Source organism: Salmo salar, chromosome 19, assembly GCF_965601325.2.
Source record: "Salmo salar chromosome 19, fSalSal1, whole genome shotgun sequence".
In the NCBI taxonomy this organism is placed as follows: Eukaryota; Metazoa; Chordata; class Actinopteri; order Salmoniformes; family Salmonidae; genus Salmo; species Salmo salar.
Window position 1 is genome coordinate 5557476 of NC_138309.1, and position 72089 is coordinate 5629564.

At 43.2% G+C, this 72089-nt stretch overlaps 1 protein-coding gene and 1 long non-coding RNA gene across 2 annotated transcripts in view; both read right to left on the reverse strand.

Annotated features, from left to right (window-relative positions):
- Positions 1-16718: 16718 nt before the first annotated feature.
- On the reverse strand, positions 16719-45098 carry LOC106578346 (uncharacterized). The gene is made up of 4 exons (XR_001322426.3): positions 45083-45098; positions 21154-21211; positions 20562-20699; positions 16719-17001 (listed from the first exon to the last, which is right to left on the reverse strand). It is a non-coding gene; the product is annotated as an uncharacterized LOC106578346 (long non-coding RNA).
- A 23687-nt stretch (positions 45099-68785) lies between these two features.
- Positions 68786-72089, reverse strand: part of cd37 (CD37 molecule) — a 19620-nt gene continuing 16316 nt past the window's right edge. Inside the window, 1 exon segment of the mRNA NM_001140775.2 lies at positions 68786-69483. Within this exon segment, the coding sequence (NP_001134247.1) occupies positions 69406-69483 (78 nt within the window). The 3' untranslated portion in view covers positions 68786-69405.

Sequence of the window (72089 nt, forward strand, 5' to 3'; positions counted from 1 at the left end):
TGTTTGAAAAATTTGAATTTTGACATTTATTTGGATTCAAATTTGCCGCTCTTGAAATGCACCTGCTGTTGATGGAGTGCACCACGGGTGGCACGCTAGCGTCCCACCTAGCCCATAGAGGTTAAAGAGGTGGGGTTTCAGGTGTCTCCGGAAGGTGGTGATTGACTCCGCTGTCCTGGCGTCGTGAGGGAGCTTGTTCCACCATTGGGGTGCCAGAGCAGCGAACAGTTTTGACTGGGCTGAGCGGGAACTGTGCTTCCTCAGAGGTAGGGGGGCCAGCAGGCCAGAGGTGGATGAACGCAGTGCCCTTGTTTGGGTGTAGGGCCTGATCAGAGCCTGAAGGTATGGAGGTGCCGTTCCCTTCACAGCTCCGTAGGCAATCACCATGGTCTTGTAGCGGATGCGAGCTTCAACTGGAAGCCAGTGGAGAGAGCGGAGGAGCGGGGTGACGTGAGAGAACTTGGGAAGGTTGAACACCAGACGGGCTGCGGCGTTCTGGATGAGTTGTAGGGGTTTAATGGCACAGGCAGGGAGCCCAGCCAACAGCGAGTTGTAGTAATCCAGACGGGAGATGACAAGTGCCTGGATTAGGACCTGCGCCGCTTCCTGTGTGAGGCAGGGTCGTACTCTGCGAATGTTGTAGAGCATGAACCTACAGGATCGGGTCACCGCCTTGATGTTAGTGGAGAACGACAGGGTGTTGTCCAGGATCACGCCAAGGTTCTTAGCACTCTGGGAGGAGGACACAAGGGAGTTGTCAACCGTGATGGCGAGATCATGGAACGGGCAGTCCTTCCCCGGGAGGAAGAGCAGCTCCGTCTTGCCGAGGTTCAGCTTGAGGTGATGATCCGTCATCCACACTGATATGTCTGACAGACATGCAGAGATGCGATTCGCCGCCTGGTTATCAGAAGGGGGAAAGGAGAAGATTAATTGTGTGTCGTCTGCATAGCAATGATAGGAGAGACCATGTGAGGATATGACAGAGCCAAGTGACTTGGTGTATAGCGAGAATAGGAGAGGGCCTAGAACAGAGCCCTGGGGGACACCAGTGGTGAGAGCGCATGGTGCGGAGACAGATTCTCGCCACGCCACCTGGAAGGAGCGACCTGTCATGTAGGACGCAATCCAAGCGTGGGCGGCGCCGGAGATGCCCAACTCGGAGAGGGTGGAGAGGAGGATCTGATGGTTCACAGTATCAAAGGCAGCAGATAGGTCTAGAAGGATGAGAGCAGAGGAGAGAGAGTTAGCTTTAGCCTCTCTAGGCTAGGCGGGACGAATTCGTCCCACCTACGTAACAGCCGCTGCTATCCTGTGGCGCGATTTTCAAAACCTTAAAAATCCTATTACTTCAATTTCTCAAACATATGACTATTTTACAGCCATTTAAAGACAAGACTCTCGTTAATCTAACCACACTGTCCGATTTCAAAAAGGCTTTACAACGAAAGCAAAACATTAGATTATGTCAGCAGAGTACCAAGCCAGAAATAATCAGACACCCATTTTTCAAGCCAGCATATAATGTCACCAAAACCCAGAAGACAGCTAAATGCAGCACTCACCTTTGATGATCTTCATCAGATGACAACCCTAGGACATTATGTTATACAATACATGCATGTTTTGTTCAATCAAGTTCATATTTATATCAAAAACCAGCTTTTTACATTAGCATGTGACGTTCAGAACTAGCATACCCCCCGCAAACTTCCGGGGAATTCGCTAACATTTTACTAAATTACTCACGATAAACGTTCACAAAAAGCATAACAATTATTTTAAGAATTATAGATACAGACCTCCTCTATGCACTCGATATGTCCGATTTTAAAATAGCTTTTTGGTGAAAGCACATTTTGCAATATTCTAAGTACATAGCCCAGGCATCACGGGCTCGCTATTTAGACACCCGGCAAGTTTAGCACTCACCATAATCATATTTACTATTATTAAAGTTTCATTACCTTTTGTTGTCTTCGTCAGAATACACAGCCAGGACTGCTACTTCAATAACAAATGTTGGTTTGGTCCAAAATAATCCATCGTTATATCCGAATAGCGGCGTTTTGTTCGTGCGTTCCAGACACTATCCGAAATAGTAAAGAAGTGTCACGCGCTTGGCGCAATTCGTGACAATAAAATTCTAAGTATTCCATTACCGTACTTCGAAGCATGTCAACCGCTGTTTAAAATCAATTTTTACGACACTTTTCTCGTAGAAAAGCGATAATATTCCGACAGGGAATCTCCTTTTCGGCAAACAGAGGAAAAAATCCCAAAGGCGGGGGCGGTCGGGGTCACGCGCATAAGCCAGTGTCTCTTGATCGGCCACTTGAGAAAGGCGATAATGTGTTTCAGCCTGGGGCTGGAATGACGACATTCTGTTTTTTCCCGGGCTCTGAGAGCCTATGGACGACGTGGGAAGTGTCACGTTAGAGCAGAGATCCTTAGTAAATGATAGAGATGGAAAAGAAGTTCTACAAATGGTCAGACAGGCCACTTCCTGTAAAGGAATCTCTCAGGTTTTGACCTGCCATTTGAGTTCTGTTATACTCACAGACACCATTCAAACAGTTTTAGAAAATTTAGGGTGTTTCATATCCATATGTAATAAGTATATGCATATTCTAGTTACTGGGTAGGAGTGGTAACCAGATTAAATCGGGTATGTTTTTTATCCAGCCGTGTCAATGCTGCCCCCTAGCCCTAACAGTTTAGCAGTGCGGAGAGCCTCCGTGACACAGAGAAGAGCAGTCTCAGTTGAATGCCCAGTCTTGAAACCTGACTGATTAGGATCAAGAAGGTCATTCTGAGAGAGATAGCAGGAGAGCTGGCCAAGGACGGCACGTTCAAGAGTTTTGGAGAGAAAAGAAAGAAGGGATACTGGTCTGTAGTTGTTGACATCGGAGGGATCGAGTGTAGGTTTTTTCAGAAGGGGTGCAACTCTCGCTCTCTTGAAGACGGAAGGGACGTAGCCAGCGGTCAAGGATGAGTTGATGAGAGAGGTGAGAAGGTCTCCGGAAATGGTCTGGAGAAGAGAGGAGGGGATAGGGTCAAGTGGGCAGGTTGTTGGGCAGCCAGCCGTCACAAGACGCAAGATTTCATCTGGAGAGAGAGGGGAGAAAGAGGTCAAAGCACAGGGTAGGGCAGTGTGAGCAGGACCAGCGGTGTCGTTTGACTTAGCAAACGAGGATCGGATATCGTCAACCTTCTTTTCAAAATGGTTGACGAAGTCATCCGCAGAGAGGGAGGAGGGGGGGAGGGGGAGGAGGATTCAGGAGGGAGGAGAAGGTAGCAAAGAGCTTCCTAGGGTTAGAGGCTGATGCTTGGAATTTAGAGTGGTAGAAAGTGGCTTTAGCAGCAGAGACAGAAGAGGAGAATGTAGAGAGGAGTGAGTGAAAGGATGCCAGGTCCGCAGGGAGGCGAGTTTTCCTCCATTTCCGCTCGGCTGCCCGGAGCCCTGTTCTGTGAGCTCGTAGTGAGTCGTTGAGCCACGGAGCAGGAGGGGAGGACAGAGCCGGCCTGGAGGATAGGGGACAGAGAAAATCAAAGGATGCAGAAAGGGAGGAGAGGAGGGTTGAGGAGGCAGAACCAGGAGATAGGTTGGAGAAGGTTTGAGCAGAGGGAAGAGATGATAGGATGGAAGAAGAGAGAGTAGCGGGAGAGAGAGAGCGAAGGTTGGGACGGCGCAATACCATCCGAGTAGGGGCAGAGTGAGAAGTGTTGGATGAGAGCAAGAGGGAAAAGGATACAAGGTAGTGGTCGAGAGATTTGGAGGGGAGTTGCAATGAGATTAGTGGAAGAACAGCATCTAGTAAAGATGAGGTCAAGCGTATTGCCTGCCTTGTGAGTAGGGGGGGAAGGTGAGAGGGTGAGGTCAAAAGAGGAGAGGAGTGGAAAGAAGAAGGCAGAGAGGAATGAGTCAAAGGTAGACGTGGGGAGGTTAACCTCTTGGGGCTATGTGGGACGCTAGCGTGCCACCCGTGGTGCACCCTATCAACAGCAGGTGCACTTCAAGAGCGGCAAATTTGAAACCAAATAAATGTAAAAATTCAAATTTTTCAAACATACAACTATCTTACACCCTTTGAAAGATAAACATCTCCTTAATCTAACCACGTTGTCCGATTTCAAAAAGGTTTTACGGCGAAAGCATAAAGTTAGATTATGTTAGGAGAGTACATTGACAATAGCTGTGTGTAATGTTTTGTCAATTCAAAGACAGGCGTCACCAAAACCATAAAACCAGCTAAAATGATGCACTAACCTTTGACAATCTCCATCAGATGACACTCCTAGGACATTATGTTAGACAATGCATGCATTTTTAGTTCTATCAAGTTCATATTTATATTCAAAAACAGCGTTTTACTATGGCGTTGATGTTCAGGAAATCGTTTCCCTTCAATAACCGGCAGTCAAGTCAGCACCACAAATTAAATAATTAAAATTAGAAAACATTGGTAAAATATTATATTGTCATTTAAAGAATTATAGATTTACATCTCTTGAACGCAATCGACTTGCCAGATTTAAAAATAACCTTTCTGGGAAATCACACTTTGCAATAATCTGAGCACTGCGCCCAGAAAAATACGCTTTGCGATACAGACAAACGGCCATGTTGGAGAGATCTAAAATCGAAAATACTATGTAAATAATCCATTACCTTTGATTCTCTTCATCAGATGTCACTTCCAGGCATCCCAGGTCCATAACGAATGTAGTTTTGTTCAAAAAAGCTCATAATTTATGTCCAAAAAGCTCCGTGTTGTTAGCACATGATCTAAGCCCGCCGGACTTCACTTCATGAACGAGGGGAAAAAATATATTTACGTTCGTTCAAACATGTCAAACGTTGTATAGCATAAATCATTAGTGCCTTTTTTAACCAGAACATGAATAATATTCAAGGTGGACGAATGCATTCTCTTTTAAAACGTATTGGAACGAGGGTACCCAACATGACCTCGCGCGCCAGAGTCTAATCGGCCATCACCGTTCCAAGGCTCTTGTTCGGTCAGATCTCAAAGTAGAAGACTCAAAACACTTTGTAAAGGCTGGTGACATCTAGTGGAAGCAATAGGAAGTGCCAAAACATTAATCAGCCCCTGTGTGTTTCAATGGCATAGGCTTAAAGGTAATTCAACACATCAGGTATCCACTTCCTGTCAGAAAATGTCTCAGGGTTTTGCCTGCCAAATGAGTTCTGTTATACTCACAGACACCATTCAAACAGTTTTAGAAACTTTAGGGTGTTTTCTATCCATATATAATAAGTATATGCATATTGTAGTTACTGGGTAGGATTAGTAACCAGATTAAATCGGGTACGTTTTTTTATCCAGCCGTGAAAATACTGCCCCCTAGCCCCAACAGGTTAAAGTCACCCAGAACTGTGAGAGGTGAGCCATCCTCAGGAAAGGAACTTATCAAGACGTCAAGCTCATTGATGAACTCTCCAAGGGAACCTGGAGGGCGATAAATGATAAGGATGTTAAGCTTGAAAGGGCTGGTAACTGTGACAGCATGGAATTCAAATGAGGAGATAGACAGATGGGTCAGGGGAGAAAGAGAGAATGTCCACTTGGGAGAGATGAGGATTCCAGTGCCACCACCCCGCTGGCTCGATGCTCTAGGGGTATGCGAGAACACGTGGGCAGACGAAGAGAGAGCAGTAGGAGTAGCAGTGTTATCTGTGGTAATCCATGTTTCCGTCAGCGCCAGGAAGTCTAGGGACTGGAGGGTAGCATAGGCTGAGATGAACTCAGCCTTGTTGGCTGCAGACCGGCAGTTCCAGAGGCCTGGAACTCTACGTGGGTCGTGCGCGCTGGGACCACCAGGTTAGAGTGGCAGCGGCCACGTGGTGTGAAGCGTTTGTATGGCCTGTGCAGAGAGGAGAGAACAGGGATAGACAGACACAAAGTTGACAAGCTACAGAAGTGTTGTTTCTTGTATTATTGTCTCTTGTGTCTTTAGAGAACTGTTTCACTTTGATATCCTTTTTCTTCTGTCCTGATTTTCTCTTTCTTTTCTTCTGTTAACAAGATATTCTTTGTTGTTCTTCGTTAGCTAGCTAGCTAGCTAGCTTCTTACAAAAGAGTCCCTAGCAACTGCTTTGCAACTGGTAAACAATTCAGCTAGCTAAGATAAATAACTATTTTTCATAAAATTGTAGTTATCAAAAGCCTATCTTCTTTGTTTGTTGCTTGTTTTTTCTCCTCTTCAGTCTTGCAGTTTTCTTTTGCTTTTTTCCGATGTACTTCACTCTAAAAACCATTACGTTTTTAATCAGAAACATCCCAATTATGCAAACCACAAGCAAGAATTAGGACATTTTCATTTCACTGGTAGAGTCGGGAAGTTAACTTCCTGTGTATTAGTCTGCTCATAGTGAACCACAAAGTCTGGCATTCATAGCAAATGCAGATACCTCCCGCTAAGGTAGCTAGGGCGTGCCCACATACTTGAACGATGCTGCCGTTGTGAACTTCGAATGAGCAATCTCATAGCTATCTCACAACTTCTGTAGGCAATACTTTTTTTTACAATGTTTGTTTTTTTACTAACGTTTGTCATCATGCTTGTGTGGTGTTACAAATGAAAAATACATGCGAAAATGAGTTATCTTTCACCGTTCTACCTACCAGCATTACCCCGATGCTGCCAGTGGCTTGTGGCCACCAAGAATGATGTGCCTTAGGTTGACAAAAGATTATCAGGATTTTCCAGGCTGAACTGATGGGGAATCCATTTTGCCGACAGCTGAGAAGTGATACCATAGATTTTTTCCTTCACAACAAAACGGAAGATTCCCGATTAGAGGTAATCTAACGTTAGCTATCTTGCTAGCCTAGCTAAGTTAGCCAGCTAGCTAACGTTACAGTCCTGTATTGAACTCTAAAGGCCATCAGCTAAATCATATAGGAACTTTTTTGGTATACGCACTATCATTTCATCTATGCCATGGTAGTAGTCACTGCTATACTGGTAACTTCAGCAGAGTTAACATGTTTGTTTGTTCCAGTGGAGGCTCCTCAGAGGAGGAAGGGAAGGACCATCCTCCTCAGTGAATTTCATAAGTGTTTTAATTGTAAAACGTTGAAAAATGTATTCTTTTTTAGATAAAACTACACTAAAGATAATCACATCTCCAAATAACTGATTAAAACACTATTTTGCAAAGAAAGTCTACAGTAGCCTCAACAGCACTCTGGAGGGTTGCACCATGGTGTAACCGGAGGACAGCTAGCTTCCGTCTTCCTCTGGGTACATTGACTTCAAAACAAAATGTAGGAGGCTCATGGTTCTCACCCCCTTCCATAGACTGACACAGTAATTATTATCTTCCGGTGGACGTCCTCCAGCCTATCAGAGCTCTTGCAGCATGAACTGACATGTTGTCCACCCAATTAAAGGATCAGATAATTAATCTAGAACTGAAAGCATAAACTACAGCTAGCTATCGCTGCAATGTATACAATGTGGTGAGTAGTTGACTCAAAGAGAGAGAAAGACAATAGTTTAACTGTTAACAAATTAATTTCTTCCAAAACGAAAGACCGGCAAGAGAGATTTTGTAATTTTTTTTCACTTTCAGTTTCACTTACTTAGCTAGCAAATGCAGCTAGCTAGTTTAGCCTACTGAAACACCCTGCTCAAACAGCGGTATTCTATGTTAGCTAGCTGGCTATGACTTTTCAACACAACACTGTAACTCTTCCAAGTCAAGGTAAGCTTTTGGTATTACTAATTTAATGCCACCGGGGTCCACTAGTGTAACTGCTTACTGACTGTATACTGTCAAATAAGCTTGTTGACCAATCAGGACCTGAATATGACAGCACATAAAATAATACTTTTTTTACATAGTTATTACACATCGAATACACTACCACTCATTTCATATGTCACAACAATTCATCGATACGTATGCTATGATGCTGGTAAAGTTGTATCGCGCACCTACAGTGTTGGTCATTAAAAAAAAGTCTAGCTAGCTCATGGATGCAAACAATGTAGTTCTTCCCCAAAAACATAGCAAAATGACATAATCTGTTTCAGTAGCTAACTATATAGCTAGCTAACTATATAGCTAGGTGTCATCATCTAAAATAACTTTAAGACAGTTCTTACTTGATTAACGGTGGTCGGACCCATCTATGTGAAGCTAGCCACAATAAGGATTAGCAGCAATAGTGGACTTTGTGGTTAGCCTTCAAAATTGTCAATGACATACTTTTATTTTGAAGGCAACCCGCAAATTCCACTATTGTGCCTAATCCTAATTGTGGCTAGCTTGACAACCCATAACCCGGTCCGGTCGAGTCTCACTAGCCAGATGAAGCTAGCTGGCTGCTTATAACGTGGGCACCAGGGTTAAGTAGCTGGCTAGCTATTTATTTTCATGAACTGAAGTTCAATTTCAATAGGCGAACAACAAGTGGTAACCTAGCTAATACCTACTCACAAGGATTCCTAATTCATTGCTAAGAATAATGAAAATGACTGCAGTTTCTACTGGTCATTGTTTTCAGGCTGGTTTGTTGGTGCTAGCTAGGTACCAAGCTAAAGCTAGCTATTCCAGAAGTTGCGGTCGAACAGATTATGCTTTATTACCAATGTGATATTGTAAACACATCATTCGTGGCAGGTGTTTGCAGACTTTTTTGTACAGCTTTGACAGTGCTACTGTATCTTTTTTGCCATGCAAAGACCCAATCCATAGTATGTATGTCGTGAAGATAATAGCAGTGACACTATTACTGTGCAACTCCGGTAGAGAAACATCTGAAAAATAGCGCACTTGGTAGTGTGTACCGGTGCTCGACCAGTCCAGCTCGACTTGTTGACTGCTCGATCCACTCAGCCAACATTGTGGGCTAGGTTAGGAATGCTGTGTTGCTCGTGTAGTGCAAAATTTTACATGGCGTCATTACGTCCTGTAACTACTTAATATAGGTATACACGGTAGCATTGACATTGGTTTATAACATCGGCGTTAAACTAGACATCGGGCCGATACCGATGTTGTCATTTTTAGCTAATATCGGCCGATTCCGATATGTTCACCCATATATCGTGCATCCCTACTTACAACCCCTGGCTCTGCACAAGGTGAAGGTAAGTTGGCAAAATTAACAAGCTGGCCACTAAGATAGCTCAATTTACAGTAAGCATGGTATAAAAATGAATTGTGAAGTGTTTGTATGGTTTGTGTTATAGAGTTACAAGTGGTTAGCGTTAGCCTGAGGACCTCAGAGAACCTTCCAGACTATGTAGTCCAGACCTCTTTTCTTTTTACCTATTCTCTTTGTAAAACTCAGGTGCTGAAAAACAAGCATGAGGTACATAAGCATGAGGGACCGGACACACCTTGCGGGTATGGAGCACAACAACCCAGATAGCAAAAAATGGCCCCCTGCTTGCTATTTCCGCTGTCGCTACGCCCAAAGTTCAAGACGTAATTTGCATCTCTGGCGGGTAGCCCCCATTCAGAGGACGCTATAAGCCCTTTACAGGCCGCTTTTGCATCTCTGGCATTTAACCTCCACTCAGAGGACTGCTATACACCATCTAGCCATGACCCAGTTAGCAATGAGCAATCGGGAGGCCAGCGTGCTTTTTTGCCCATCGCCTCATTCAAAGGGCGCCCGCGGTATGCCACTTCATCAAGTTGCAGCTGTGCTCCTGACGTTCACGTGCCGATTTTCTTATGCAGCCCACCCGCCTATGAGCCGCCATTCTCTACAGCTGCTAGTCAGAGACAAGACGCTTTTTCACATCAAGCCAGAGGCATGTCTACTCCCTATCGCCACTAATTTGTATAGATATTTATTGCTTTTTATTATTCAAGGTGCATTGGATTCCATGTTCATGTGGAAAAGTCCTGTAAAATATTATGTGTGCAAAATATCAGATAACGAGGGCAGTCCTGGTCACCTGGATCCACTAGTGACTACAAATCAAATCCAGTCAAATCTAATTTTATTGTCATGTACTTGCAGGCTTCTCACACAGTGCAATGGTGTTATAATAATACAATAAGTAACATTGTAATTATATAACATAAAGACTAAATCAAGTACAAGAAGCATGCAGTTAAAATAAAAGATACAAATTAAACTAAGATAGGGAAAAAAGCCTAAAGAGATATAGTAGGCTATGGAAATTGTTTGCCCATGTATATAGTGAGTGGAATAAGTACAGTGCAGTTACATATTATTATTATTAATTATAATATGAAAGTATACACGGAGAGCACAAAACACCTTACTAATACTGAGTTGCAGCCTCAATTCGCCGGGGCATGGACTCTACAAGTTGTCGAAAGCGTTCCACAGGGATACTGGCCCCTGTTGACGCCACTGCCTGTCACCAAGGTAGTACCCCAAGGCTCGATCCTAGGCCCCACGCTCTTCGCAGTTTACAGCAACATAGCTCAGGCAGCAGGAAGCTCTCTCATCCATTGATATGCAGATGATAAAAGTCTTATACTCAGCTGGCTCCTCTCCGAATTTTGTGTTAAATGCTTTCTTAGTGTCCAACACGCTTTCCCTGCATTTAACCTTGTTCTGAACACCTCCAAAACAAAGGTCATATTTGGTAAAACGAATGCCCCTCTCCCCACCAGTGTTATTACTAACTCTGAGGGTTTAGAGCTTGAGGTAGTCACCTCATACAAGTACTTGGGAGTATGGCTAGACGGTACACTGTCCTTTTCTCAGCATATATCAAAAGCTCAAATCAAAGTGTATTTGTCACGTGCGCCGAATAAAACAGGTGTAGACCTTAGTGAAATGCTTACTTACAGTCTCTAACCAACAGTGCAAAAAAATGTATTAGGTGAACAATAGGTAAGTATAGAAATAAAAACTGTAAAAAGACAGTGAAAAACAGTAGCGAGGCTATAAAAGTAGCGAGGCTACATACAGACACTGGTTAGTCAGGCTGATTGAGGTGGTATGTACATGTAGATATGGTTAAAGTGACTATGCATATACGATGAACAGAGAATAGCAGTAGCGTAAAGAGGGGTTGGTGGGTGGTGGGTGGCAGGACACAATGCAGGTAGCCTGGTTAGCCAATGTGCGGGAGCACTGGTTGGTCAGGCCAATTGAGGTAGTATGTACATGAATGTATAGTTAAAGTGACTGTGCATATATGATAAACAGAGTAGCAGCAGCGTAAAAGAGGAGTTGGGGGGGGGGCACACAATGCAAATAGTCCGGGTAGCCATTTGATTAACTGTTCAGGCGTCTTATGGCTTGGGGGTAAAAACTGTTAAAAAGGCTTTTTGTCCTAGACTTGGCACTCTGGTACCGCTTGCCATGTGGTAGTCGAGAGAACAGTCAATGACTGGGGTCTTTGACAATTTTTAGGGCCTTCCTCTGACACCGCCTGGTGTAGAGGTCCTGGATGGCAGGCAGCTTAGCCCCAGTGATGTACTGGGCCGTACACACTACCCTCTGTAGTGCCTTGTGGTCGGAGGCCGAGCAATTGCCGTACCAGGCAGTGATGCAACAAGTCAGGATGCTCTCGATGTTGCAGCTGTAGAACCTTATGAGGATCTCAGGACCCATGACAAATCTTTTTAGCTTCCTGAGGTGAAATGGGCTTTGTTGTGCCCTCTTCACGACTGTCTTGGTGTGTTTGGACCATGTTAGTTTGTTGGTGATGTGGACACCAAGGAACTTGAAGCTCTCAACCTGCTCCACTACAGCCCCATCAATGAGAATGGGGGCATACTCGGTCCTCCTTTTCCTGTAGTCCACAATCATCTCCTTAGTCTTGGTTACGTTGAGGGATAGGTTGTTATTCTGGCACTACCCGGCCAAGTCTGACCTCCTCCCTATAGGCTGTCTTGTCGTTGATCAGGCCTACCACTGTTGTGTCATCTGCAAACGTAATGATGGTGTTGGAGTCGTGCCTGGCCATGCAGTCGTGGGTGAACAGGGAGTACAGGAGGGGACTGAGCATGCACCCCTGGGGGGCTCCAGTGTTGTGGATCAGCGTGGCAGATGTGTTGCTACCTACCCTCCACCACCTGGGGGCGGCCCGTCAGGAAGTCCAGGATCCAGCTGCAGAGGGAGGTGTTTAGTCCCAGAATCCTTAGCTTAGTGATGAGCTTTGAGGGTACTATGGTGTTGAACGCTGAGCATTAGTCAATGAATAGCATTCTCACATAAATGTTCCTTTTGTCCATGTGGGAAAGGGCAGTGTGGAACGCAATAGAGATTGCATCTGTGGATCAGTTTGGGCGGTATGCAAATTGGAGTGGGTCAAAGGTTTCTGGGATAATGGTGTTGATGTGAGCCATTTCGAGTCTTTCAAAGCACTTCATGGCTACAGACGTGAGTGCTATGGGTCTGTAGTCATTTAGGCAGGTTGCCTTTGTGTTCTTGGGCACAGGGACTATGGTGGTCTGCTTGAAAAATGTTGGTATTTCAGACTCAATCAGGGACATGTTGAAAATGTCAGTGAAGACACCTGCCAGTTGGTCAGCACATTCCCGGAGTACCGTCCTGGTAATCCTTCTGGCCCCGCAAACCTTGTGTATGATGACCCGTTTAAAGGTCTTACTCACGTCGGCTACGGAGAGCATGATCACACAGTCGTCCGGAACAGCTGATGCTCTCATGCATGCCTCAGTGTTGCTTGCCTCGAAGCGAGCATAGAAGTGATTTAGCTCATCTTGTAGTCTGTAATAGTTTGCAAGCCCTGCCACATAAGACGAGCGTCAGAGCCGGTGTAGTATGATTCAATCTTAGCCCTGTATTGACGCTTTGCCTGTTTGATGTTTTGTCGCAGGGAATAGCACAATTTCTTGTAAGCTTCCGGGTTAGAGTCCTGCACCATGAAAGCGGCAGCTCTGCCCTTTAGCTCAGTGTGAATGTTGCCTGTAATCCATGGCTTCTGGGTGGGATATGTACGTACAGTCACTGTTGGGACGATGTCCTCGATGCACTTATTGATGAAGCCAGTGACTGATGTGGTGTACTCCTCAATGCCATCGTAAGAATCCCGGAACATGTTCCATTCTGTGCTAGCAAAACAGTCCTGTAGCTTTGCATCTGCTTCATCTGACCACTTGTTTTAATAGACCGAGTCACTGGTGCTTCCTGCTTTAATTTTTGCTTGTAAGCAGGAATCTAGAGGATAGAGTTGTGGTCGGATATTCCAAATGGAGGGCGAGGGAGAGCTTTGTACGCATCTCTGTGTGTGGAGTACAGGTGATTTAGCATTTTTTCCCCTCTGACTGCACATTTAACATGCTGGTAAAAAGGATTTAAGTTTTCCTGCATTAAAGTCCCCAGCCACTAGGAGCGCTGCTGGATGAGCGTTTTCCTCTTTGCTTATGGCGGTATACAACTCATTGAGCGCGATCTCAGTGCCACCGTCGGTCTGTGGTGATATGTAGACTACTACGAAAAATACAGATAAACTTTCTAGGTAGATAGTGTGGTCTACAGCTTATCATGAGATACTTTACCTCAGGCGAGAAAAACCTCGAGACTTCCTTAGAAATCGTGCACCAGCTGTTGTTTACAAATATACATTGACCGCCACCCCTTGTCTTACCAGAGGCTGCTGTTCTATCCTGCCGATAGTGTAAAACCTGCCAGCTGTATGTTGTTCATGTCGTTGTTCAGCCACGACTCAGTGAAACGTAAGATATTACAGTTTAATATCCAATGGTAGTCTAATCTTGCTCGTAGGTCATCGATTTTATTTTCCAATGATTGCATGTTTGCCAATTGAACGGATGGCAATGGGGTTTTACTCGCTCGCCTACAAATTCTCAGAAGGCAGCCCGACCTCCACCCCCTTCTTCTCCGTCTTCTCTTCACGCAAATGACAGGGATTTGGGCCTGATCCCGGGAAAGCAGTATATCCTTCACGTTGGACTCGTTAAAGGAAAAAGCTTCTACCAGTTCGTGGTGAGTAATCGCTGTTCTGATGTCCAAAAGTTATTTTCGGTCATAAGAGACGGTAGCAGTAACATTATTTACAAAATAAGTGAAAAACAAAGTTAAACATGTAGTGTAGTTTATAATAATAATAATAATTATTAGGTAAAATACTCAGGTGAGAGTGTGGTGTGGAGCCTTTCTTTCCTTCTTAAAGAACTGCACAGAACCGTCTTTGTTTCGGGGGGTGGTTGTAGCATTTGTTTCACATGACCCATCAATTTAGAAAAGTGTCTGGGTAAGCATCATGTAATAATTATAAAATATTTTTATCTGGACACTGTCAAAGTCAGATTAGGATATAGGTCAAGGAGTAGATAGTGTATTTTTACCTGGAGTGTTTCCTTATTGCAGGCTACTACTTTCACCACTTTTAGTCTTGAAATCATTTGTTGTTCATAACACTACCTTACTGACTCTTTAGCACTTGGCCTCACATCTGAATCCTTAAGAGATGGGTGGGTCTAAGGCTTAAGAGGGTGTGAACGATGCTGAATATGTGTAGACATTGAAGAGCTCTCCAGTAGGTGTACCAAAACATTCAAGGGACATTTTATTAAAAGTGGGATTACAAGTTTATCAACTTTCAAAGCAGAATTACTTTCCCATTGTTCCTCAACTGCAGTGTATGATATACCATTTTCTAGCTCCGAGTCTACTGTTATCCAATGTAAAAATCACAATTTAAAATGTTACTACATAAGACGAATCGAAGTGGTGGGTCAAATTTTTTATCAATCAAATGTATGCTGCTCAAAAAAATGAAGGGAACACTTAAACAACACAATGTAACTCCAAGTCAATCACACTTCTGTGAAATCAAACTGTCCACTTAGGAAGCAACACTGATTGACAATAACTTTCACATGCTGTTGTGCAAATGGAATAGACAACAGGTGGAAATTATAGGAAATTAGCAAGACACCCCCAATAAAGGTGTGGTTCTGCAGGTGGTGACCACAGACCACTTCTCAGTTCCTATGCTTCCTGGCTGATGTTTTGGTCACTTTTGAATGCTGGCGGTGCTTTCACTCTAGTGGTAGCATGAGACGGAGTCTACAACCCACACAAGTGGCTCAGGTAGTGCAGCTCATCCAGGATGGCACATCAATGCGAGCTGTGGCAAGAAGGTTTGCTGTGTCTGTCAGCGTAGTGTCCAGAGCATGGAGGCGCTACCAGGAGACAGGCCAGTACATCAGGAGACGTGGAGGAGGCCGTAGGAGGGCAACAACCGAGCAGCAGGACCGCTCGCTCCGCCTTTGTGCAAGGAGGAGCAGGAGGAGCACTGCCAGAGCCCTGCAAAATGACCTCCAGCAGGCCACAAATGTGCATGTGTCTGCTCAAACGGTCAGAAACAGACTCCATGAGGGTGGTATGAGGGCCCGACGTCCACAGGTGGGGGTTGTGCTTACAGCCCAACACCGTGCAGGACGTTTGGCATTTGCCAGAGAACACCAAGATTGGCAAATTCGCCACTGGCGCCCTGTGCTCTTCACAGATGAAAGCAGGTTCACACTGAGTACATGTGACAGAGTCTGGAGACGCCGTGGAGAACGTTCTGCTGCCTGCAACATCCTCCAGCATGACCGGTTTGGCGGTGGGTCAGTCATGGTGTGGGGTGGCAGTTCTTTGGGGGGCCGCACAGCCCTCCATGTGCTCGCCAGAGGTAGCCTGACTGCCATTAGGTACCGAGATGAGATCCTCAGACCCCTTGTGAGACCATATGCTGGTGCGGTTGGCCCTGGGTTCCTCCTAATGCAAGACAATGCTAGACCTCATGTGGCTGGAGTGTGTCAGCAGTTCCTGCAAGAGGAAGGCATTGATGCTATGGACTGGCCCGCCCGTTCCCCAGACCTGAATCCAATTGAGCACATCTGGGACATCATGTCTCGCTCCATCCACCAACGCCACGTTGCACCACAGACTGTCCAGGAGTTGGCGGATGCTTTAGTCCAGGTCTGGGAGGAGATCCCTCAGGATCCCTCCGCCACCTCATCAGGAGCATGCCCAGGCGTTGTAGGGAGGTCATACAGGCACGTGGAGGCCACACACACTACTAAGCCTCATTTTGACTTGTTTTAAGGATATTACATCAAAGTTGGATCAGCCTATAGTGTGGTTTTCCACTTTAATTTTGAGTGTGACTCCAAATCCAGACCTCCATGGGTTGATAAATTGGATTTCCATTGATTATTTTTGTGTGATTTTGTTGTCAGCACATTCAACTATGTAAAGAAAAAAGTATTTAATAAGATTATTTCATTCATTCAGGTCTAGGATGTGTTATTTTAGTGTTCCCTTTATTTGTTTGAGCAGTGTATATACCCTTCTTCTGATTCTGGAGTGGGTGGGTGGTAGTGCAATGGGGGGCTGGTAAAAAAAAATGGCCCTTATATTTCAATTTATTTGCTTTGATCCTTTTGGTTGAAGGGTAATGATGTCAGGAGATGTGTGGGAATTTTCTTAAGCCGTTCCTAAATATAGCAAATAAGAAAATTACAGTTCCGCACCATTATAAAATGTACACAATTGGGCGCTAGTGAAAACACATGAAAGGAGGGTTTTTCTTTGCATTGGTCCTTTTGGGTGAAGGCTTGGGAAATGATGTCAGGAGGTGTATGAAAATTGTCTACAATTCTATTCGCTAATCTTCAACTTTCACAACAGGTCCTACCAGACATTCCTATAATAATCAGTCCACAAAGCTTATGATATGAAAATAATATTTTAACAGCATTTCAGAAATTGGAGAAATGACGTAGATTTTATTTTCATTTGACTACAAGGGAAGGTACGAAATGTGATAACGTAATAATTATTAGCTATCAATTGAAAACAAAATTGTTTTCAGTATGTTGATTCAATTACAAAATTGTTCCTTGCTGACATTACTCCATTTGCAGGTGTGAGGCAGGTTCTCCCAGCTTGGTTCAGTTGCAGAGATCTGTTGTGCAGCATTCCTTCACCACACTTTTTTGCGACTTGACATTACATTCCTTTTCAGTAGCACATTTTCTCACCTCACCATCTGAAATTGAAGGCACACACGTTAATGGGGGCCCTAGTGGAGAAATATACAAATGCCCAATCTTTCTGTACAATGTCATAACAAATACATACACAATCAAAAATACTAAATAATAGGGGGAAATTATTGATAGGAAAGACAGTAGGTGCAGCAGTTAAAGCAGATATCAGCAGTTGAAACAATAACAAAGCGTTCTCTACTCCCCTGTTTCAGTAAAAAGCTGAGGGATTGGGCTGGAGAAATCTAACCACTCTCAAATTCATAGACAGAGTTATGGATGCAAGGACTGATCATCCATGATATTCAAATTATCAACCATATTTTGTGTTTGTTTACATTTGCTTTGTTTACAATCATTGGAGTAAAAATAATCTTATATTTTTAGTTTTGATGGGGTACAACAGTTAAACTAAGCTCATGAGGCATTTATAAATGATATTCTTCGAGAATAAATGGGTACATATCATTCATTTATAAGTCCAAAAATTGATGTAGCAACTGCAGATTGCCCCTTTAAGTAATTGATAAACAAATGAAAAAAAAACTTCAAATAAGATCATTATTATGCCCCACAGTTAGCAGAGCTATGTACATAAATGTACAGTTAGTTAGCTACCGCCTCTTACTTCCTGACTCCAAACTGGCTCCAGTTGTGTTTTGATTTTTACATTTGTGGCATCATATAGTATTTTGACTACCAATAGATGCAGTGTAATGTGCTAGAATTACTAAAGCAAAATTAAATATAGCTACAAACGGGGTACTGGCTTATGAGCAGGCTGAAATAGACAGTTGCATGGAAGTATTTTACATCCTCCCTTGTGTACTTGTAACAATTCAAAACACTACATGTACGTTTCAAGTTGATAAAGTGAAGAGAAGTGAAGCTATTACAGTTTCATTGAGGATGCAATATATATTTTTTACAAGGTTACTATTTTCTCTTCCACATTTTGACTTAGTAGAGGCTGACATGATGAACATACTTTCTGAGTTTCAAGTCAATCAGATGTACTGTTCATGAGAATACAATTTTTGGAGATTTGATTAAAAAAAGTCTAATATGAAGGAAAAAAGGGGTGAGTTTGGTCATTATTCTGAGTCGTTAGCTAGCAACAGTAACTAGCTTTGGTGTGGGGGTAGGCCCAAATCAAGCTAATATGCTAGACAGCATTACGGCGCTACCGCGTGTCCAATATGATTTCTTGTTGAAGAGCTGTGGGAGCTAGCACTGTAGCCAGGCACTAGTTAGAAACCAATAGGCCTGTAGCCAGGCACTAGTTAGAAACCAATAGGCCTGTAGCCAGGCACTAGTTAGAAACCAATAGGCCTGTAGCATGATCTGGAGACTGTAACCACTAGAAACTAACTACTAACGTCGCTCAGGGATAGCAGGTCTCACTATTATACTGTTGCTATGTGTCTGAACTCTGCCACTATACTTTGCATAAGCTATCTATATTAGTCATTGTGGTTACGCCCTAGCTGTTGCAAGCTTGGAAAGACAGGACCATGCAATATCGTGTAACGGGGCGGCGGGGCTGACCCTTAGATATCTTTTTAGCATTCAAATAAATGCTAACAGTTTTGAGGTTCACAACTGAATTGCTTGCTGTTTCCATGTTTATTTTAAAGATATCAAGACTTGCATCAGTCGGCATACACCTTCCTACACAGCAAATGTGTGTTAAAATCTCGTTGTTAATTTAAAAAGTGTTCTGAGTGTTATACAGTGCATTCAGAAATTACTCATACCCTTTGACATTTTCCACATTATGTTGTTACAGCCTGATTCAAAAATTTGATTAAATTGTTTTTTTCCCCTCATCAATCTACACACAGTTCCCCATAATAACAAAGCAAAAACAGGTTTTTAGAATTTTAATCGAATGTATATATATATATATTTTTATATCACAATTACATAAGTATTCAGACCCTTTACTCAGTACTTTGTTTAAGCAATTACAATTACAGCATCGAGTCTTCTTGGGTATGACACTACAAGGTTGGTACACCTGTATTTGGGGAGTTTCTTCCATTCTTCTCTGCAGATCCTCTCAAGCTCTGTCAGGTTAGATGGGGAGCGTCGCTGCACAGGTATTTTCAGGTCTCTCCAGAGATGTTCGATCGGGTTCAAGTCCGGACTCTGGCTGGGCAACTCAAGGACATTCTGAGACTTGTCCCGAAGCCACTCCTGCATTGTCTTAGCTGTGTGCTTAGGGTCGTTGTCCTGTTAGAAGGTGAACCTCTGCCCCACTCTGAGGTCCTGAGCACTCTGGAGCAGATTTTCATCAAGGATCTCACTGTACTTTGCTCTGTTCATCTTTGCCTCAATCCTGACTATTCTCCCAGTACTTGCCGCAGAAAAGCATCCCCACAGCGTGATGCTACCACCACCATGCTTCACCATAGGGATGGTGCCAGGATTCCTCCAGACATGACGCTTTGCATTCAGGCCAAAGAGTTCAATCTTGGTTTCAGCAGACCAGATAATCTTGTTTCTCATGGTCTGAGAGTCCTTTATGTGCCTTTTGGCAAACTCCAAGCGGGCTGTCATGTGTCTTTTACTCAGGAGTGGCTTCCGTCTGGCCACTCTACCCTAAAGGCCTGCTTGGTGGAGTGCTGCAGAGACGGTTGTCTTTCTTTAAGGGTCTTCCATCTCCACAGAGGAAGCCTGGAGCTCTATCAGAGTGGCCATTGGGTTCTTGGTCACCTCCCTGACCAAGGCCTTTCTCCCCCAATTTCTCAGTTTGGCCAGGTGGCCAGCTGTAAGAAGAGTCTTGGTTGTTCCAAAGTTCTTCCATTTAAGAATGATGGAGGCCACTGTGTTCTTGGGGACCTTCAATACTGCAGAAATGTATTGGTACCCTTCCCTAGATCTGTGCCTTGACACAATCCTGTCTCGGAGCCCATTGACATTTCCTTCGACCTCATGGCTTGGTTTTTGCTCTGACATGCACTGTCAACTGTTTGACGTTATATAGACAGGTGTGTGCCTTTCCAAATCATGTCTAATCAATTGAATTTACCACAGGTGGACTCCAATCAAGTTGTAGATATATCTCAAGGATGATCAATGGAAACAGGATGCATCTGTTTCGAGTCTCATAGGAAAGGGTCTGAATACTTATGTAAATAAGGTATTTCTGTTTTTTAAACCTGTTTTCGCTTAGTCATTATGGGGTATTGTGTGTAGATTGATGAAGAAAAGTGTTTATTTAATAAATTTTAGAATAAAGCTGTAACGTAACAAAATATGGAAAAAGTCAAGGGGTCTGAGTACTTTCCGAATGCACTATCAGTCAAATGCGGCGGCGGGGCGTAAGCCTTAGACTTTGAATGTTTATTACAGTCCCAACTATTGGCCAATCTGTGTTGTTTTTGGTGTCTGGGTAGCGGTGTTGATATACTTTGATATTGGCAAAGTATAATTTATTTTATCAGTTGTGCACTGATATATTGCGACAAAGGTGGAATAATAAGAAAGAAAGAATGAAAGAAGAATTCCATCAAAAACAATTGGTTTGCTTGCAAGTCCTAATAACTTGTTCACTTACAGGCTGGTTTGTGGAAAACAATTCTTTCACAGTGGGTGAAACTGACACCGCACTCCACCTCGGTTATGTCAGTCTGGGTGCAGGTTGGATGGTCTGGATTGATGGTAGTACATTTGTGACACTTCAGTGCCACAGTAGCTGAGTTGGAGAAACAAAGTTAATGTTATTTTCTGTATTTGTGAAAACAATTATTAGCTTTTGTTCTATAAAATCTTTATGGGCTAGATTTAGCAAGTCCCTGCCCTTGAGGAAATACATATTCAAGTAGAGAACAATACAGGTGATAAAGCGAGACATTGTTAAAAGGTGAGACATTTGTGTCTCTGGTAATCCTGAACTGAATTGTTTTTTGTGATACTGCCAACATGGAAAAAACATAAATAATTATTTAACAAAGGTAATTAGTTGAGGTTTTTAAGAGAGGTACGATCTTAAAGTATAACATTTATATAGCACATTCATGTTAAAGATGCAGTCGAAAGTGTACTGATTGCTCTGATATCAGTTGACCCATTCCCAATAACAATGCTATTCTACTACAGCCAATCTAGAATAATATGTAGAATGTTGTCATGGATCACTTTCAACTCACCACAGAATACTGCTACAAGCACTGTTAAAGCAAGTGTCAGGGATGCCATTGTATTGACCTAAATCAAGCAAAAACTTATAGTTATTGTTAGACATAGATTTCAGAATTTTAAATATAGCAAAAATTCTTTCAGCCCACTGTTGCTACACATTCTTTCCTTATGTGTTATAATAATACCAAAAAATATGTTTTAATTAAAATATTAGCTCTTGTCTGAAGCTGAAAAAGACAGGAAATGTAAAAGCTAATTTGACCTATGCACCAACAAAGGCTTTTCATCATCAGCAGCTTGACTACTGCTAGAGTATTGCAGCTTTATTGATCTACTGTACTTCACTAACAGATGTGCTCACATTGGATGGGTGGATTAGGGTTCAAACCTCCCAAACAGCCTAATACAGGTTTACCCTATTTATATACTTGGTAATGTAAACGTGTTTTTCATGTAAGATATCATCCCATTTCACTCATTTAAGCATTATGAGGAGGTTTGCCCGGACAAAGACTAAGCCTAGTCATGGATTAAAAAGCAAGATTATTTATACTCCAGGAAGAGGTGTAATCTGTGTCCTCGAAACCGCTCTTTAACCCTATATTTGACCTAGCTTAAAACATAAGCTTACTCGGATGGGAAATGGACAAGGTAGTGGACAGCGTTTGAACTTATTTTGAAGCTATACATTTTTCATGTTTCTGTTATAAAGAATGGAGTAATGCAACCTTATATTTTGAGTTATGATAGGGTAAGACAGTTATGCTAGAGACGTTTATAAGTTATAGTACTTAAAGCAGAGGTGGCACCACAGGTTCAAAAGTGGTGTGGCAAAAGTTGTACATGTCTTTCTGGGGCCTGGAGTTTTTCCTGATTTCATCATCTGGTCAGGTAAAACTTTGGGTCCTATTCGTAGGCTAGGACAGGGTCCAACGCAAAAAAAAAATCTTACTGTCATGACCGGACCAGTTGGACAAAAATCTACTGGCCCGAACAGAATTTCTACTGGTGTCACGACTCCCACCGAAGGTGGCGCCCCCTCCTGCTCGGGTGGCGCTCGGCGGTCGTCGTCACCGGCCTACTAGCCTACTAGCTGCCACTGATTCCTTTTTGGTTTTCCACCTTTCTGTTATTGTGTGCACCTGTCCTCAGTTGGGTTCATTAGCGGGGCTATATGAGCTAGCTGGCCCGCCTGCTCTTTGTGCGAGATTGTTTCTCTGTTGTTTGCTTGTGTACACGCTGATTGTGTTTTTGCGCTAGTGCGTGGTTTTTGCGCCGACTGTGTTTTCCCCTGTGTTTGGGGCACTTTGTTTTGTGTGCGCTCTCATCGCTGTTTGGGGTGGCTTGTGTTTTCGCCATTTGGCCAATTAAAAGCCACTACCCTGTATCACTGCTTCCTGCGTTTGATTCCTCTCCCACTACGCCCGAGCATTACAACTGGCAAGGACATGATGTACTTTTTAATGCATTGGGGTCATGCAGGGCCTCTAGGTTGGCATGCTTTTTCTCTATATGCAGCTATTAACCTCTATGGGCTAGGTGGGACGCTTACAGCCAGTGTAATCCCGTGGCGCGATATTCAAATACCTTAGAAATGCTATTACTTCAATTTCTCAAACATATGACTATTTTACACCATTTTAAAGATAAGACTCTCGTTAATCTAACCACACTGTCCGATTTCAAAAAGGCTTTACAACGAAAGCAAAACATTAGATTATGTCAGCAGAGTACCCAGCCAGAAATAATCAGACACCCATTTTTCAAGCTAGCATATAATGTCACATAAACCCAAACCACAGCTAAATGCAGCACTAACCTTTGATGATCTTCATCAGATGACAATCCTAGGACATTGTTATACAATACATGCATGTTTTGTTCAATCAAGTTCATATTTATATCAAAAACCAGCGTTTTACATTAGCATGTGACTAGCATTCCCACCGAACACTTCCGGTGAATTTACTAAATTACTCACGATAAACGTTCACAAAAAACATAACAATTATTTTAAGAATTATAGATACAGAACTCCTTTATGCACTCGCTATGTCCGATTTTAAAATAGCTTTTCGGTGAAAGCACATTTTGCAATATTCTAGGTAGATAGCCCAGCCATCACGGCTAGCTATTTAGACACCCACCAAGTTTAGCCCTCACCAAAGTCAGATTTACTATTAGAAAAGTTTGATTACCTTTGCTGTTCTCCGTCAGAATGCACTCCCAGGACTTCTACTTCAATAACAAATGTTGCTTTGGTTCAAAATAATCCATAGTTATATCCAAATAGCGGCGTTTTGTTCGTGCGTTCAAGACACTATCCAAAGGGTAAACAAGGGTGACGCGCCCGACGCGTTTCGTGACAAAAAATGTCAAAATATTCCATTACCGTACTTCGAAGCATGTCAACCGCTGTTTAAAATCAATTTTTATGCAATTTTTCTCGTAAAAAAGCGATAATATTCCGACCGGGAGTCGTTGTTTTCGTTCAGAGAGAGAAAGTAAACATGGTGTCGGCTCGTGCACGCGCCTCCAGTCTCATTGTTCTCAGATCGACCACTTACAAAATGCGCTAATGTTTTTCAGCCAGGGCCTGCAAAGCCACCATTCATCGTTCTGGCGCCTTCTGAGAGCCTATGGGAGCGTTAGAAAATGTCATGTCATGCCAGAGATCCCCTGTTTTGGTTAGAGATGATCAAGAAGGCCATGAAATGGTCAGAGAGAGCGCTTCCTGTTTGGAATCTTCTCACAGACACCATTCAAACAGTTTTAGAAACTTTAGGGTGTTTTCTATCCAAATCAAATTATATGCATATTCTAGTTACTGGGCAGGAGTAGTAACCAGATTAAATCGGGTACGTTTTTTATCCGGCCGTGCAAATACTGCCCCCTATCCCCAACAGGTTAATAGGCTATATGTATAATGAATAAATACAAATCATTTGGTGGGTGCTTATATTTGTCCTACTTCACACATGTACTAGTGTGTATTAATACGCATGTGTGAGTTGGAAATGTATTTTTTTGCATATCACAACTCTCCCTGAGACACCATCAGAGAGTGGGGTCACAGCCAGTGCCCGCCATTATTAATGGCAACCCCGGAGCAATTAGAGTTAAGTGCCTTGCTCAAGGGTACATCAACAGAGTGACAGTTTTCACCTTGTTGGCTAGTGGATTCAAACAAGTAACCTTTTGGTTACTGGCCCAATGCTCTAACCTGCTGCCACCTTTGGTTATTATGAAGCTGTTTAATATAATTTAGCAATGTAAGTCATTACTCTATTCTTTAGAATTTCCTTTTATTAATTGCATTTATTTTTGTTTCTAAATTATGTCATTTACAGAATATTTTTTTTACATCTCAAAATAGGACGCTGCCCCTTTAAAACCTGTTAGGGCTAGGGGGCAGTATTGACACAGCCGGATAAAAAACGTACCCGATTTAATCTGGTTACTACTCCTGCCCAGTAACTACAATATGCATATAATTATTGGCTTTGGATAGAAAACACCCTAAAGTTTCTAAAACTGTTTGAATGGTGTCTGTGAGTATAACAGAACTCATATGGCAGGCCAAAACCTGAGAAGATTTCAAGCAGGAAGTGGCCTGTCTGAGAAGTAGTGTTTCATCTTGGCTCTTTTTATTGAAGACTCAGGATCTGTGCAATAACGTGACACTTCCATGGCTTCCATAGGCTCTCAGAGCCCGGGAAAAAGCTGAACGATATCGAGGCAGGCTCTGGCTGAAACACTTTATCGCTTTTGGCAAGTGGCCACTCAGAGTACTATGGGCTTAGGCGCGTGTCCGCGTCGACCGAATGCTTTCTTTTCCTTTGTCTGTTTACTTAAACGCAGATTCCCGGTCGGAATATTATCGCTTTTTTATGAGAAAAATGGCATAAAAATTGATTTTAAACAGCGGTTGACATGCTTCGAAGTACGGTAATGGAATATTTAGAATTTTTTTGTCACGAATTGCGCCATGCTCGCCACCCTTATTTACCCTTTAGGATAGTGTCTTGAACGCACGAACAAAACGCCGCTGTTTGGATATAACGATGGATTATTTTGGACCAAACCAACATTTGTTATTGAAGTAGAAGTCCTGGGAGTGCATTCTGACGAAGACAACAAAGGTAATAACATTTTTCTTATAGTAAATCTGACTTTGATGAGTGCTAAACTTGCTGGGTGTCTAAATAGCTAGCCCTGTGATGCCGGGCTATCTACTGAGAATATTGCAAAATGTGCTTTCACATTTTGCAAGAAGTCACTCGTGGGGGTGTAGTGGTGCTTGAATGAACAGCCAGTCATATTGTTCAAATACAAATAGCATAGCGTTTCTGCATGTAGTCTTCAATGGTTTTCTATAGTAGACTACCACAGAGCAGGTAAATGTTGAACTGGTACACAAAAATGCACTGAGAACTGGCCCGGTTGGTGCTGCTTGCTTTCTTTGAAAGTGGTGAGAAGTATTGGGCAAATGCGGTCTTGCCACATGTTTCCGGCGGCTTCATGAAATGTTTTACTTTTAAATTATTTAAATAAAACACCCATTGATTCTTGAAGAATATAACTTATATTTAAAAAAATCATGAGCTTAGTCCAATTGTCATACACCATCAGAACCCCACATATTTATTTATTCAACTCAACTGTTTGAAAACAATGTAATTTTTTAACAAACACTGTTTAGCCTCTTAATATGTGGCTCGTTTCAAGAAGCTAGGCACATGTTGCACATCACTACTTCACAGGAGAGGCATTTGAACATAATTTTTAAATGTTTTATCCAAATCTTTTTTTTCTTCATGTGCCTTAATAACAAACTTGTATGCCATCTGTAACTACGAATACAATTGTTTAATTACGAGCCTAGTTGGTTTAGCTACAGAAAAAGGCAGGAACCTTCCCGCTTGTCATGATTAGCTAAGATAATGGATGGGCTGCACATGCCGAGAGATGAGTTTGAATTGATCTGCCATTTAGCACGCGTCTGTCTATAACATGAGCTGCTCAGTATGGGTAGATTATCCTTGCTACTGCAGCTTTTTTATCAAATATAACATTAGCCATGGAGAACTGCAAAAGTGTTGCTACTGCTCTCAACAACATTGCTCCCCTGAATTTAGCAGGCGCTATCGACAAAAATCAGTGGCAAAAAGTTGTGATTGACTACTTTCTGCACATGGTCAGTGAAATTGGAGTGACTTGACACAACGGGCCGAATAAGCTGTAGCTAGCTATAATCAAAATGGAAAAGACACGCTGCCGTGAAGCATTCATCCATGTATACTGGTAAGAGTCTAGCTACATTTTCAGATAATACACTGCTCAAAAAAATTAAGGGAACACTTAAACAACACAATGTAACTCCAAGTCAGTCACACTTCTGTGAAATCAAACTGTCCACTTAGGAAGCAACACTGATTGACAATAAATTTCACATGCTGTTGTGCAAATGGAATAGACAACAGGTGGAAATTATAGGCAATTAGCAAGACACCCCCAATAAAGGAGTGGTTCTGCAGGTGGTGACCACAGACACTTCTCAGTTCCTATGCTTCCTGGCTGATGTTTTGGTCACTTTTGAATGCTGGCGGTGCTTTCACTCTAGTGGTAGCATGAGATGGAGTCTACAACCCACACAAGTGGCTCAGGTAGTGCAGCTCATCCAGGATGGCACATCAATGTGAGCTGTGGCAAGAAGGTTTGCTGTGTCTGTCAGCGTAGTGTCCAGAGCATGGAGGCGCTACCAGGAGACAGGCGAGTACATCAGGAGACGTGGAGGAGGCCGTAGGAGGGCAACAACCCAGCAGCAGGACCGCTACCTCCGCCTTTGTGCAAGGAGGAGCAGGAGGAGCACTGCCAGAGCCCTGCAAAATGACTTCCAGCAGGCCACAAATGTGCATGTGTCTGCTCAAACGGTCAGAAACAGACTCCATGAGGGTGGTATGAGGGCCCGACGTCCACAGGTGGGGGTTGTGCTTACAGCCCAACACCGTGCAGGACGTTTGGCATTTGCCAGAGAACACCAAGATTGGCAAATTCGCCACTGGCGCCCTGTGCTCTTCACAGATGAAAGCAGGTTCACACTGAGCACATGTGACAGACGTGACAGAGTCTGGAGACGCCGTGGAGAACGTTCTGCTGCCTGCAACATCCTCCAGCATGACCGGTTTGGCGGTGGGTCAGTCATGGTGTGGGGTGGCATTTCCTTGGGGGGCCGCACAGCCCTCCATGTGCTCGCCAGAGGTAGCCTGACTGCCATTAGGTACCGAGATGAGATCCTCAGACCCCATGTGAGACCATATGCTGGTGCGGTTGGCCCTGGGTTCCTCCTAATGCAAGACAATGCTAGACCTCATGTGGCTGGAGTGTGTCAGCTGTTCCTGCAAGAGGAAGGCATTGATGCTATGGACTGGCCCGCCCGTTCCCCAGACCTGAATCCAATTGAGCACATCTGGGACATCATGTCTCACTCCATCCACCAACGCCACGTTGCACCACAGACTGTCCAGGATTTGGCGGATGCTTTAGTCCAGGTCTGGGAGGAGATCCCTCAGGAGACCATCCGCCACCTCATCAGGAGCATGCCCAGGCGTTGTAGGGAGGTCATACAGACACGTGGAGGCCACACACACTACTGAGCCTCATTTTGACTTGTTTTAAAGACATTACATCAAAGTTGGATGAGCCTGTAGTGTGGTTTTCCACTTTAATTTTGAGTGTGACTCCAAATCCAGACCTCTATGGGTTGATAAATTGGATTTCCATGTATTATTTTTGTGTGATTTTGTTGTCAGCACATTCAACTATGTAAAGAAAAAAGTATTTAATAAGATTATTTCATTCATTCAGATCTAGGATGTGTTATTTTAGTGTTCCCTTTATTTTTTGGAGCAGTGTATATGTTTCAAATATTGACAGAAAGTTTTTTTCATTGTAAGGTAAAGCACACTGTTAGCTAGCTAGCTAATGTTAGATTCCTAGCACGCTAGATAACGTTACATGTATGATCTGTGTATTAATATTATTCGTATCTCAGAAATCCACTTGCATTGCTAGTTAACATTGAACCTAGTTGGTTAGCTTTAGCTACCTGCAGATTCATACTACAGCATTAAATGCATGGCGGCTAGGTTTGACAATCTGTTTGTATTGTAGCTATGTTTTGGGATTATGGTTCATGTCTCCACTTCACCAGATGATTGATGACCCATCAAGTTAGCCAGTGTGTCTGGGCCTGATTATGGCCATCTATTGTATTTCATGAACATGTGTACAGACAATAGTGACCCATCCACTTAGATAGATGTGGTGGGGGGTGGTTATAGCATTTCCTTCACATGAGCCATCAATTTAGACAAGTGTGTCTGGGTAAGCATCATTTAGTAATTATAAAATATTTATACAATATTTTTATCTGGACACTTTCTATTTTTGATATTGCTACTATGCAAACATACAAGTAAACATTTCACTGTACCGTTTACACCTTCGGTATCCTTTGCATGTGACAAATAAACATATATTTTATTTGATATAGTGTGTTTACCAGAGATGGTAATGTGAAGAACAACATGACCTGCACCAAAGTCAGATTTGGATATAGGCCAAGGACTAGATCAAGTGTATTTGTACGTGGAGTTTTTCCTCATTGTAGGCTACTACTTTCAGCACTTTTATTCTTGAAATCTTTGGATGTTTACTGCACTACCTTACTCACTCTGTTTAGCACATGTCCTCACATGTGAATCCTTAAAGAGATGGATGGGGCTAAGGCTTAAGATGGTGTGAATGATGCTGAATAGGTATAGATTAACCTGTTATGGCTAGGGGGCAGTATTTTCACGGCTGGATAAAAAACGTACCCGATTTAATCTGGTTACCACTCCTACCCAGTAACTAGAATATGCATATACTTATTACATATGGATAGAAAACACCCTAAAGTTTCTAAAACTGTTTGAATGGTGTCTGTGAGTATAACAGAACTCATTTGGCAGGCAAAAACCTGACAAGGTTTCAGGCAGGAAGTGGTCTGCCTGACAAGGTGTCGTTCTTCTCGTCTCTGTTTATTGAAGAGTGAGGATCTTAGCTGTCCCGTGACACTTCCTACGGCTGCCATAGGGTCTCAGAAGGCGGCAAAAAGCGGAATCGTGGCTTTGCAGGCTCTGACTGAAACAAAGTAGCGCGTTTGGGTAGTGGCTGGTTACAGTACTGTGAGACTCAGGCTCGTGCCCGCGTCGACCGAAAGCTTTGTTTACTTTCCTCTGTTTAGCTAAAAGGAGATTCCCGGTCGGAATATTATCGCTTTTTTACGAGAAAAATGGCATAAAAATGGATTTTAACCTGTTAGGGCTAGGGGCAGTATTGACACGGCTGGATAAAAAACATACCCGATTTAATCTGGTTACCACTCCTACCCAGTAACTAGAATATGCATATACGTATTACATATGGATAGAAAACACCCTAAAGTTTCTAAAACTGTTTGAATGGTGTCTGTGAGTATAACAGAACTCAAATGGCAGGTCAAAACCTGAGAGATTCCTTTACAGGAAGTGGCCTGTCTGACCATTTCTTGAACTTCTTTTCCATCTCTATCTTTTACTAAGGATCTCTGCTCTAACGTGACACTTCCCACGTCGTCCATAGGCGCTCAGAGCCCGGGAAAAAACAGAATGTCGTCATTCCAGCCCCAGGCTGAAACACATTATCGCCTTTCTCAAGTGGCCGATCAAGGGACTCTGGGCTTATGTGCGTGACCCGACCGCCCCCGCCTTTGTGATTTTTTCTTCTGTTTGCCGAAAAGGAGATTCCCTGTCGGAATATTATCGCTTTTCTACGAGAAAAATGGCGTAAAAATTGATTTTAAACAGCGGTTGACATGCTTCGAAGTACGGTAATGGAATATTTAGATTTTTTTTGTCACGAATTGCGCCATGCGCGCGACCCTGATTTACCATTTCAGATAGTGTCTGGGACGCACGAACAAAACGCCGCTATTCGGATATAACGATGGATTATTTTGGACCAAACCAACATTTGTTATTGAAGTAGCAGCCCTGGGAGTGCATTCTGACGAAGACAACAAAAGGTAATCAAACTTTTATAATAGTAAACCTGATATTGGTGAGTGCTAAACTTGCCGGGTGTCTAAATAGCTAGCCCGTGATGCCTGGGCTATGTACTTAGAATATTGCAAAATGTGCTTTCACCAAAAAGCTATTTTAAAATCGGACATATCGAGTGCATAGAGGAGTTCTGTATCTATAATTCTTAAAATAATTGTTATGCTTTTTGTGAATGTTTATCGTGAGTAATTTAATAAATTCTTAGTGAATTCGCCGGAAGTTTGCGGGGGGTATGCTAGTTCTGAACGTCACATGCTAATGTAAAAACAGTTTTTTGATATAAATATGAACTTGATTGAACAAAACATGCATGTATTGTATAACATAATGTCCTAGGGTTGTCATCTGATGAAGATCATCAAAGGTTAGTGTTGCATTTAGCTGTCTTCTGGGTTTTTGTGACATTATATGCTAGCTTGAAAAATGGGTGTGTGATTATTTCTGGCTTGGTACTCTGCTGACATAATCTAATGTTTTGCTTTCGTTGTAAAGCCTTTTTGAAATCGGACAGTGTGGTTAGATAAAGGAGAGTCTTATCTTTAAAATGCTGTGAAATAGTCATATGTTTGAAAAATTGAAGTTTTTGTATTTTTGAGGAATTTGTAATTCGCGCCACGCCTATCATTGGATATTGGAGCAGGTGTTCCGCTAGCGGAACGTCTAGATGTAAGAGGTTTTAACAAGAGCTCTCCAGTAGGTGTACAAAAAACATTCAAGGGCCATTTTCTCAAAAGTGGAGTAACAAGTTTATCAACTTTCAAAGCAGAATTACTTTCCCATTGTTCTTCAACTGCAGTTTATGATATCCCATTTTGTAGCTCTGAGTCTCAACTTTTATCCAATGTAAAAAACACTATTTCAAATTTTTCAACATAAGACAGAATCGAGGCGGTGGGTCCCATATGGTTAAAATTGTCATTTTGTATCCATAACTCTATCAATGAATTTGAGAATGGTTACATTTCTCTACCCCCAATTATTCAGCTTTTTACCAAAACAGTGGTGGGGTGGGCCTTGTTGTTTTTTGAACTGCATACTGCCCCTTTAAAAACCAATGGGTATATATCAGGATTAGGAACATAACATATTCCCAGATGGCAGATAGCATGTGTGTCTTACATGAAAAAACATCTTTACATTAATGGGGTAAACCTACTCTAAGAGTATGAGGCTGTTTGAGAGAACGTTTGTGTCCTAATCAACCCATCCAATGTGAGCACATCTGTTGTTGAAGTACAATAGATCAATAAGGCTACAGTATTCTAGCAATAGTTGTCACGTCTACTCCCGCTCCTCCACTCTGGCATTTGACGTCGCTGGTATACTAAACAGGCTCCTTCATTATGCACACCTGGTATCAATCATTACGCGCATCTGCATGTTATCATGACGAGCAGGCACACCTGGACTCCATTACCTAACTAATTACCTCCCCTATATCTGGCACTCTCTTAGGTTCTTTAACCTGTCAGTATTGTTCCTGTTTTTATGCATAAACGCTACTTTAATGTTGTTTCCATCCATGTTTGTTGGTGCACCTGCTTCTCAGCATCTCCGTTACAGAATACTGACTCCAACAATGGAAGCAGCAGGAAAACAGAATATCTCCCAGACGGTGGATGAGCAGGGATACCTTTTACGTCAACACCATGACCAGCTGACACAACTAGGGATGGCTATGGGAGAGGTTCTTCGCAGTGATCAACATCTCGAACATACCCAGGAGGCGTTGCCGTCAACTAGCGGAGGATACTCTACAACCAGTCAACCCAGTGAGCACGCACACCAGCCCATTCAGCAACCCTCTCATGTCAGCGACGCCCACGGTTATTTCTCTGCTGACTGGGCGGGTGTTGGAATGGGCCATGGCCATCTGGGAGAGCGAGGAAGAGCTAGATTCATATGAAGGGTTCATGGCTCTGTTCAAAATAATCTTTGATCATCGCCTGGAGGGCAGAGGGGGTGGTGAGCGCCTACTCCAATTACTGCAGGGGGCCCAGATGGCTGCCGCATATGCGCTCACTTTCCAGTAGTAGCACTGATCAGCATTCAGCAGATGGAACGAGCCGGCGCTTTGTACACTATTCAGAAGAGGTCTGCGCGAGAAGGTCCAGACGGAACTGGCCTGTCGGAGACAACCTCTCCTTGGACACACTCATTGCGATGGCCATCCGTCTGGATAACCTACTTGGGATGGTTGTTACTATCATCGCTTCTCTCCCTCCCTCAGTGGACACTCTCAATCAGAGCCTGAACCCATGGAGGTAGGGGTCACATGCCTCCCTGTGGCGGAGTGACGCAGATGGAAAAAGCTAGGGATCTGTCTCTATTGTGGTCAAGGAGAGCTCCAGCAGTGTCCGGCACTTCCTAATCCAGGATCCACAAGAGCAGAGGGACGATCACGTGATCTTCCACCTCCTGGGGCAGGAGTGAGTATTCCATCTTCATCACTTTCTCCGAAACTATATTTTTGGTGTCTATCACTCTAGTTGACTGTGCCGCGGTGAACTTTATTGACCAGACCCTTGCCTCCTCTCTTAACCTGTTGTGGATAGGGGGCACTATTTTCACGACCGGGTGAAAATAACGTACCCGATTTAATCTGGTTACTACTCTTGCCGAGAAACTAGAATATGCATATAATTAGTATATTTGGATAGAAAACACTCTAGTTTCTAAAACTGTTTGAATGGTGTCTGGGTATAACAGAACTCATATGGCAGGCCAAAACCTGAGATTCCATACAGGAAGTGGCCTGTCTGACAATTTTCTGGTCCTTCTGTTGCCTCTCTCGAAAATACAGTATCTCTACTGTGACATGACAATTTCTAAGGCTTCCATTGGCTCTCTGAAGGTGCCAGAAATTGGAATGGGATCTCTGCTGTCTCTGGGCAAGGTCCAGGAGCTCTGTTTGTGAGTGGTCAGCCTAGTGGCTCAGAGCCTGGCGCGCACGGGCACGAGAGTACACCTTTTTTCATCACCTGTTTGAATGAATACAAGGTTGTCCGGTTGGAATATTATCGCTATTTTATGAGGAAAATCGCATAAAAATTGATTTTAAACAACGTTTGACATGCTTCTAAGTGCAATAAAGGAACATTTTGAAATGGTCACGAAATGCGCCCGCGCGTCACCCTTCGGATAGTTACCTGAACGCATGAACAAAACGGAGCTATTTGAATATAACTATGGATTATTTGGGACCAAAATAACATTTGTTGTAGGAGTGCATTCTGACGAAGAACAGCAAAGGTAATCCAATTTTTGTAATAGTAATTCTGAGTTTACTGAGCCTCGCCGTTGGCGTGTGTCTGAATAGCTAGCCGTGATGGCCGAGCTATGTACTCAGAATATTGCAAAAGGTGCTTTTGCCGAAAAGCTATTTTAAAATCTGACACCGCGATTGCATAAAGGAGTTCTGTATCTATAATTCTTAAAATAATTATGGTTTTTTTGAACGTTTATGCAGAGTAATATAGTAAATTCACCGGAGGTTTTCGGTGTGTATGCTAGTTCTGAACATCACATGCTAATGTAAAAAGCTGGTTTTGATATAAATATGAAATTGATTGAACAAAACATGCATGTATTGTATAACATAATGTCCTAGGCGTGTCATCTGATGAAGATCATCAAAGGTTAGTGCTGCATTTATTTTTTGTGACATATATGCTTGTTTTGAAAATGGCTGATTATTTCTGGCTGGGTACTCTCCTGACATAATCTAATGTTTTGCTTTCGCTGTAAAGCCTTTTTGAAATCGGACAATGTGGTTAGATTAACGAGAGTCTTGTCTTTTAAAATGGTGTAAAATAGTTGCTTGTTTGAGAGAATTTAATTGTGGTATTTTAGTCGGTTTTGTATTTTGCACCGTGCTATGCCATTGACTGTTGGCTAGGGGTTCCGCAAAAGGTTAACATCCTCTCATACCCGCTCTCCTCTCCTTTCCCAGTTCAAGCCGTCGATAATCGGCCACTAGGATCCGGAACCATCACCCAACCCCTCACCGTGGAGTCCATTCATCAGGAGAACATCTCCTTCATCACCAGTCCACAAGATTATCCTCGGCCTCCCTTGGCTTCAATGGCATAACCCCAACATCTCATGGTCGAGGATGAGAATCAGACTGGTCACCCGAATGCCGGATGACCTGCTTCCACATCCCCTGTAGTTCCATGTCGGTTGAGAGTCCTGTGGTTGCCCTTCAGCCCCACATCCCAGAGGTATACCAGGACGTGCGGGAAGTATTCTCCAAGACCTGCACCACTTGTCTTCCTCGTCATCACCCCTGGGACTGTGCCATCGACCTGCAGGCAGAGTCTGCGCCTTCGCGTAGACGCATCTACCCTCTGTCAGTGGCTGAGACACAGGCCATGGAGGATTACATCCAAGAGGCACTCCAACAATGTTTTATCCGCACGTCCACTTCTCCTGCGTCGGCTGGTTTCTTCTATGTGGACAGGAAGAATGAAGGGTTACGTCCATGTATTGATTAGAGGACTGGCAGTCATCGAACAGCTCTGCGGGGCCCGGTTCTTCACCGGACTTGCGGAGTGCATACAATCTCATCTACATCCGGGAGGGCGATGAATGGAAGACTGCATTTAGCACAATGTCTGGCCACCACGAGTACTTGGTGATGCCATTTGGCTTAGCCAATGCTCTGTCAGTGTTCCAAGCGTTCGTTAACGAGGTGTTCGGGTAATGCTCGGATGCCAGGTGGTCGTGTATATTCATGACATTCTGGTCTACTTGGCTACCCTGGAGGATCACATCACTCACACACAAGCCAATTTCATCAAAAGGCTGTCTCCTTAGGCTACCAAATCAGCCCGCAGAGAGAGAATGAACGTAAAGAAGGTAGTTGCGGTCCGGTCATGGCCAGTCCCAACCATCATAAAGGGTTTACAATGTTTTTTTGGGGTTTGCCAACTTCTACCGCCATTTCATCAGGAACTTAAGCTCCGTCGCTGCCCCTCTCACCTCTCTCCTTAAGGGTGGTCCCCGTAGGTTGGTGTGGAGTCCAGCAGCCGACGAGGGACGTTTCACCTTTGCCTTATTGCTCAAACACCCAGATCCCACAATATCCTGTGGGGGCAGTTCTGTCTTAACGACAGGGTAATCCAAATAAATTGTATCCGTGTGCATATTACTCTAAGAAACTGTCCCCTGCAGAGAGGAATTACGACATCAGTGATCGAGAGCTCCTGGCGGAGAAGTTTGCATTAGAGGAGTGGAGACTCTGGCTGGAGGTCGGCAAGGAACCATTCATCATCCTCACCGACCATCGGCACCTGGAGTGCATACGGACAGCAAAGAAGCTGATTCCGAGCCAAGCAATTTCTTCACATGGTTCGACTTCAAGCTGACCTATTGCCCAGGTTCAAAAAACAAAGGCTGATGTCCTGTCTTCACGATTCGGCAGAGGGTCCAGAATGCACCTATAATCCCATCCTCCCAAGTAGTTGTTAATGTGGTCTGGGACGTAGATGTGGACATTTGCCAGGACCTGGAGAGGGAGCCCGCACCCACTGTCCTCCTGAGCGCATCTATGTTCCCACGGGATAAGGGATCGGCTGCTGACCTGGGCACAGACCGCTATTGTTGCTGGACATCTAGGTATTTCTCGCACTACCCAATCCATCTCTGAGAAGTACTGGTGGCCCACCTTGGCGGGGGATGTCACTTGCTACGTCAACTATTGTTCCCTATGTGCCCAAATTTCCCCCCGTAATGCTCCAGCAGGGAAAATCCTTCCCGTGCCTCAGCGTCCCTGGTCTCATCTATCCATTGACTTTGTTACTGATCTCCCCGCTGACGGTTTCACCACCATTTTGGTGGTTGTGGATAGATTTACAAAATCCTGTTTAATCGCTCTTTCTGGTCTCCCTACTGCTCTCCAGGTTGCTGAGGCACTATTCCAGCAGGTCTTCTGGCATTATGGCCTTCCGGAGGACATCGTCTCTGACCGTGGCCCCCACTTCACGGGTATGGAGAAGCTCGGGGTCACGGTCAGCCTCACTTCCGGGTATAAGCCTCAGTCCAACAGGCAGGTGGAGAGGATGATCCAGGAGTTGGGAAGGTTCCTGAGGCGTCACTGTCAGGACCGGCAGGGAGATTGGGCTTGATTCCTTCCATGGGCGGCGTACGCCCAGAACTCGCTACGTCACTCCTCCACTGGGTTGACCACCTTCCAGTGTGTTCTGGGGTTTCAGCCTGTCCTGTTTCCGTGGACCCTGGACCAGACCGATGCTCCTGCGGTTGATGAGTGGTTCAGGCCTACAGAAGTGTGGAGCGACGCTCACGTGAGAATCCAGCACGCCATCCACCGTCAAAAGACGCAGACTGCCACCGCAATGTGACCCCCTCCATGTACCACACTGGGGATCATGTCTGGTTCTCTCAGGAACCTCCCGCTGCGCCTGCCCTGCAAGAAGCTGAGCCCCTGGTTTGTGGGGCCATTCAAGGTGCTCCGGTGGGTCAACGAGGTGACGTATAGATTACAGCTTCCCAGAGACTACCTCAACTCACGTTCTTTCATGTCTCCCTTCTCAGGCCGGTGGTTCTTGGTCCCCTAGCTGATGCTGTCCCCCACGACACCCCCCTAAGACATCAAGGGGGGTCCGGCCTATGCCGTCACATCTCCACTGGACTCCCGCCGTCGTGGGGGTCGGCTCCAATATCTGGAGGACATTCTGGATCCCAACATCATCCGGGAGTTCCACCTTCATCTCCTCGTCCTTAGGGCCGTCCCTCTGGCCGGCATCGTCCTACGGCTGGAGCCGCGTGTCGAGAGGTTTACTGTCACGTCTCCTCTCCGGCGTTCTACGTCGCCGGTATACTAACCACCGGTCATCGCGTGCACCTGTACATCATGCGGCACACCTGGACTCCATTACCTCCCCTATATCTGGCACTCTCTTAGGTTCTTTCCCAGTCAGTATTGTTCCTGTGTTTATGTGTAGACGCTACTGTTCTGTTGTCTCGTTCCATGTTTTATTAAACGCTTTACCTGCTTCTCGATTCTCAGCGTTTCTGTTAGTCAAGCTGCTTGTGCTGAAAAGCCTTGTTAGTGCACAGATCAAATGAGCTTTAAATGTTCTCTTTTTCGGCTTAATTAAGACAAAAGAAAATCATAGTAGGACATATCCTGACACCAAGCACTATAACTATTTGAAATGGCATAAAACATGGCAGCCTAAAGTTGTTGCTTTCCAAATTTTACAGCCCCTTAACAGTTTAAACTAGACCAAATGTAAATAGGTCTTGCAATTACGTTAATAGTTTATGAACTATATAATGATTTAAATATGCATACATGAGGGGAACCCTGATATACACAGTCAAGTTAGTTCAGACAGGGAGAAGTAGGTGAGGCCAAATGTAAGATCAGAGCTATTAATGTAGAGCCCAAAGAAAGGTTGGTGGACCAAGATTGAAAGGTCTGATTAGGAAGGAAGAGGTGGTTTTTGCATGGTTACGTCTAGGATATTGTACATTGAACTCCTTAGATCTGGTTGGAAAGCATGTGATTGGTTATGTACACCTGAAGTGTACAGTATGTTTGAAACAGTGATGCATGTGTTTACATTGTTTAAGTACCGGTATGTGGACGAGGGGGAAAGATTGTGTAGGGTCATTGAGGGATTTGGGGGTTGGGTGAGGGTTTGTTAGAAGTTAATTTTCTTAGTAGTACAGGATCAGGTGTGAGGGTTTACTTTTTCTTAATGTTTATTTAGTCTAAGCTGTGACTGAATACACACTCCAGTACTTTAGGTGGCGGCATTTCGGGAAGTGGCATTGTCCCAGAGGAAGAGGGTGCTTCAAGTCACGCGGCTCAGAGCTCAACCTCTGGTGTGCTTTGGGGTAGCATTGAGTGTAGAGGTGGATCAAATGAAAATAAATATTCCTTATCACGTTTCAGGTATGACCCAGATGCAGACAGTGTCAAAGAAACAAAAGTTTATTTCTAATACGGGCGGGCAAACGACAGGTCAAAGGCAGGGGTCAGTAATCCAGAGAAGGAGCAAAGGGTCCAGAACCGCAGGCAGTGTCAGGGCAGGCAGGGGTCAATAATCCAGTGAGGTGGGGTAAGGTATAGAATGGCGGTCAGGGCAGACAGAACCGGGAAGGACTTGGAAACAGGAGCAGGGTAACAAATGCTGGTAGGTTTCACAAACAAAACTAACTGGCAACAGACAAACAGAGAACACAGGTATAAATACACAGGGGATAATGGAGAAGATGGGTGACGCCTGGAGGGGGGTGGAGACAAGCACAAAGACAGGTGAAACAGAATAGGGTGTGACAATTCCTTGTGTTTGTGACGCTCGCCGTTTGGTAAGACGTAGACCCTGTGGCAATGGCGAAACTGAGAATAGCCTGTCTGTCTTGAGTTTTGACACAGAGTTTCTACCTGATAAGGTTAGGGTATATTTGCTATTCTGTGAGGGTCTATGTTCCGATTCCGCTTTGCCAAGGATTCGGACACGTTGCAGTATTGTGTAAAAGGGAGATCCCACGATGTGAGAAATGTGCAGGAGGGCATAGTCACAGGGAGTGTACAATTGGGGTAGAGAAAGCATTGTGTTAAATCTGGGGGTGCCCATGCAGCTGGGGATACGAAGTGCCCTGTGAGAGAGAGACGGGTTGAGATTGCCAGAGTTCAAGTGGGGCAGAAAGTTTCCTATGCTGAGGCATTGAAGACAGTAGAGGATAGCCCAAGGTGAGTAGTCCTTAGAGAGAAAGCCAGAGAGAATGCGTTTTAGTAAGGTTGTATTTCTTGCATTTATAGCCATGGTGATCAACTGCACTGTACATATGGAGCGGAAATCACAGAAGATAGATGTGTTTGTTGCAGCAACAGATAAATATTTGGGTGTGAGAGAGTTTAGTGCAGAAGATCTACAGGAAGAGAGAAGGTGTTCCATCCTTCCAGCCCGACGGCCTAGTGTAGGATCGTTTGGGGCCAAGTAATGGATGGGTTGGTGGGTTTTTGGTGATAGTGTATAGGTGCAGGGTTAGATGGTGGTGCAATTTAGGTTTTTTCCGTTCCCCATTTTTTTTTGGTGACCAAAATGTGCAATCCTCAGAGCTCCGGTATCAAAATTAACATCACTAGTAGCTATTATGTTAAAGGTTAGAATTATCAAAGGTAGAAAGTTGTTGCTTTGTTTGTTGAAACTGTCTCTGGGAAGTGACGGTTGTCAAAACGTTAGCTAGTTAATGTTAATTAAAACAGGCCAAAGGGGATTCGTTAGCTAATAGACCTTGCTTGGTTGCCTTTTTGTGCAGATCATTCCATGTATCATTCTGTTTGTGTCTAGCAAACAATGTTAAACTTTGAACATAAAATTAGCTACCTTAGCTAGATAGCTAGCTAGGTCAGATAAGGTTTGAACATTGATAGCGAGCTAGCAAACTTTCATAAGAACTATTTCATAAAATATAACTATACCCCCTCCCCCCCCCCCCCACCATAAGATACACAGCTAGCTAGTTTGATAGGGCTTTCAGTCATTGTAACCAAATAAGTAATTGTATTCCTTTTTTAATCTATGTTAACATTATAGCCAGCTACACAGCGTTAGTTAAGTTAGCGAATGGTGCCATCGTACCGGCAATATTAGGGGACGCTACCTTTAGCTAGCAAATATCTAACTATCTAGATATCTAGCGTTTGGTCACAGACAACCAAACTAGCCAAGATTTTCTACCTGCCTGGCTAGGTAGCTACAGACTTGTGACATTTGGCAAAGCGACATCTTCAACTAACTACAGGCTTGCTAGTTAGTTATATCCCTCTTGCTAGTTCCCTCTTCACTCCGGGAGACCTGTACACATTGGATACACCAATGACCTTACAGGTCTCCCAGAGCGAAGAGGCTAACCTGTTAGCTGACGTTACCAATAATAGTTTTCCTGTCAGAGAAAACGTCTCGGTATAGGTCCTAAAAGTTATGACGTTAGCTGCCTAGCCAGTTATTTAGCTAGCTATTTATGAATATGCCGGAAAAATTAATATCTAGGTTACACAGTGGTTCCTCCTTTAAAAGTTCCGTCATACTACGGGATCCCTTGCAGGCTGCTGCAGCATTCTGTGGCATGTTATCTATTTGTCAGACATTTTTTCTGTTAATGAAAGTTATTGCTAGTTTGACCACAAGAGGGCATCTTTGAGAAGCATTTGATAGTATTCCATATTGGCATTACTAGAGAATTTAAACGCTTTTTGTAATAACATAGTATATGGGATGGATTTTAAGAAATTTGGCTTAATTAATTTGATTAATATTATGATGTTTCTATTTAGATTAAAACGAAACCCTCAGGGTTTCCATTAGGATAGAATGGAAAATATGGCGCTGTACAACTTGACGGTTGGGAGTAGGCTACAGAATTGGACGATTCTAAATTGTTTGCCTTCATTAGACAACTTTGTTCCAATATTTCTGTAAATCAGTGATGTTCATTCCCATAGTAATTCATTTTGGATCCATAACTAAATCAACATCTGCATTTCGAAAGAGTATTTTTATAATTATTTTATTAACGAAATGTGTTTATTAGGCTACTGTGCAGTCTACGATATACACTAGTAAACATGGGAAAGTGCCCAATTCCTTACATAAGGGAGAGCAAGCAGGCTATGTCTGTACTACAGAAGGCAGGGCACTCGGGAGACCGGTGTTATATCATAGTTGTGATGTCATCACTATTATTCTACAATGTAGAAAATAGTAAAAATAAAGAAAAATCCTGGAATGAGTAGGTGTGTCCAAACTTTTGATTGGTTCATGCTTAATTAATTTCATTAATATGATGGTGTTTCTAATCCATGAAAAATTTAAAACCATTAGGATGGAAGAGAAAATATGGCGCTGTACAACGTGACGCTCATAAATTCAAAGCGTTGTCAGATTGTCAGTTTGTCAGCTCTCAGAGCGCACACTGGACGTTCTGGCTGAGGAGTAGGGTTGATTTGAGTATTCTGGCCTTACAACGGCAGTCAAGCACCCAAGCTAACGCTGGCTAGCTTGCTAGCTACTTCCAGACACAAATGAGACCACTCTGACCATTTTGCTCACCCTAGCAGAGCTGGTAAGGCAGTTTTCGTGTTAACCAGAGCGTTGGTGACTGTAACTGTGCTGCTGGAAACAATTTAATTTGGCTTTTTGCCAACGTTTACTGACACCGGCTAAATTCAACGGGTGTTGAGCGCTCATAAATTAATTATTCTGCGCTCTGGTACACTCAGATGAGGGTGCTCTGAAATTGGTGTAGATAACAAGAGCGAATTTACTGAATGTCCATTGAGAACGCACAACGTCTATACCATTTAGCTAAGCTAAGAATGACGGAAATAATCAAGTCAATAAACGTTGGGTAGTTAGATAGCCTATAGTTAAATTCAAGGGTTCACATACTTTTCCCACCCTGCACTGTGAATGTTTACACGGTGTGTTCAATAAAGACATGAAAACATATAATTGTTTGTGTGTTACTAGTTATTGTTGTGACTTAGGTGAAGATCAGATCAAAATGTATGACTCATTCATGCAGAAATCCAAATATTTCCAAAGGGTTCACATACTTTTTCTTGCCACTGTATAATCAATAGATGACAGTTCCCATTCAAGTCAAGACTGGCAGCCATTGCTAGTGTACCCATGAGTTTAACAGTCAAATTGTCAGGGTTAGAGATCCAAAACCCTTCTATGGATTATGTCTATGGCCACATCGCAATAAGCCGTTCCACAGACAGCAGGAGCATTAGGAGTGGGGAAAAAGTGCCAGTGCATTGATAAGCACACCAAAGATGGCATTAACAATAAATAATAAGATAAAGATGGCACTTTTTAAAAAGCCTATTTCACACCATAGCCTGCTGAATTTGCAAGATAACTTTTATTTAATTTTGATTGTCACAAATGAAAAGGTAGCACTGACTCGCCTATGGGTTGATGTTTCAGCATTGTCTCGAGTTCCAAGAGGCGCAATAGCTCCTCTTCAATCTCAGGAGGCTAAAGAAATTTGGCTTGTCACCCAAAACCCTGACTAACTGCACAACGCATCACCGAGGTCAAACTACCTGCCCTCCGTGACACCTATATATATTTTTTTTATTTATTTATTTCACCTTTATTTAACCAGGTAGGCCAGTTGAGAACAAGTTCTCATTTACAACTGCAACTTGGCCAAGATAGAGCAGAGCAGTGCGACACAAACAACACAGAGTTCCACATGGGATAAACAAACATACAGTCAATAATACAATAGAAAAGTCTATACACAGCGATGTCACAGGAAGGCAAAAAAGATAATCAAAGACAACAACCACCCGTGCCACTGCCTGTTCACACCGCTACCATCCAGAAGGTACAGGTGCTTCAAAGCTGGGGACGAGAGACTGAAGTACAGCTTGTATCTCAAGGCCATCAGACTGCTAAACAGCAATCACTAACTCATTGAGGCTGCTGCCTACATGGAGACCCAATCACTGGCTACTTTAACAAATGGATCACTAGTTACTTTAAACAATGGCACTTTAAATAATGCCAATGTAATATGTTTACATATCTTACATTACTCATATCATATGCGTATACTGTATTTTATACCATCTATTGCACCTTGCCTATGCCGCTCAGCCATCGCTCATCCATTTATATGTACATATTCTCATTCACCCCTTTTAGATTTGTGTGTATTAGGTGGTTGTTGGGGAATTGTTAGATTACTTGTTAGATATTACTGCACTGTCAGAACCAGAAGCACAAGCATATCGCTGCACTCGCATTAACATCTGCTAACCATGTGTATGTGACCAATAAAATTAGATGTTGATTTGAATTCGACTAGCCATGTGTGACATGCACACACAGTTACAAGCCTGCCAGAGTTAGCGGCAGGCGGCGACCATTATCCACCGTCATAGTACGGATGAAGCCTGACCTGGAATGTGAAGCTAACTGAAGCTAGCTAGCTTTATAAAAGCCTGAGTAGAACACCACTCTAGTGATACACGCACTAACCACCAGTCCCTTGTATCTCTCTGTTAGTCTAATGGCTGATGTTTGTCTAATGGCTGGCATTCCAGTGAGATGTTCAACTAGGAGACACAGAGTCAACTCCACCTATTGTTTCCTCTCCATGTACATGTGAGTATTCTCCCCTTAGCTCTTCAACGGCTCTTCGATGTCTTTTTAGAAGGTTTAGTAATGCATTATTTGCCTCGACAAGTACCCCATTTACAACCAGAATACCTGTATTTATACTGGTATTCCTTACTGATAAGACCATGTCAATTTTTGTCTCCTTCCCATCTATCCCTCTCTCCCCCCTCAGTGTTCCTCTGGAGAGGCATGCCTTGGATGAATGAGCCCGAGAGAAAGCAACCCCCCAGTACCACCACCTCATCTCACTGAAGAGCCACGAAGGCAAGACTGAGGAGTACAGTACCATGGTCTAAGAGAGAGGCAACATGAATGAGTAGTGTCGAGGGCAGGTGCGTCACGAGAAGAATCACAGACCTACACTTATACATGATCATATACAAATGTTTAATCCGGTTAAGAACTTGCTGTAAACTCACTCCACAGCTAGCTTGAAATGTTGTGGATGGAGCCATCCAATTGGTACCTTTTGGGTGTTTCAAACCGTTGGTATGTTGTCAAGGAGGACAGTCATTTGTTTGCAAGCAGAGGATCGCTGGTTTGTGCCCAGTGTGGGACAGGGACAGTGGAGGAAGATATACTGGTTTGAGACCAGTGTGGGACAGGGACAGTGGAGGAAGATATACTGGTTTGAACCCAGTGTGGGACAGGGACAGTGGAGGATGATATACTGGTTTGAGACCAGTGTGGGACAGGGACAGTGAAGGAAGATACCCGGGCCCCGAGTACCACGATGAGGATGACCAAAAGAAGATGGAATCAACAGATTCGACACAAGATCAAGCGTGATCTTATACAACATGTTTCCCAAACTCGATCCTGGCCAAAGAGTAACAAATACTGCTACAATCAAGGTAAGAATAGACATAGCCATAACGTTCTACTTATATTTGATAAAACTGTCACGGCATTATGCTATTATGTCATTTCAGAGAATTGTTTTAATTAGCTATTGTAGCTAACTAGCTAGCTACATAAGGTGGAGAGGTTGGTTAGATTCAACAAATGTAATGTTTGTAGCTGATCTGAGCTCATGCATGTTAGATAGTTCATCTGCTTTGAATGTAATTGTGACTATGGCTGAGATAATTTAATAAAATAATTATGTTGAGGGTTAATGTTGTCAAGATACGATGAGTTAGCTAGCCAGCTAGCATACTTGTGCCATAAGTGGGCTGCTCGGACGAGACGTGAACCCGGGAGCCTGGCTAGATTAGATAGCTAACAACTGACATTACAACATAAACTAACAAAACAGATACAATTTCAATAATGTAAGCTATCTGGCTTGAATTCAATTTTGAATGTGGCTTAGATGAATGTGGCTGAGAACAAAAATATAGCGTCAATGTTGTCGGGATATAAGTAACGTTATCTAGCTAAAAACTTATGTAGCAAGCTACTGTTGCTAGGAGAGGAGAGAGTGGCTATGTTTCAGTTTTGCTTCACAGCTTGGTACATAGACCTTTTAGATTTCCAATGAAGGTATGCTGCATTTCTCAATTTGAATTCGACTGCATGATCTGTAATCCTAATTCTGTCTATCTTTTTCTGTTTCTCCTTCAACAAAAATTAAATATTAGCCTGTTAGCCCCAATGTAATTTAGTTAGCTTACCTTCATTCTTTGCTGTAAAAGATAACAGAAAAAATATTGTTTTTAATTACATCAACAACACCTTTCTCAGATATTCAATATATATTTTTCTGTAATTTGAGTGTCACTGTTGACAATTTGGTGGATTTTCTTAAATGTCATTGTAGAGATTTTCTATACATCCTTCAAGAAAGAAAATGAGAGAGTGGATCGCGGCACCATCAGCTTGCCATTTCAGGAATTGAGTTCTCAACCGCTGTGCCACATTACGTTCCGTAATATGGAATATTGACTGAGAAATTATAAGGGCGAAAAACTCTCTTTAACATACATTGCTAAAGTCACGTCTATAATAATACAATTGTTTAGCCAACATTTGATAAGACTTGCATCTTAAAGGCGATAAGGAGATGTCACATATTTTCCAATCGCAAATAGCCCTAAACATCCATACTTTTTTTGTGACGCTAAATAAATAAATACATACATACATACATACATACATACATACATACATACATACATACAAAAAATGTACTAAGTTTGATAAGACTTTTAAGTACCTTCAATATTCTTAAATGTCAAGAAAAGTCCATAAAGGTTTTTATACAGAGGAAAGTGAACTCTTACCTCTCTGACTACTTGAATGTATGGTTCAAAAGTAACCATCTCCTTCATTTATATATGACATCTGAGCCTCACCCCAGACATCCCTTTCAGCCAATAGTCATCTCACATGTATCGTATATTTGCTTTGGCCTCCAATTCCATGGTGTTGTGTATGTGATTTAAAGCCACAATCTGGATTTTGTTTCAGCCTAATGGCAACCCCTGAGGTATCGGGCGGAATATGTGTATATGTAACCACTTTGTATGAAATTATATGTTCTAGACTATGGTAAAGTATTTTTGGTATATGCTCCAGGAGACAATTAAACAGCTATGTTCTCACTCGAATTGTGTTAAACTCCCTCAAACAAACCAAAACCCCCTCTCTCATTCAGTCAGTTTTTTCAAGTGAAGTGCGACTTCTTGTTTGGTTTGACAGTTTTTTTATTAAAAGGTGCTTCTTTGCTACTTCATTGTGAATATAATTTTTCTCAACAATTAACAATCAACAATGTTTATTAACAATCATTATCCGTTTCTCTTAGCCCTGGGCTAATGGTACTATTCCTCGAATATTGTGCGTTGGATCCAACCTTCACATTATTTAGGGTCTTTGGCAGCCGGCTTTGTACACTTCTCATTTCTTGTTTGGGTTGGTCACCTGTTGTTCTGCTTTTCCTGTGCACTTTCTCAATGTAGAAGAAGTGCTCCTGGCTAAAGTTGCATGACGTGGCTTCTTTGTCCCATTCTCTCATCTTAGTATTGTTACCAGATCTTTGAAGCTGTTGGCAAGCATTAGTGTGTATGTGGCAGCGGCGGCCCGCCCATTAGGGCGTTAGGGTCGGTGACCTACTTGTGATAAAAATAAATAAATAATTGTTATAATTAAAAAAATATATATATACTGCTCAAAAAAATAAATGGAACACTTAAACAACACAATGTAACTCCAAGTCAATCACACTTCTGTGAAATCAAACTGTCCACTTAGGAAGCAACACTGATTGACAATAAATTTCACATGCTGTTGTGCAAATGAAATAGACAACAGGTGGAAATTATAGGCAATTAGCAAGACACCCCTAATAAAGGAGTGGTTCTGCAGGTGGTAACCACAGACCACTTCTCAGTTCCTATGCTTCCTGGCTGATGTTTTGGTCACTTTTGAATGCTGGCGGTGATTTCACTCTAGTGGTAGCATGAGACGGAGTCTACAACCCACACAAGTGGCTCAGGTAGTGCAGCTCATCCAGGATGGCACATCAATGCGAGCTGTGGCAAGAAGGTTTGCTGTGTCTGTCGGCGTAGTGTCCAGAGCATGGAGGCGCTACCAGGAGACAGGCCAGTACATCAGGAGACGTGGAGGAGGCCGTAGGAGGGCAACAACCCAGCAGCAGGACCGCTACCTCCGCCTTTGTGCAAGGAGGAGCAGGAGGAGCACTGCCAGAGCCCTGCAAATGACCTCCAGCACCCCACAAATGTGCATGTGTCTGCTCAAACGGTCAGAAACAGACTCCATGATGGTGGTATGAGGGCCCGACGTCCACAGGTGGGGATTGTGCTTACAGCCCAACACCGTGCAGGACGTTTGGCATTTGCCAGAGAACACCAAGATTGGCAAATTCACCACTGGTGCCCTGTGCTCTTCACAGATGAAAGCAGGTTCACACTGAGCACATGTGACAGACGTGACAGAGTCTGGAGACGCCGTGGAGAACGTTCTGCTGCCTGCAACATCCTCCAGCATGACCGGTTTGACGGTGGGTCAGTCATGGTGTGGGGTGGCATTTCTTTGGGGGGCCGCACAGCCCTCCATGTGCTCGCCAGAGGTAGCCTGACTGCCATTAGGTACCGAGATGAGATCTTCAGACCCCTTGTGAGACCATATGCTGGTGCGGTTGGCCCTGGGTTCCTCCTAATGCAAGACAATGCTAGACCTCATGTGGCTGGAGTGTGTCAGCTGTTCCTGCAAGAGGAAGGCATTGATGCTATGGACTGGCCCGCCCGTTCCCCAGACCTGAATCCAATTGAGCACATCTGGGACATCATGTCTCGCTCCATCCACCAACGCCACGTTGCACCACAGACTGTCCAGGAGTTGGCAGATGCTTTAGTCCAGGTCTGGGAGGAGATCCCTCAGGAGACCATCCGCCACCTCATCAGGAGCATGCCCAGGCGTTGTAGGGAGGTCATACAGGCACGTGGAGGCCACACACTACTGAGCCTCATTTTGACTTGTTTTAAGGATATTACATCAAAGTTGGATCAGCCTGTAGTGTGGTTTTCCACTTTAATTTTGAGTGTGACTCCAAATCCAGACCTCCATGGGTTGATAAATTGGATTTCCATTGATTATTTTTGTGTGATTTTGTTGTCAGAACATTCAACTATGTAAAGAATAAAGTATTTAATAAGATTATTTCATTCATTCAGATCTAGGATGTGTTATTTTAGTGTTCCCTTTATTTTTTTGAGCAGTGTTTATACACTACCAGTCAAAAGTTTGGACACACCTACTCATTACAGGGTTTTTCTTTATTTTTACTATTTTTTATATTGTACAATAATAGTGAAGACATCAAAACTATGAAATAACATGGAATCACGTTGTAACCAAAAAAGTGTTAAACAAATCAAAACATAATGTTAAATTTGAGATTCTTCAAAGTAGCCACCATTTGCCTTGATGACAGCTTTCTACACTCTTGGCATTCTCTCAACCAGCTTTATGAGGTAGTCACCTGGAATACATTTAAATTAACAAGTGTGCCTTGTTAAAAGTTAATTTGTGGAATTTATTTCCTTCTTAATGCTTTTGAGCCAATCAGTTGTGTTGTGACAATGTAGGGGTAGTATACAAAAGATAGCCCTATTTGGTAAAAGACCAAGTCCATATTATGGCAAGAACACCTCAAATAAGCAAAGAGAAACTGCGTTCCGTCATTACTTTAAGACATGATGGTCAGTCATTGCGGAAAATTACAAGAACTTTGAAAGTTTCTTCAAGTGCAGTCGCAAAATCCATCAAGCGCTATGATGAAACTGGCTCTCATGAGGACCGACACAGGAAAGGAAGACCCAGAGTTACCTCTGCTGCAGAGGATAAGATCATTAGAGCTACCAGCCTCAGAAATTGCAGCCCAAATAAATGCTTCAGAAAGTTCAAGTGACAGACATATCTCAACATCAAATTTCAGAGGAGACTGAATCAGGCCTTCATGGTTGAATTGCTGCAAAGAAACCACTACTAAAGGACACTAATAAGAAGAAGAGACTTGCTTGGGCCAAGAAACACAAGCAATGGACATTAGATCTGTGAAAATCTGTCCCTTAGTCTAATGAGTCCAAATTTGAGATTTTTGCTTCCAACCGCCATGCCTTTGGGAGACGCTGAGTAGGTGAATGAATGGATGATCTCCGCATGTGTGGTTCCCACCGTGAAGCATGGATGAGGAGGTGTGATGGTGAAACTATCATCTGTTTTTCAACAGGGCAATGACTCAACACACCTCCAGTCTGTGTAAGGGCTATTTGACCAAGAAGGAGAGTGATGGAGTGCTGCATCAGGTGACCTGGCCTCCACAATCACCCAACCTCAACCCAATTGAGATGGTTTGTGATGAGTTGGACCGCAGGGAGAAGGAAAAGCAGCCACCAAGTGCTCAAGTGCTCCTTCAATACTGTCGGAAAAGCATTCGAGGTGAAACTGGTTGAGAGAGTACAAGAGCATGCAAAGCTGTCATCAAGGCTACTTTGAAAAATCTAGAATATATTTAGATTTGTTTAACACTTTTTTGGTTACTACATGATGTGTTATTTCATAGTTTTGATGTGTTCACTATATATAAAACAATGTAGAAAATAGTCAAAATAAAGAAAACCCTGGAATGAGTAGGTGTGTCCAAACTTGACTGGTACTGTTTATAAATATAGAATTCATGGATTATGTTTAAAATGCTAATACAAGTGTGGTCAATGTGTCCATTTTACTGTTCCAAAAATATATTGTTAAAAAAATCTCTGCTAATTTACCTACACTCTAAGAAATGCTGGGTTAAAAACAACGCATCGCTGGTTAAATGATGGACAGAACACACGTTAAATGATGGACAGTACGCACATTAGGTTATTTTTACCCAGCCAGTTGGATCATTTAGTTGGGTTGTTGTCTTTGAAGACTGGAGGCGTGGCTTAGTAGGGGCTTTTAGCTAGTTCTTTATGGCCACCCGTGAGAGTAAATATCATCCCGGGTTAATCTGTTCTGTTGAATTGTCATCAAATGTTAATGGTTTAGCGCTGACACTTTTTTAACTTTGAGGACATTTGTAACAAGATTATGAGTTCTCAAAGTGCCTATGCATATTCCAATGGTGGGATAATTATTACTTTGTTATAATACTTAAATAATGCTATTACATTTATATTAAAATATGTAACGTTTAAAAATATTGATGGAAATTTGCAGTGTACAAATATAACATGATGAACAGGAATGACATTCACACTCAAAGGTGGCAAAAAATAACTATAGCAAATTTTAATCAATCAATCACATTTATTTATAAAGCCCTTCTTACATCAGTTGATGTTACCAAGTGCTGTACAGAAACCCAGCCTAAAACCCCAAACAGCAAGCAATGCAGGGGTAGAAGCACGGTGGCTATGAAAAACTCCCTAGAAAGGCCGGAACCTAGGAAGAAACCTAGAGAGGATCCAGGCTCTGAGGGGTGGCCAGTCCTCTTCTGGCTGTGCCGGGTGGAGATTATAACAGAACATGGCCAAGATGTTCAAATGTTCATAGATGACGAACAGGTTCAAATAATAATAATCACAGTGGTTGTAGAGGGTGCAACAGGTCAGCACCTCAGGAGTAAATGTCAGTTGGCTTTTTCAGAGTATCTCTACCGCTTCTGCTGTCTCTCTGGAGCGTTGAAAACAGCAGATCTGGGACAAGGTGGCACGTCCGGTGAAGAGGTCAGGGTTCCATAGCCGCAGGCAGAACAGTTAAAACTGGAGCAGCAGCACGACCAGGTGGACTGGGAACAGCAAGGAGTCATCAGGCCAGGTAGTCCTGAGGCATGGTCCTAGGGCTCAGGTCCTCCGAGAGAGAGAGAGAGAGAGAATTAGAGAAAGCATACTTAAATTCACACAGGGACACCGGATAAGACAGGAGAAATTCACCAGATATAACAGACTGACCCTAGGCCCCCGACACATAAACTATTACAGCATAAATACTGGAGGCTGAGACAGGAGGGGACAACCCGGACAGGAAGATCACGTCATTGACTCAACCCACTCAAATGGCACACCCCTCCTGGGGACGGCATGGAAGAGCACCAGTAAGCCAGTGAGGCAGAGAATCCCAGTGGAGAGAGAGGAACCGGCCAGGCAGAGATAGCAAGGGCGGTTCGTTGCGCCAGTGCCTTTCCGTTCACCTTCACACTCCTGGGCCAGTCTACACTCAATCATAGGACCTACTGAAGAGATGAGTCTTCAATAAAGACTTAAAGGTTGAGACCATGTCTGCGTCTCTCACATGGATAGGCAGACCATTCCATAAAAATGAAGCTCTATAGGAGAAAGCCCTGCCTCCAGCTGTTTGCTTAGAAATTCTAGGGACAGTAATGTATATGAAAGCCACGCCCCCAATAGGCCACGCCTCTAATAGGCCACGCTTCTAGAAAATTACCTATGGATTACGTTTCAGAAATGTGTTTTAGCCATGTCAAACATAGATGTTTTTTACATTTCTAAATAATAATGTTATGTAATTCAGGTTCATGTTCTGTTGTATTGTCATCACATGTTGAGGTTGTGCACTAACATTTTGGAAGCTTTTATGAGGCTTACACAAGAGTATGAGTTCTTCAAGTGCCTATGCATATTCCAATGTTGGGAGAGTTACCACTTTGCTAGAATATTTAAATAATACAAATAATCAATGACATTCATTGGGAGCCTGCGACCTGATATACTGGACATCCATATCCAACAACAGTCGAAGGACAGAGGGATACACTAGCTAGTGGAAAGGGCGACATGTGTGGACTTAAACAGGATAAAAGCTAGTTATCACGAAACATGATACCATTAATTAGCCAGATACAGTCATTTTGAGAAACATTCAGAAAAACTGGAGCAGTGCAGCAATGGTGAAGCAAAAGTGAAATTGTTGTATTTATGCTGTTGTCCAAATGAACAGATCGCTTTATATATTTTCCTAAAGAAACTACCGGTTGTTTGAAAACTTGGCATAATATTTCTGTCATGCTGCTTTGTTGACAATATGATTGTCTTGAAGCCAAATTTTCAGTAATTATTATTTTTAAATGTTTTAATCTATATTTTAAATGGCTTAAATGCATTTATGAAATGAGTCTGCGTCAACCTATTATATTTCCATGTCCCTATCTCCCTGTACGGTAATAGTGTTTGGCATGAGTCATACTGGGGCCAGTTGCACCAATTAAGCGTAACAGATGTTTAAATTAACCCATGTTTCTATAATCAGTTTATTGTTAGAAGGTGTGGCCTATTGGGGGCATAGCTTTCAGCTAGTTTTTTTTGGCCCCTTGTGATAGTAAATGTCATTCCTGTTCATCATGGTAAGTTTGTACACTGCAAATTAAAATGTTGGCATAATATTTCTGTCATGCTGCTTTGTTGACAATATGATTGTCTTGAAGCCAAATTTTCAGTAATTAAAAAAAAAAATGTTTTAATCTATATTTTAAATGGCTTAAATGGATTTATGAAATGAGTCTGCGTCAACCTATTATATTTCCATGTCCCTATCTCCCTGTACGGTAATAGTGTTTGGCATGAGTCATACTGGGGCCAGTTGCACCAATTAAGCGTAGCAGATGTTTAAATTAACCCATGTTTCTATAATCAGTTTATTGTTAGAAGGTATGGCCTATTGGGGGCATAGCTTTCAGCTAGTTTTTTTGGCCCCTTGTGAGAGTAAATGTCATTCCTGTTCATCATGGTAAGTTTGTACACTGCAAATTAAAATGTTGGCATAATATTTCTGTCATGCTGCTTTGTTGACAATATGATTGTCTTGAAGACATATTTTCTGTAATGATATCAATAATATGCATAACCTTGCTTCAGGTCCTGAGCTACAGGTAGGTAGATTTGGGTATGTCATTTTAGGCAAAAATACAAAAAAAAGGGTCAGATCCTTAAGAGGGAATGTCTTGGACCCCCTTCCCCCCGTTCTCAACTGCTTTGTACAGGGTGCTGCGCTTGAGTCACTCCCTGTCAAAAGCTTTCTGCTGATCTAGGCTGAGAAGGCCCAAAGGGGATCTCCGCTCCTGAGAGTGCAGAATGTGATCTCTCACCAGGAGCAGGTTGTCATTGATGAACCTACCGTTGATGCTGCAGGTCTGGGGCTATTACTGAGGGAGGTGTGTCTGGAACCGTTTGGTAAGGGCCTTGGTGATGATTTTGAAGTTGACGGAGAGGTTAATGGGGCGCCAGTTCCGGAGATCCTTGACGTCCCCTTTCTTAGGGATAAGAGAGATTGTACTCTGTCGCATGGACCCACTCAGCCTCTTTTCCCTGTGTACTGCTCTGAAGACCTCCACCACATCGTCACTGAGGATGTTCCAGAAGGTCTGCAAGAACTCTCCTGGGATTTCGTCCTTTCCTGGTGCTTTGTTCAGGGCACATCCTGGCGGAGCTCCTCTGTGCTTAGGTCTGGGTTCTCGCTCTCGCCACCCTCGGTAACTGTCTAGCCCATCTAGGAAGGTGGCCATGAGAGCTTCATCGGCAGGCTTGATGTCATACAGCCTACCGTAGAAGTCATGGGCCACCCCCAGGATGTCCTCACTGTTGGTCACAGAGTTCCCTTGGTTGTTGTATAGGGACAGGATGGGTTTCTACTTTGACCGTGCCCTGCGAAAGAAGAAGCGGGTACATTTCTCCTCCTCCTCCAGACCTGGAGTTTTGACTTGTCTCTTGCTGTTCTTTCGCTTCTCTGGTCTTTTCCATTTGGATTTTTTTGTCCAGTTTGGGTTGTAGTCATCTAAGAACTGGAGTTGTAAGGTGGGGGGATCTTCCGGTTGTATGGCCTCTTTAGAAACTGGCTCCCCTTTGACCAGGGGTTTGGAGGAGGTGGAGGTGGCAAGGAAGGGATTTGTTGAGGGTGCAAAGGTGGAGGGGCCCGGCAGGGGTAGGGGCTGTTTCTGGGATGTCTTGGGTGGTGAGAGGGGTGGTGGCCGTTTCTGAGACATCTTGGGTGGTGGGTTGGGCAGTGTTTGGTTCTGAGTCTGGGTCTGAGTTGTTGCTGTCTGGTGGGTGGGGTGGGGGTTGGGATTTGGGTTTGTGGGGTTGGTGGTGTTTGCCCTTGTCCTGCCGGCATAGAAACTGTGGCAGGTTCTGAAGAAGTGGCCCCATTTCCCGCACAGGTTGCAGAAGAGTGGAGGTACAGTCTGAGGTGGGAAGGTTGTCTTTACAGATCTTACAGATGATGGCTGTGCAGGCTGCGGCCAGATGGCCCAGTTGGCCGCAGTTCCTGCACAGTTTGGGCATGCCGTAGTAGCAGACAGAGCCTCTGTTGTTTCCCAGCGTGATGGTGCTGGGGAGGTGTTGGACTCCTCCTACTCTGGTTGGGTCTGGTCTTAACATTACTAGCAATTTTTGTGACCCAGTCCAGAAGTTGTCTTCCTCCAGGACCCTGCTAGCCGCTGATTTGAGGGTTGCCCACCTGCTTAACCGAACTTGTATGTCGTAATCATGGATGCATTCATTTTGAAACTGTACTCTAACTACCTTGGATTCTCAAAATCAAATTAAATCAAATTTTATTTGTCACATGCGCCGAATACAACAGGTGTAGACCTTACAGTGAAATGCTTACTTACAAGCTCTAACCAATAGTGCAAAAAAAGGTATTAGGTGAACAATAGGTAAGTAAAGAAATAAAACAACAGTAAAAAGACAGGCTATATACAGTAGCGAGGCTATAAAAGTAGCGAGGCTACATACAGACAGGCTGATTGAGGTAGTATGTACATGTAGATATGGTTAAAGGGACTATCCATATATGATGAACAGAGAGTAGCAGTAGCGTAAAAGAGAGGTTGGCGGGTGGTGGGACACAATGTAAGGGCTGTCGTGAGAGAGAGTAGACCAAGGTGCAGCGGAGGATGTGTTCATCTTCAGGAATTTATTAAAGAAAGAACACGTTAGACAAAAACAATTAACCGACAGCCAAACAGTCCTGTCAGGTGCAAACACTAAACAGAAACAATTACCCACAAAACCCAAAGGAAAAACATGCTCCTTATGTGTGACTCCCAATCAGCAACAACGCGCTTCAGCTGTGCCTGATTGGGAGCCACACACTGCCCAAAACAAAGAAATACAAAAACATAGAGAAAGGAACATAGAACGCCCACCCAATGTAACACCCTGGCCTAACCAAAATAAAGAACAAAAAAACCCTCTCTATGGCCAGGGCATTACACACAATGAGGATAGCCCGGTTAGCCAATGAGGATAGCCCGGTTAGCCACTGGTTGGTTGGCCCAATTGAGGTAGTATGTACATGAATGTATAGTTAAAGTGACTATGCATATATTATAAACAGAGAGTAGCAGCAGTGTAAAAAGAGGGGTTGGGGGGGGCACACAATGCAAATAGTCCGGGTAGCCATTTGATTACCTGTTCAGGAGTCTTATGGCTTGGGGTAAAACCTGTTGAGAAGCCTTTCTGTCCTAGACTTGGCACTCCGGTATCACTTGCCATGCGGTAGTAGAGAGAACAGTCTATGACTGGGGTGGCTGGGGTCATTGACAATTTTTAGGGCCTTCCTCTGACACTGCGTGATGTACTGGGCCGGATCTCAGGACCCATGACAAATCTTTTTAGTTTCCTGAGGGGGAATAGGCTTTGTCGTGCCCTCTTCACGATTGTCTTGGTGTGTTTGGACCATTCTAGTTTGTTGTTGATGTGGACACCAAGGAACTTGAAGCTCTCAACCTGCTCCACTACAGCCCCATCGATGAGAATGGGGGCGTGCTTGGTCCTCCTTTTCATGTAGTCCACAATCATCTCCTTAGTCTTGGTTACGTTGAGGGATAGGTTGTTATTCTGGCACCACCCGCCAGGTCTCTGACCTCCTCCCTATAGGCTGTCTCGTCGTTGTCGGTGATTAGGCCTACCACTGTTGTGTCGTCTGCAAACGTAATGATGGTGTTGGAGTCATGCCTGGCCATGCAGTCGTGGGTGAACATGGAGTAGAGGCGGGGACTGAGCACGCACCCCTGGGGAGCTCCAGTGTTGAGGATTAGCGTGGCAGATATGTTGCTACCTACGCTCACCACCTGGGGGCGGCCCGTTAGGAAGTCCAGGATCCAGTTGCAGAGGGAGGTGTTTAGTCCCAGGATCCTTAGCTTAGTGATGAGCTTTGAGGGTACTATGGTCTTGAACGCTGAGCTGTAGTCAATGAATAGCATTCTCACATAATTGGAGACTGTGTCAGAAAGGGGGAATGCTTGGAGTTTGTTAAACAGGGCTGAATCTTTGCACGTTCTGAATTTTGACCAAAACTGTTCTAGCAATTGTGGGGTCTTGTGAAACTGGCTTCAAATGATTCCTGTGGCCCTGGGGGTTTCACCAGGAAGTTCAGGTCAGACGGCACAAAGCCCATACCTCTCTGGCGATTGGTGGCGCCGTCCTCTGCAACCTCCTCGTTGGGATTAGCGCCAGCCTCACCGCGTTGTAGCGGCGCATCTCTCCTGGGTTCATCCTGGTCATCTTAGTCAGGTGGGGGTTGGTGTTTCTTTGGGTCTGCTCTGGTCCTACAGAGGGAGGCAGGCCAAACATCAGAGCAGGCAGACACACCTGGAAGCCCATAACCCATAGGTCAATGGGGGGACTCCCCTGCGGTCTGCTTGCTCTGTGTAGGTGTAGGTTGGTGTCTTTGGTCCTTCCTCCACGCCTCTTCTTCTGGTGGAAATGCTGTCTGCTCTGCTCTGGGTGGTTGGCGATCTGCTGGTCCTGGTCTGGTCAGTGGTGGTGGCCTGAGGAGGGCCGGGGAAGAGAGGGCTGCATGTCAAGGGTAAAGTGAGTAAGGCTCACCTCGACAGCACTCTACTCCCCTTAAGGCCTGCAGTCCGTCGTCTCCTCCTTAGGCAGCTGGTCCATTGCTGGTTCTGGATGCTGGGGAGTTCCGAGTTGTCTGGGGTCTGAAGAGCCTGGTCGGGCAAGACAAGACACTGTTACCCTTCCGTCTTCCCCAGTCCTTCAGGCCTTCTCTGCCCTTTCCACTGGACCAGAAAGGCACTGCCAGCTGCTGTTAAGCCACTGTTACTGTTGGTGCCTCCTGGTCCGTTCAAAGAAAAGGATAGAAGAGAGAGAGAGTAGAGAAAAGGACACAACCCTAGTAAATCTCCACCATGCAGCTTTTAGGAAACTCACGCTTCTGTAAGTGTCATAGAAGCTACCTAAACGTGACAACTATGCAAACGAACAGATGGGTGGCTTAAAAGAACTAGCTGAATGCCACGCCACAACTAAACCACACCTCCAGTCTTCTGATCTGACCCGCTGGGTGATATCTCAATAACCCAGTACCATTAATCCAGCACCCAGCAGTTTTTAAAGAAAACAACCCAACTAAGTGACCAAACGCCTGCAACCCAGCAGTTGGGTCAACCAAACAACATAGCATATTTTAGAGTGTATGAACACTGGCCAGACCATTTTGCTAGCATGTTATGTAGCCTAAAACAAGTGGATTATTTTGCTCTTCACTCTAGCAATGGGAAGTTCGACTCTTTATACTGACTCAGATCTTTTTAAGTTGTTCGGTCAAAATAATAAATCTTTCTCTCACGCCTGCTCCCGCTCCTCCTCCCTGGTGCTTGAGGGCGCCAGGCTGCCCATCATTACGCACACCTGTCACTTTCGTTACGCACATCAGCGCTTCATTGGACTCACCTGTACTCCTTCATGTTTTGATTGCCTTCACTATATCTGTCTGTTCCTCTGTTTCATCCCCGTTCCAGCATGAATGTTATGTTTTTCGTGTCCAGAAGCTGTCCTGTCCTGCTTCATGTCTGTTTATTAATTAAATGTTCACTCCCTGTACTTGCTTCTCGTCTCCAAGCATCTGTCCTTACACTTTCGACTAATTTTGTTAATTTGATTCAATAATGCCCAGATCATGCAGGACACCTTACCGGTGAACTATGAACTCTCGTAAGAATCATGATTCTACATGTTAACTTATACAGTGCATTCGGAAAGTATTCAGACCCCTTGACTTTTTCCACATATCTTTATAAAAAAATTGATTAAATAGTTTTTTCCTCTCATCAATCTACACACAATACCCCATAATGACAAAGCAAAAACAGGTGTTTAGAAATGTTTGCATATGCACAACAAAAACAGTTATTTTCAGGTCTCTCCAGAGATGTTCGTTTGGTTTAAAGTCCAGGCTCTGTCTGGGCCACTCAAGGACATTCAGAGACTTGTCCCGAAACCACTCCTACGTTGTCTTGGCTGTGTGCTTAGGGTCGTTGTACTATTGGAAGGTGAACCTTCGCCCCAGTCTGATGTCCTGAGCGCTCTGGAGCAGGTTTTCATCAAGGATCTCTCTGTACTTTGATCCATTCTTCTTTGCCTCGATCCTGACTAGTCTCCCAGTCCGGAAAATATCTGTGTGGCGAAGCTCCCCATTAAACCTAACAGAGCTTGAGAGGATCTGCAGAGAAGAATGGGAGAAACTTCCCAAATTCATGTGTGCCAAGCTTGTAGCATCATACCCAAGAAGACTCGAGGGTATAACCGCTGCCAAAGGTGCTTCAACAAAGTACTGAGTAAAGGGTCTGAATACTGATGTAAATGTGATATTTCAGTGTTTTATTTTTACTACATTTGCAACAATTCTAAAAACCTGTTTTTGCTTTGTCATTATAGGGTATCGTGTGTATATTGATGAGGGGGAAAAAACGATTTAATCAATTTAGGAATAAGCCTGTAACGTAACAATGTCACGTCCTGGCCAGTCTAAGGGTTAATTGGTATTGTAGTTTGGTCAGGACGTCGCAGAGGGTATTTGTTTTATGTGGTTAGGGGTGGTGTGTTTGTTGTAGGGCAGTTGATTTAGGTATTCCGGGGTTTTTGGGCACTGTTTGATTTTCATGTATTCTATGTTGAGTCTAGTGTGTCTGTTTCTATGTTTGGGTTCAATGGGGTTGGGACTCTCAATTGAAGGCAGGTGTTGTCTATTTGCCTTTGATTGAGAGTCCCATATATGAGGGTGTGTTTGTGTTTGTCTTTTGTGGGAGATTGTTGTGTGCACTGCGTTTGTTTGAGCCTGCCACACTGTTGCCGTTGTGAGTATTGTTTATTGTTTTGTTTTTCTTCAAGTGGATACCTTACCTGTTTTTATCAGGAATAAACATGAGTGTCCACAATCCCGCTGCATTTTGGTCCTCCTTTCCTCAACACAACGAAAACCGTGACAAACAAAATGTGGAAAAAGTCAAGGGGTCTGAATACTTTCCAAATGCACTGTATACTACCATACATATTTTCAACTGGTCGTGTGAGGCCTGTGGGCATCCTAGAGCAGAACAACCGACGTGTACGTGTTCGTGAGAGTCTCGCCTGTGCACGAAGGTTATTAGTGTGTAGCCCAAACTATTCGGACGCTACAGACAGAAATTGGCAGATCGGCTGTCCTGACTTCAGACGGGTCGGAGAGCAAAACGGAGAACTCCATCATGTTCACGAGAGTCTCATCTTTCCATAGAGGGGTCATAACAGTTTGTAGGCCAAACCGTTCTGGACGCTACAGACAATTTTATGATGTCTCATGGTCTGACAAACACCTCTCTAGCTTGTCACCATTCACCACAGATGAGGAAGTGCGATGTAGGCGGATGCTGTGGATTGAGATGCATATCTCTAGCTTCATCTCACAGATTTTTATGGGGATTTTTGTATTATGCTAAATAGATTTCCACGTAGGCGCGGACATAGAATTTAGGGGGGTTAATATTATATAGTACATTAAGCATTACTGGCCAGTTGCCATACTAAAATGCGCTCGATGCTGGACCTAACAATTATACCCGTTGCACCACCTCGGCGAAAGCCTTTTATGAGCACACCTTGGTGTAAATTCTACGCCTAGTAGGGAGCAGGCGTAGGGTGTTTAATTTGGACTATTTTCATCCTGATCAAATCAAATCAAAATCAAATTTATTTTTATATAGCCCTTCGTACATCAGCTGATATCTCAAAGTGCTGTACAGAAACCCAGCCTAAAACCCCAAACAGCAAGCAAAGCATGTGAAAGAAGCACGGTGGCTAGGAAAAACTCCCTAGAAAGGCCAAAAACCTAGGAAGAAACCTAGAGAGGAACCAGGCTATGAGGGGTGGCCAGTCCTCTTCTGGCTGTGCAGGGTGGATATTATAACAGAACATGGTCAAGATGTTAAAATGTTAAAATGTTCATAAATGACCAGCATGGTCAAATAATAATAATCATAGTAGTTGTCGAGGGTGCAACAAGCACGTCCGGTGAACAGGTCAGGGTTCCATAGCCGCAGGCAGAACAGTTGAAACTGAAGCAGCAGCACGGCCAGGTGGACTGGGGACAGCAAGGAGTCATCATACCAGGTAGTCCTGAGGCATGGTCCTAGGGCTCAGGTCCTCCGAGAGAAAGACAGAAAGAGAGAATTAGAGAGAGCATATTTAAATTCACACAGGACACCGGATAAGACAAGAGAAATACTCCAGATGTAACAGACTGACCCTAGCCCCCCGACACATAAACTACTGCAGCATAAATACTGGAGGCTGAGTACCTGTAGTAAGTAATAGCAATCTATATTTTCAAAAGCATGTGAGTCTCGTGTTCATAATTTACAAACTCAGCGGGCGTTTGGAGTTGCCTACGATGTGTTACGGATATCACGCTGCTTGCTTAGCTCACACGAGCCTCAAACCTGAGTTTGAGCTTTTAAAAAATATAAAACTCGATAGCTCCATCGGCAACATTTCAAGCTAGCTGTGGAGTGAACTTATGGTACATTCTTAGCTAGCTGTGGAGTGAACTTTTGGTACGTTCTTAACTCCTTGACATATCCGCGAGTCCATAGCAAAATAATAATCTTGATTTAGGCTACATTATGGCATGCTCAATGTTTCTGATCAGTGATTTAGGCTACATTATGGCATGCTAAATGTTTCTGATCAGTGATTTAGGCTACATTATAGCATGCTAAATGTTTCTGATCAGTGATTTAGGCTACATTATGGCATGCTAAATGTTTCTGATCAGTGATTTAGGCTACATTATGGCATGCTAAATGTTTCTGATCAGTGATTTAGGCTACATTATGGCATGCTAAATGTTTCTGATCAATGATTTAGGCTACATTATAGCATGCTAAATGTTTCTGATCAGTGATTTAGGCTACATTATGGCATGCTAAATGTTTCTGATCAGTGATTTAGGCTACATTATGGCATGCTAAATGTTTCTGATCAGTGATTTAGGCTACATTATGGCATGCTAAATGTTTCTGATCAGTGATTTAGGCTACATTATGGCATGCTAAATGTTTCTGATCAGTGATTTAGGCTACATTATGGCATGCTAAATGTTTCTGATCAATGATTTAGGCTACATTATAGCATGCTAAATGTTTCTGATCAGTGATTTAGGCTACATTATGGCATGCTAAATGTTTCTGATCAGTGATTTAGGCTACATTATGGCATGCTAAATGTTTCTGATCAATGATTTAGGCTACATTATAGCATGCTAAATGTTTCTGATCAGTGATTTAGGCTACATTATGGCATGCTAAATGTTTCTGATCAGTGATTTAGGCTACATTATGGCATGCTAAATGTTTCTGATCAATGATTTAGGCTACATTATAGCATGCTAAATGTTTCTGATCAGTGATTTAGGCTACATTATGGCATGCTAAATGTTTCTGATCAGTGATTTAGGCTACATTATGGCATGCTAAATGTTTCTGATCAGTGATTTAGGCTACATTATGGCATGCTAAATGTTTCTGATCAGTGATTTAGGCTACATTATGGCATGCTAAATGTTTCTGATCAGTGATTTAGGCTACATTATGGCATGCCAAATGTTTCTGATCAGTGATTTAGGCTACATTATAGCATGCTAAATGTTTCTGATCAGTGATAGATGAGTGGCCGACTAGATGAGCTACCACCTCCGCTTATTTACCCAGCCAGAGATAAATTAACCAACTATACAGATGGAGATTCAGTGAAACAAAATCACATTATCAGACAAGTCACAGGCTTTTGTTCAGGAATAGGCTACTACGTGAGTGAAGAAGTGATGTGCAGTTTGCAAACGATTCATTATTTTTTAACTACTCTTTTTATTGACTCTAGATTCATGATTGGTTTTTCTGAGTGACTGCAATGAATTCTACAGCAGGATTAATACTCGCTCCTCCAGCTCAGCGGCCCTGGAGACGTGCTCAGTTCACCATCATGCTGCAGGCCAGTGGCGGTCGGTGAGGGAAGAAATGGTTAATTTTTTATGAGCATAGTCTTATTTCTATGACAGCATATTGGATGATTGTCATTCATATTCCATTCACCCAGCTCAATGTAACATAGATAGGTTTAGGCTACTACATAATACTCACATTTTCCCAATACCCGATCATGAAGTTGATACAACCTAGCCTATGAATGAAAGTTTACAAAATAGCTGCACAGGTAGAGAGAACAAAATGTAGTAATCAAGGTGAGAGTGACACATTCAATACCGCTTTGCACAGTCTTACCTGCATCCAGCTGATCTAGGTTGTAATCATTAGTCAAACAGTTGTAAACGAGAGTTTCTATTGGACAAATTCAGGTATCTTTATCCCTGTTTCATTCCGTTTACTTCCGTTTAAGATTTTTTTTAAAAACATAATCGGTGGAGTGAATACACCCCTGATCACACGCAAACACAGTTCACTTTCATAGCAAGCACATACAAACAGCATTATCACTTTGCTCGTTGTAGAATTTTTCTAGTATCTACGCATTCTACCCCTTTCACTTTTTCCCTTCACTTGCGGACTTCAGCTGTCTGTGACCAGGTGAAAAAGCCTTTTCAAGTCAAACCTTCATATTATAACTGTTAAAAATAGTAGGCCAGGTTTATAAAACATTTGAGTGAATAATAGTTGCTTATATTATATTTATTTTAGCATTATAGTTATACAGCACTATTTAAGCTTAAAAATGTGTTCCACATCTCCTGACAAAAGCTGTCCCACTTCTGATAACATATACATTCTAAAAATCCTTCAGGAAGAACTTGTTGCAACTAAAATGTCTGAGCTAGTAAATAGAACAGCTTGAGAAATATACAGTAGAACAGTAAGAAAACTGAAATAACAAGTCAGTATCGACACATCTTTGGAACAGATTCCAGGTCATGTATTGTCTGTCTAACAATAGTCCGCCCCTGGAGAGCCTCTTGACAGTCTTGACACAAGAATGGACCTACGAGGTTGAATAACCCTATTTCACTATTACATCATCTTGTAACCTAACGCTGAATGCCACTATAAAGGAGGTAAATACTAGTCAACCGATAGTGATTTAGCATGGAGCATGCAGCCAGCAGCATGAAACCAGCAGCATACAGACAAATCAAATCAAATGTTATTTGTCACATACACATGGTTAGCAGATGTTAACGCGAGTGTAGCGAAATGCTTGTGCTTCTAATTCCGACCATGCAGTAATATCTAACAAGTAATCTAACCTAAGAATTTCACAACTACCTTATACACACAAGTGTAAAGGAATGAATAAGAATATGTACATAAAAATATATGAATGAGTGATGGCCGAACGGCATAGGCAAGATGCAGTAGGTGGTATAGAGTACAGTATATACATATGAGATGAGTAATGTAGGGTATGAAAACATTATAAAGTGGCATTGTTTACAGTGGCTAGTGATACATTTAATTACATCAAGATGGCAAGATGGAGTAGATGGTATAGAGTACAGTATACATATGAGATGATGTAAATATAATATAAAGTGGCATTGTTTAAAATGGCTAGTGATACATTTATTACATCAATTTTACCATTATTAAAGTGGCTAGAGTTGAGTCAGTATGTTGGCAGCAGCCACTCAATGTTAGAAGCTGTTTTTCAGTCTCTTGGTCCCCGCTTTGATGCACCTGTACTGACCTCGCCTTCTAGATGATAGCGGGGTGAACAGGCAGTGACTCGGGTGGTTGTTGTCCTTGATGATCTTTTTGGCCTTCCTGTGACATCGGGTGGTGTAGGTGTCCTGGAGGGCAGGTAGTTTGCCCCCGGTGATGCGTTGTGCAGACCTCACTACCCTCTGGAGAGCTGTACAGTTATGGGCAGAGCAGTTGCCGTATCAGGCGGTGATACAGTCCGACAGGATGCTCTCGATAGTGCATCTGTAAAAGTTTGTGAGTGTTTTTAGTGACAAGCCGAATTTCTTCAGCCTCCTGAGGTTGAAGAGGCGCTGCTGCGCCTTCTTCACCACACTGTCTGTGTAGGTGGACCATTTCAGTTTGTCCGTGATGTGTACGCCGAGGAACTTAAAACTTTCCACCCTCTCCACTACAGTCCCGTCAATATGGATAGGGGGCTGCTCCCTCTGCTGTTTCCTGAAGTCCACGATCATTGTTTTGTTGACATTGAGTGTGAGGTTATTTTCCTGACACCACACTCCGAGGGCCCTCACTGTAGGCCGTCTCGTCATTGTTGATAATCAAGCCTACCACTGTAGTGTTGTCTGCAAACTTGATGATTGAGTTGGAGGCGTGCATGGCCACACAGTCGTGGGTAAACAGGGAGTACAGGAGAGGGCTGAGAACGCACCCTTGTGGGGCCCCAGTGTTGAGGATCAGTGGGGTGGAGATGTGTTACCTACCCTCACCACCTGGGGGTGGCCCGTCAGGAAGTCCAGGACCCAGTTGCACAGGGCGGGGTCGAGACCCAGGGTCTCGAGCTTAATGACGAGTTTGGAGGGTACTATGGTGTTAAATGCTGAGCTGTAATTGATGAACAGCATTCTTACATAGGTATTCCTCTTGTCCAGATGGGTTAGGGCAGTGTGATTGCGATTGCGTCGTCTGTGGACCTATTGGGGCGGTAAGCAAATTGGAGTGGGTCTAGGGTGTCAGGTAGGGTGGAGGTGATATGGTCCTTGACTCGTCTCTCAAAGCACTTCATGATGACGGAAGTGAGTGCTACAGGGCGGTAGTCATTTAGCTCAGTTACCTTAGCTTTCTTGGGAACAGGAACAATGGTGGCCCTCTTGAAGCATGTGGGAATAGCAGACTGGGATAAGGGTGATTAAATATGTCCGTAAACACACCAGCCAGCTGGTCTGCGCATGCTCTGAGGACGCGGCCAGGGATGCCATCTGGGCCTGCAGCGTTGCGAGGGTTAACATGTTTAAATGTTTTACTCACGTTGGCTGCAGTGAAGGAGAGCCCGCAGGTTTTGGTAGCGGGCCGTGTCAGTGGCACTGTACTGTCCTCAAAGCGAGCAAAGACGTTGTTTAGTCTGTCTGGGAGCAAGACATCGTGGTCCGCGACTGGGCTGGTTTTTCTTTTGTAGTCCGCGATTGACTGTAGACCCTGCCACATACCTCTCGTGTCTGAGCTGTTGAATTGCGACTCCACTTTGTCTCTATACTGACGCTTAGCTTGTTTGATTGCCTTGCGGAGGGAATAGCTACACTGTTTGTATTCGGTCATGTTTCCGGTCACCTTGCCCTGATTAAAAGCAGTGGTTCACGCTTTCAGTTTTGCACGAATGCTGCCATCAATCCACGATTTCTGGTTGGGGAATGTTTTAATAGATGCTGTGGGTACAACATCACCGATGCACTTGCTAATAAACTCGCTCACCAAATCAGCGTATTCATCAATGTTGTTGTTCGACGCTATGCGGAACATATCCCAGTCCACGTGATCGAAGCAATCTTGAAGCGTGGAATCCGATTGGTCGGACCAGCGTTGAACAGACCTGAGCGCAGGTGCTTCCTGTTTTAGTCTCTGTCTATAGGCTGGGAGCAACAAAATGGAGTCGTGGTCAGCTTTTCCGAAAGGAGGGCGGGGGAGGGCCTTATATGCGTTTTGGAAGTTAGAATAACAATGATCCAGGGTTTTGCCAGCCCGGGTTGCGCAATCGATATGCTGATAGAATTTAGGGAGCCTTGTTTTCAGATTAGCCTTGTTAAAATCCCCAGCTACAATAAATGCAGCCTCAGGATATGTGGTTTCCAGTTTACATACAGTCGAATGAAGTTCTTTCAGGGCTGTCGATGTGTCTGCTTGGGGGGGAATATACACGACTGTGATTATGATCGAAGAGAATTCTCTTGGTAGATAATGCAGTCAGCATTTGATTGTGAGGAATTCTAAGTCAGGGGAACAAAAGGACTTGAGTTCCTGTATGTTGTTATGATCACACCACGTCTCATTAATCATAAGGCATACACCCCCGCCCTTCTTCTTACCAGAGAGATGCTTGTTTCTGTCGGCTCGATGCGTGAAGCAACCAGGTGGCTGTACCGACTCCGATAGCGTGTCTCGAGTGAGCCATGTTTCCGTGAAACAAAGAACGTTACAGTCTCTGATGTCTCTCTGGAAGGCAACCCTTGCTCGGATTTCGTCTACCTTGTTGTCAAGAGACTGGACATTGGCGAGTAGTATGCTCGGGAGCGGTGCGCGATGTGCCCGTCTACGGAGCCTGACCAGAAGACCGCTCCGTCTCCCCCTTTTACGGCGCCGTTGTTTTGTGTAGCCGGCTGGGATCCGATCCATTGTCCTGGGTGGTGGGCAAAACAGAGGATCCGCTTCGGGAAATTCGTATTCCTGGTCGTAATGTTGGTGAGTTGACGTTGCTCTCATATCCAATAGTTCCTCCCGACTTTATGTAATAAAACCTAAGATTTCCTGGGGTAACATTGTAAGAAATAACACATAAAAAAAACAAAATACTGCATAGTTTCCTAGGAACGCGAAGCGAGGCGGCCATCTCTGTCGGCGCCGGAAGTCTCAGCAGCATGCAGCATGCAGCGGTCTACGGTAAAACTCAACTATGAGGTAAGCCATAAAACAATGTTTGCATTTTACAATCAGAGCAAAAAAATTGGAACAATAGTTCAGCCACAGATGATTAGGGACAAAATGGTGGACTTTATTTATTGTGCATTTATTAGGCGTGCTTGCTGAACTTTGGAAATTGTTCATACTTCGTCTTCTTCATATTCTCCTTCCACTGCTACCTGTAGCGCCAAAACTGTAAAAGCTACCAACACCAAAACAACTTTAAAACACCAATACTGCCACTGATCAGGTTGATTGAATACAATTATTTGATACTACTTATACTTTTCACACTACAACCATATTTACATAAATCCCTATGCATTTCAATGGCCATAGACATGAATGGTAAAAATTCTGGTCATAACTAGTCTTCAATCATTTACTGCAGTGGGTGTTAGAGGTTCACCTAGGGGACATGATTGGGACTGTACAAAATGATTGATGTATTAGAATAATTGATTATGCTTATGTTGTATTAATAGAAGGGGAGGGGTCATAAGACCCCTCCCTCCTTACGTTTATAGGGTCCTAGACTACAGATTAACAATATATATACATTATGAGGTTTAATATTGTTCCACAGTACTTTTCTAGTCTCTCTGCCTCTTATGAAGGAACTGTCTGAGAAATGTGTGACTGTGAAGACAGAACTCTGCAGGGGAGTGTAAGAGATAGGAGACTAGTCAGACATTCCACTATAAATCAAGGTGGACATTTACTGCTAGGCTTTTAGATAACACTAAAAGCCTTGTTTATATAGCTGTGTAGGCATGGTTTTTGTCTCATGAGTAAAAGATAATGACGTAGGCAGTGACATCACTAGGGCTGGACTTCGGGTTTAATAAAATAACATGGGACTTTTCTTTTATGCAGAACTTACTCGGAAACATGCGTTATGTTCCTGTTGTCAACTTCTGTCTGCAATTGCATTAATAAAGGTTTTTGAATGATTTAATTAAAGATATTGTCATAATGCTAATTTCGCCAATGAGCCAATGATTGACAAGGAACAAGGAAACAAACCCCAACATGGGCATAAATCTTTCTTGGTAGTCTTAAACAACTTTACTTTGAAACAAAAGTATATACCTCACACGCATGGTTATGGGCTTAAAAGAAAGAAGACACCTGTAACATGTCAGATATAGCGTTGAAATGTTTTATATTTTTAGTTTGCATCCTAATATTACATTTTATATACCTCACAGAACACTGAAATATAACAAAACTGTTTGACATAGAAACACCGGATTTTCTGCGTCTTCAAAAAAATTATGTTTATTAATTATGAAATTATGAAAAATATGAATAACATTCCACCCATGAGGCCACTAGGTCATTTGACTGCATGAAAGGGCTTCACTAGAAACACTATTCAAACTTTCAAACGAACAGACCGGTTTATAATAGTGTGTTTGTTTAAAGCTTTTTGATACCATTGATACTTTTTTTTAACTATAACCATTTTAAATGTTCATAAAAGCTCCATAGGCTTGAATGGGAAGTATTTGGATTTGCTACTTCTCTTGAACAGTTAAACCTACAAACACCAAACCAATGTTGGCATGTTCAAATTGACTCAAAGATTGTGATGCTATTTGTACTTTTGAAATATAACAATTTTAAAATAGCATAAAAGCTCCATATACTTCTAAGGCAAAATGTGGATTCAACACTGCTCTTGATCCATTTCAGATACTAACACCAACCCAACGATAACATATGCAGACTAACTCAACTTACTATGTTTTTCAAATGATTTTTGAAACGAATGTACTTTTTGAACGATAACCATATTAAATGTGTTTAAATCTGTATAGGTTTCAAAGGCACATTTTGGATTCGCCATTGCTTTTGATCCGTTTCAGCTACAAACACCAACCCAACGTTGAAATGTGGAGACTGATTAAACTAATATTGATTCAACACAGCTTTTTGCTACATTCACATTTCATAAACTATAAAGCTTGTTGTATCCCATAAATTTTAATGGCGGAATGCAATCTTCAACATTCTAAACTGAAATTACTGCCACAAACATTCAGAATGTTCCAAATAAAACATTTTGAGAGATTAAAAAACATTGTATGGCTTATGATGATATAGTACTCACTCAAGCCTACTATACTAGCCCTCTATAACTCCACACTTACAAACCACCCCAAAATAGGTCACTATAGCTAACACATAGCCTATGAAAACCCTATTAAAACAGTTACTACTTCTACCATCACTACTGCTGTCAATACTACTACCACTGGTGCATGATTTGAAGTATCTACAATCTGTGATGAATTTAGCTATAAACTAGAAAAGGACATTTACTGAAGTAAATGTGTGTACTTGCTTGTCTTGAAGCACTTATGGTTATGAAATAGTAGTAGTAGACACAGCAATTTAATGTATCAATAAAAAAAAGAAAGTTATGAAGAAATGAGCAAGAATGAATGAGTTATATCAAAGCAATCAATTAATAAGTATACTCAAATTTTAACAATGAATAATACAACTACGTATTTTTTCTTTCGCTTTATAAACATAGGAAAAACAATTATATTCTTCATAGATGTTTATGCAGCACTCTGTCCTACTTTATGAGTATTGCATCAGCATGCGGTAATCCAGGCTGGTCCATCTATACAGACACATCGAAAGGGTCATACCACATAGCTGAAGAGAAAGAGAGAGAGAGAATCATTAACATATAGATGCGTAACCTATGGACCCCCACCCATTTGTATATGAGCATCATAGATGGGAGATAATATGGGGGCCACATTGGGATTCAGAAATTCAACAGTGAGTCAAAACGTTTTTCCCCACCCCTGATCTATATACATCTTTATAAAAAACATGTGGACAAATTCTGACCAACATATTAGATCAATGAATCATATTCTTTGGTATTACAGTAGGTATCGTAAGTACTCATCCCCCTTGGATTTCTTCACATTTTATTGCGTTACAAAGTGGGATTAAAATGGATTTAATTGGACAGTTTATAACAGTTTATAAAATAATAATAATTAAAGACTTCTAAATTATATTCTAAAATATAATTTTCATTAGAAAGCAAATTACGGACTCCTCTTTCAATCTGTATTTGTCCAAAACTCAGTTGTCCTGAGTATTCACAGAATGCCAGGACCTAAGATCAATGGAGACACTCAAGTTTTTGATTTCTATATCTCCTTACACATTCACAAAAATAGTCATGGCCTCTGAACCTTCCAGCTGCCTACTGGACCCTATTCCAACTTAACTACTGAAAGAGCTACTTCCTGTGCTTGGCCCTCCTATGTTGAACATAATAAACGGCTCCCTTTCCTCCGGATTTGTACCAGACCCACTAAAAGTGGCAGTAAAAAGCCTCTCCTGAAAAAGCCAAACCTTGACCCGTAAAATGTAAAACACTATCAGCCTATATCGAATCTTCCATTCCTCTCAAAAGAAATTGAAAAAGCTGCAACTCACTGCCTTCCTGCAGACAAATAATGTATACGAAACGGTCCGGTCTGGTTTTAGACCATATCATAGTGACTGCACTCATGAAGGTGGTAAAATACGTAACAAAAATGTGGAAAGTGTAGTGTAGTCTGCCTTTCTAGTGAGTGTAGTCTGACCCAGGGGTGCGAATGTGAACGGCAAGGCACTGTAGTGATGAACCGCCCTTGCTGTCTCTGCCTGGCCAGCTCCCCTCTCTCCACTGGGACACTCTGCCTCTGACACTATTACAGGGGCTGAGTCACTAGTATACTAGTGCTCGTCCATGCCATTCCTAGGAGGGCTGCGTCACGTCGTGTCAGGCTTTTTCCGCTATATTTGACTTGAGTGGGTTGAGTCACTGATGTAATCTTCCTGTCTGTTGATATCCCTCTAGTGGTGTGGGTGCTGTGTTTTAGCAAAGTGGGTGGAGATATATCCTGCCTGGTTGGCCCTGTCTGGGGGAATCGTCAAACAGGGCCAAAGTGTCCCCCTGACCCCCTGTCTCAGCATCCAGTATCTAGGACCTGACCTGATGACTCCTGTTAGTCTCATCCCCAGTCCACCTGGTTGAGCTGCTGATCCAGTTTCTGCTGTTTTTCCTGTTGCTTTGGAACCCTGACCTGTTCACCAGACGTGCTACCTTGTCACCGACCTACTGTTTTCGACGCTGTCTTTCTCTCTCCACCGCACCTGCTGTCTCGACCTCTGAATGCCTGGCTATGTAAAGCCAACTGACATTTACTCCCGAGGTCCTGACCTGTTGCACCCTCTACAACCACTGTGGAAATTATTTGACCCTGCTGGTCAGCTATGACCGTTTGAACATCTTGAAGAACAATCTGGCCTAAATGGCCTTGTACTCTTATAATCTCTACCTGGCACAGCCAGAAGAGGACTGGCCACCCATCAGAGCCTGGTTCCTCTCTAGGTTTCTTCCTATGTTCCTGCCTTTCTAGTGAGTTTTCCCTAGCCACTGTGCTTGTACATCTGCATTGCTTGCTGTTTGAGGTTTGAGGCTGGGTTTCTGTATAAACACGTTGTGACATCTGCTGATGTAAAAAGGGCTTTACAGTGCATTCGGAAAGTATTCAGACCAATTGACTTTTTCCACATTTTGTTACGTTACAACCTAATTCTAAAATGGATAAAATAATATTTTTCCATCATCAATCTACACACAATACCCCATAATGACAAAGAAAAAAACTGTTAAAAAAATATAAATGTTTGCACATTTATAAACATTTTAAACTGAAATATCTTATTTACATAATTATTCAGACCCTCTGCTATGAGACTCGAAATTGAGCTCTGGTGATTCCTGTTTCCATTGATCATCATTGATGTTTCTACAATGTTATTGGAGGCCACCTGTGGTAAATTCAATTGATTGGACATGATTTGGAAAGGCACACACCTCTCTATATAAGGTCTCACAATTGACAGTTTCAGAGCAAACACCAAGCCACGAGGTCGAAGGAATTGTCCGTAGAGCTCCGAAACAAGATTTTGTTGAGGCACAGATCTGGGGAAGGGTACCAAAAAGTGTCTGTAGCATTGAAGGTCCCCAAGAACACAGTGGCCTCCATTATTCCTAAATGGGAGAAGTTTGGAACCACCAAGACTTCCTAGAGCTGGCAAACCGTCCAAACTGAACAATCGGGGGAGAAGGGCCTTGGTCAGGGAGGTGACCAAGAACCAGATAGTCACACCAACAGAGCTCCAGAGTTCCTCTGTGGAGATGGGAGAACCTTCCAGAAGGACAACCATCTCTGCAGCACTTAATCAGG